The sequence below is a fragment of the Spea bombifrons genome, chromosome 11, assembly GCF_027358695.1.
Source record: "Spea bombifrons isolate aSpeBom1 chromosome 11, aSpeBom1.2.pri, whole genome shotgun sequence".
Lineage (NCBI taxonomy): Eukaryota > Metazoa > Chordata > Amphibia > Anura > Pelobatidae > Spea > Spea bombifrons.
The window spans coordinates 24,275,328-24,336,275 of NC_071097.1; the positions used below are offsets into that span (position 1 = coordinate 24,275,328).

The 60,948-nt window shown below is 38.9% G+C and overlaps 1 protein-coding gene across 2 annotated transcripts; it reads right to left on the reverse strand.

Moving 5' to 3' along the window:
• Positions 1-21,697: 21,697 nt before the first annotated feature.
• On the reverse strand, positions 21,698-60,113 carry RNLS (renalase, FAD dependent amine oxidase). Of its 2 annotated transcripts, none has more exons than XM_053451276.1 (7): positions 59,869-60,113; positions 57,868-57,973; positions 57,236-57,378; positions 56,270-56,428; positions 30,388-30,561; positions 25,974-26,149; positions 21,698-22,131 (listed from the first exon to the last, which is right to left on the reverse strand). In XM_053451276.1, the coding sequence occupies exons 1-7, from the start codon at positions 59,984-59,986 to the stop codon at positions 21,979-21,981; spliced, it is 1,029 nt and encodes a 342-aa protein (XP_053307251.1). In that variant the 5' UTR covers positions 59,987-60,113; the 3' UTR covers positions 21,698-21,978. The 2 variants fall into 2 exon arrangements, with proteins under 2 accessions (XP_053307251.1, XP_053307250.1); XM_053451275.1 differs by having other exon boundaries at positions 56,270-56,431.
• Positions 60,114-60,948: the final 835 nt, after the last annotated feature.

Below are 60,948 nucleotides of genomic sequence, written 5' to 3' on the forward strand. Positions count from 1 at the left end.
CGTCTCATACTATTAACCTGCACGGACTTCAATGTTCCTTGGTTGTCTGGTTATAGTGATACATTTTCAGCAAACGTAGGGTAGTTATGGTTATGCCAAAAAATGCTAAAAAATAAACCGTCCAAAATATTTCTGGAAAATATTCATGTGACTTACAGTTTTCTGTGCTCTCTGAATTATTCTAAATATTTTATAGGTCACTTTAAATAAACATATGAGGTGTACCCACTTCCAGATGGTTGACATTCATCAGCATTGGTTGAGGATGTTGAATCCCAAATGCAACAAAAATCACAATGGCTCTTTCAAGAGTTGAGTGCTTAATAGCTTCCACACCAGAAATCTAATAGTTTTCGACTGGTCGTTTGTGACCAAAGTCAGTATTTTGAATAGCATGGTGAGGATTCAGCATGTTCAAAAAATATGGCATACTTCCAAGTGTTGTAGCACACACCTCATCTAATCCGCGGGGCATTACTGTCCAGAAACCTTCATATCACCTCCAAAATGTGCAAAAAAAGCTTTATTTTTATTCAAGCATCAAATAGTAAAGAGTAAGACTCACAAATGCCTTGCACGTTTTGGACTGAGAGGAGCTTCATCATCAAAATAAATTACTTTTAAAATCAGTTTCTTTACAAAGATGTAGAAATCACAATTTGCCTTAAACTTGTCCTCTGATATACTTTTTAGCAATCACGAGTCTGCTTCCACCGTCAATAGAGTTTACAATGCCTAGCATGACTAGTGGCACTACAGATTATTACATTGTAACTAAAATATATACTACATTTTTTATTATTGTATTTAATATATTTAGGTGTCCTTTAAAATTAACATTAAATCCAAAGCTGGAGATCCAGAGGCTGCCATCACAAAAAAAAAGCTTTTTCTTGTCAGGTACCAGATGCCCGTTACCAGGCCCTATGAATAATACGAAAATTACACGTTACTCGTTTTCATGCCAGCCTGTTAGTTGCTGAATTGAAGCCCACATTCCCTCCACGTCCCGGCGTCACCAGATAATTTAGTTCTCAGTATAATATTAATGTAGTGACTGTCAGCGGTGCTTCAGTATATTCTATTGATAGCCATAAAAAGACTCTAAAAGGTACCCAAGGATACAATTGAAAATCTAACGTTCATCTTGGTGTCTCTGTCCTTGTAAAACACATTGTAGATAAATAAATGAAGCCTTTCAACGGGTCCATGGAGAAACATATTAGTCACCATTAGTCTTATATGTACTCCCTCTTCCATGGCATAGCTGCAATTTCCAAACATCTGTCTCATTCTTGCTATGATAGCATTAAAGCTGACACACACACACAGGCTTTTCTATGGAACTATTAATGCTGCTGCCGTTTTGGCAACTGTCGGGAACCTTTTGTCTAGTAGCAATTACTGCCCACACTTGCAGAGAGCCGTGCAATTATTCTGCAAATGTTTCAGGTGTAGAAGTGATGCGGATATAGCAACCCCAATATACCATGAGAGGAGAGAAAGCTTCTGCCCTACAATGTTTTATTTACCCCTGTAGCATCTGGAGGGTTAAAGAACAAGTAGACCTTGTTAGCGTGAGGACCTCTGTCACGCCAGGCAGAACGTGGATGGAACTTCCAGAGTCCATGTTTGTGCCAACATCACAGAAATCAGTCAAGTGTTTACACAGATGTTACCTTGTGAGCATGTAACATCTTGCAAACTTAGGAAATAGAAATCCATGGTCATTTGGGGATCACATGTGGATCACATTTGTCAGAGGTGTCTCTGCATAGCAGAAGGAAACACACTTTTGTTCTTGAAAGATGCAAGAGTTCTAGGCCTTACTCTGATTAACAGATAATTAGATCCTTAAGTGTCAGTTTAGAGAGAAACTTCTGTTCTTAATAACCTTGGAATATCTGAAGGGGTCGGTCAGTGGTCTCTGCTATAGCTAAACCCTGCAACTTTGGTAAATTAATATCAGTCATATATGATAACCAACCCTTGCTGGGCAGAGATTCATCAAGTTATTTTTCTGTAAACTTTAATAAAATGTAAATGCAAAAACAAAAAGTTCAGAAATATTAAATATACAATAAAATCCACGTCACTTGTCTAACACAGGGAAGCAATGATTTCATACCCCCAACATTTCAGGTGTCCAAACTGGGTCACTTCGTTGGGTTGTGTGGCCATAAACAGGGAGGGCCACGGCCACCAATGTCACCAAGAGCCACCTCCCAGCAGTCAGCTTTCGACACTGCCTGCCAGTATGTGATTGTAATGTATATATTTGGAAGACATACTATAACTGTGTAAAGTGAATTTGGTTTTGTTTAGTCTGTTGATGTGCATTGATTAAAATCAGTAGAAAGCATCACACTGAAGCATGTACTTTATTTATATGCATTCTATACTCTGTTGTCACATGTAGCACACAGCCAGTACTTGCCATAAATCCCTGCAGTTTCTTTAATGTTGCAGTAGGCCTCTTGTAAGCCTTGGCGGGTGAGCTTAATTATGCTTTGGCCAATTCATATAACCCAAACCTCTCATTTATATTATGTTTATATATTTGTTGCCAACTTTATTAGGGTAAGAAGCGCAGACAGTTTTTGTTTCTTGTATACATTGTACAGCCAATACACTGTTTCTTGCAGCATGCTCACACCTGTTTGGTAGGCCTCGTATTACACATTTGTATTATTTGAGCCTGAGACTAGCTTAGCGCACCGACACTTTTTTCTTTTCCCTGTTTGCACATATTTGAGGTTGTTGGCTCCTCATTAGTCTGGTTGCAGCTTGCTGTCCAGGGGTTAATAGGGAGGAGGTTTAATTGCACCTCCCCCAACACATTAATAAGGTTTTGGTAGCAGTATAAACTGCTTTGTGTGCCCACTATGTAGGAGGTGAGAGTAGGTTCTCACCCTATTGAGAGTGTGCCTTGATGTGGCGGGTGAGCTTAATTTTGCTTTGGCCAATTCATATAACCAAAACCTCCCATTTATATTATGTTTATATATTTGTTGCCAACTTTATTAGGGTAAGAAGCGCAGACAGTTTTTGTTTTTTTGTATACATTGTACAGCCAATACACTGTTTCTTGCAGCATGCTTACACCTGTTTGGTAGGCCTCGTATTACACATTTGTATTATTTGAGCCTGAGACTAGCTTAGCGCACCGACACTTTTTTCTTTTCCCTCTTGTAAGCCTCCCTGACCAGTTTTCTTCTCGTCTTTTCATCAATTTTGGAGGGACGTCCAGTTCTTGGTAATGTCTCTGTTGTGCCATATTGTCTCCACTTGATGATGACTGTCTTCACTGTGTTCCATGGTATATCTAATGCTTTGGAAATTCTTTTGTACCCTTCTCCTGACCGATAACAATGAGATCCCTCTGATGCTTTGGAAGTTCTCTGATGACCATGGCTTCTGCTCTGAGATGCAACTAAGCAAATGTCAGGTAAATCCTACGAGAACAGCTGAACTTTATTAGTAGTTTTGGACTACTTTACCACTGGACCATTCGATGACTTGCCTTCTGGGCTTTAGTTGAGACGGTGGATTTTATGGTGAACATTCCTGGATTCTCACTACTGGGATTGCAGAGAATCCACCCAGCCACACTGTGATCCCCAATGCCCACAGAAGCAGGCTAGTTATGCAGCTCAACAGGACAGTGGGGTTGTGTCTTAAAATCAGGACTGTCCACTAAAATAGGATGGTTGGGAGGTATGATCAAATGTCCTGCATTTTCTCTTTTATTAAAAGCAGGTGTTTGTATTTGAAGAGTGGAGAGCTCATGACCTGTGTGCCTGCATTTAATAAACAAGCAATATATAAAAATGATAATTATACTCTCACTAAGTGCCCTAAAATTGTGAAAAAGTGACTCCTATAATTGAGATTTCACTGTTTCTACCACTGGAAATCTGCAGTGTTCTTTGTACATTTCTTGTTTTATTTTACACACACACATATATATTGTTACACGTTGTTAATACCACATTGCCTTACATTCTTAGATGCAAGAGCATCTCAATGTGGTTGATAAGACGACCTTTCCAGATGTACCATGATCCATTCATGCCTGAGGGACAAAAACGTTAATTACTTTCTTTGTGTGGTGCTGTTGTAACATATGTCACTACACAATACACACACCTTGAAGCAAAACCATAAATTAAGTAGACATATCTCGTACAATTGTATTATTTATGTACACAGATGTTACATTATGTATAAATTGGGAGCATATAATGTATGGGTGATATGACAATAAATCATAGTATTATATTGTCGCTATAATTGCCATTGGGTTCAAGTGTTCCTGAAGGAGGGTCACCTACATCGTGTAGGATATATACATGGACACGGGGATGGTATGCTAAGGTCAGCAACTACTAAATGATGTAAGTGTGGCCAGTGGCACCTGAAGATATTGTAGATTGACAGATGGCCAGTTGAGGCCCGCATGGACAGGATGGCCCCTTATCACAGCCCGCAGGGGGGTTCTGCTAGAAATACGTTGCTCCACTAAAGGTAATCCTAACTTCTAAAGATCCTGTAGATCTCTAAACCCCAATTTCCCCCTGGGTTGGTGGCATATATTTCAAACAGATCTTTAAAAAATCTACATCTGCATACACACTTCTGAGGAAACCTCACCCTGTTTTACAAATATTTTAATAAGATTAAAATTTAATATTTTGTCTACAGAGCAGTCAAAGATGCCATTTTTAAACCAGCTCCATCTTTGTGATGATCCCGTCTGATGTAGGTCTAATAGTTATGTTTGTTTCCACAATACCTGCTATTTACCAGACATGGCTTCCTAAGGACATAGACAAACATTATAAATATCTTGGTGATTGAGACATCGTGGTTTTTTTTTAAAAGTTGTGTCAGCGAACTGCAATAACCTTCTACCTTAGAGGTTAAACCAATAGAGGTCTGCTGTAAATTACTTATATATCGAGCATATGGAAAGGAAAAAAGAGACGCTGTATTCTGGAGATAACAGAGCTGTGTGCTCAATACTGTCTGATTTACTGGTGTGTTACTTATTTTGCCTACAGGTTACTAATATTCCATTATTTACACATAACACCAAATCCTTCTGTTCCTCTCTCCTTCTTCTCTAGCAGCTCGGAATACATGGTGGCATTGGCGTAACTATAGGGGTCCCATGCGACCCCTTGTTCCTGTCTCCTGAGATAGAGTATGTGTTAATGAGTATAAGTAAGTGTGTGTCATTTGTATAAGTGCGTTTAGATTTGTTCTATTTTGGAAGGGGGCAAGGGGCAAAGAAGGCACAGACAGGTTGTTTGGGGGCAATGATGGCACAGACCAGCTGTTGTAGTTGGGGGGCCCCGGGGCAATCTTCGCACCAGGACCCTGTGGTTTCTAGTTACGACCTTGCATGGTGGTACGAATCTCTAACAGTGTTCTAAAGCCCTAGATCTCACGATATTATGTCTGCAACAGGACGTATGGTTTAAAATCCTAAAAACATATTATTTCTCTTATAAATGTCAGAATCACAATGGACTACTACTTATCTACTGGCTGGCATCACATTGAAAATACAGTGGTCCTTATATACAAAAAATGTTTGAGATTTACAGACCAAGGACAGACAGCCGCTTAATAACCTTAAACTTAGATCTCTTGTGCCATTACAAAGGAAAATCTCCATCGACATATCAGTTTGAGGCTATTAAACCAGCAAAGGGGTAATCAATATATAGCTTTCTTTATCTCAGCTATCTTGATGAACTATATACAACAGGAATGAAAATGACCCTAAACCAGTATCCTAAAAGAAAAGGGTCTGAGTATCATCAGAGGTGAAGTTTGAGATCAGATACATTTTATATGCACATGTCTGCTGTTTCTATACGCATTATGATGTTTTTTAGGATTGTAGATCCTAAAAATCATCATAATATCCCCGGGCTCTCAGAAAAGAGGGGCGTCAGAAGTCGGAGGAAGGACAGAGATTTGAGTCCCATAGAAGGAGCATCCCTCATACACAGGGGGAGTCGGAAGGAATGCTTAAAGGAAATGCGAAGGTTAATGGGATCTACTTCATCCATTATGCCAATAGCCCTCAAGCATATGCAGTTAAAAATGCATCAACACAATCCTTGGAAGCTGTAGTAGGCCGGGTGATTCCAGAATGAGTATTTATTTCACTGCAGCAGATGTGTGGACCAAAGTTCACTCCGAGTGCATCCACATTACAAGCACAGTGTGCTTTGTTCTGTCAAGATATAGAGATTGGGATAAGTAACTAAATTCAATATTAAATAGGGTGGGAGGAGGGGGGAGGGACTGAAGAATTAACCGTGGGTGTAATATGCCAAAGAATTTGAAGTTCAAGTCGCTTCTCTGGGAATCTTTTGTATATACGACCAATCTCTTCAGTGTTGGGCATTTGTGTGAAAAACAAAACTTTGTACACAAATGGCAATTTCTAAAATTGCTTCCTTTCCTGGACAATGCAATATTCTGAGTGAGCGATAAACGAGAAGATGCCACTCCGGATTCCCGTCTGTAAACAATTACGGCCAACGAGAGCCAAATCTCTTCAATATGCAGCATGGAAAAAATGGAATTACCCAAAGGCAGATTTCCCTGGCTCAATTCATATCGATTTACGTAGAAGTGCAGAAGCGAGGATAGACGTTTTGTTAAGACTCATGCAACTGTTGCATAAAATAGGATAAGTTAAAGTGGCAGCTAAAATAAACTGGACCATACCAACAGAGCAGATGGGCTGCTTATGGGTTTTTCTCCAAAATTTTAGTGTGCCAATGATAGTTATATCATATCCTCATGTGTATTGAGCAAATATCCATGTTCAGCAATTCTGGAGCAAATCATTAAAATTGCGACTGTTATCATGACAACAGAATAAATGCATTAAAACATTCGTTTGACTTGTACGATATCATAATTATATAATTCTGGACACCAGATGCCCCAACATTATTTGCCCCAAAATACTTTGCACTAACATTACCCTGTCTCGTGCCCACTGACCATACAGTGTCCCATGATGTACCTTGCCGAGCAAGTGTTTATTATTAAGTATTATATGAAATACTTGTAACTGGTGGGACAAAGAGGGGACAGGAGGGAGTAGAAGGGTCCTTTTTGTGTCATGCATCCTTAGTATGCCATATGGCCGCTCTTCATTAACTGGGTACCTCTTACTAAATTGAAAAAATATAAAATATGCATGTCCTTAAGACAAAACCTCTACTCTTTTTACCCAAAGAATGATTTAAATTAAAGATTTGAGGGCAAAGGTCAATCAGATCCACCAGACTTCCGGTTAATGGGAAATTCCCAAAAAACTTCGTCATATGAACGTTTACATGCTGTGAAGATCGTTCTGTTGAGATTCCTTTGGAATAACTAGTTGAGATCAGGATTTACCAAATAGCTGGATTGAGGAGTTTATCAAATTTGTGATCATTGTTAGGTGATAAATGAATGGATCAAATCAGAGAAGTCATTAATTCACTTTATGGGGGGAATAAAGTAACACAAAGAATCTGTCTGGTGTCGTCATAAACATGGTATCTGTGCACCTGGGCATATAGAAGACCTATAACTGACACATCTAAAATAATTGTTGGGGAGCAGGTAACGGGCTATAAACTATAATTGTCACCTATTTTGACCATTAACTCTAATATTCAATGTTGTTACTACTCTGTCATTAACTTGGACCATGACTTTTTTCACCAGTATTCATTCAGGTGAAATCAACCCAGATCCTCTTTTTCCAAGTAACAGTTTTGACCTATTCCAACCGCAGTGCACTGGTGAAGGTCAGATATATAAATTAGAAAACAACGGGGTTTATTCACAGTTGGCAGGAGAGTTATGTTTCAGCCCCAGTGAGCTTCTGCAGCAGGAAGAGCTGCAGCATCACCCATTAAATTATATGTAATAGATGGCCAGATGAACCATTCCTGCTGGAGAAACTTGCCAGTGTTCACCCTTCATGATAAAGCAAGAGGGTTAAAACCACAACTCTACTGCCACCTCTGTCTTTAGTGAATAAATCCCAGAGTTGGGCTGCAGCTTTCATCAGGATTTTAGTCCCTGGATCTTTCTTCTTTCTGTCTTACCACCTCTCAGTGGGGCAAATGCTGTACTGCATAACATAAATCAAAAATATGGTAATAAAAATATTTTAAAAACCCACATTCAGAGGTGAGCTGGTGAATCATTTTATCCCCTCTGATACCAAGTACATGGAAGGTTTGAAAAACCAAGTGGGAAGTTCTTTGGTAGCTAACCCCATGAGCCCATTTCCCAAGCTCCAGGCCTCCTAGATTACAAGGGGCAAAGAGGGTATTTCTACAACTACATGCCAATACATGATCAGATAATGAGACTGCATGCGTGTTACATGGTCACCTTTGGAATGTGTTAATTTCTCGTGTTAAGTATTTCTTTGTGATATTAAAATCAGGAGTAAATACTAAAGTCAGTATAATATGAGTCATGGCTTGGTATTTGCAGATATTTATTTTGTACACTGTGTCCTTGATGAATTTTCTGTGACCTCAAAATCCACTTTTAGACACAAAGAGGCATCTGTACAGACGTGCTTCTTTTTTTTGTGTCTTTCTGTCACTGATCTGCTATAAACACAGAGGCTTTAGGATTTTTTTAACCTCTGGTTTTCTGAATGTTTTTTGGCACTTTATTGATGGACCCTCCATGTTACCTTTGCAATCATATAATCAAATTACATTTTTAGAAGAGGATTAGTCTGTATTTATGACTGTTTTCAATGTTTATCTCATTGATGTCCTTCAATCACATAAGAAAGAATCATTAAAAATACCCCCTTTTCACTGTAGAAAGTGCCACCTTTTCCTTGGCATTCATGCGCTATAAAGTGCATGCATACACAAACGTTGGGGAGCACGGTTACTCACTATTACCGGTCCTAGTAGAAGAGACATGACTGCACCTTTAAGATTTGACACACAATTGTAGAGAGTTAACTGATGTTTCAATAAATTTTTTGTTACTTCCCTTAAAATAGGGAAGTAGATATATTTATATAATTTGGCATTAAATTATACTTTAATCTGCTGAGATTGCGTATTTCAGAACCCCTATTTAATTCAGTTTTATATGAGTGCTAGAGAAAGCTTTTCCAGGTGGCTCCTTCAAAAAGGCAAAGCGTGTCACATCGTGGCCATTTTGTGTTGGATCAATTGAGTCTAACGAGGAGTGTACTCATTAAACAACATTTACCCAACATGACAATTTACCAGCTTCATTGTGCACAGCAAAGGGCCAACCTTGTTGAGTTTCTAGTCTAGTTGTCCCTATATAATGTAAGTTAATGACATGCATGAAAACTAACGTAATCCATGATGCAGGAATTATACTGTACAGTGGCAGAGTCTTAAAGGAGTTGGCCCTTCATAATGCATTTTGTGGTCAGGGCGTTGAAATGTTCCTGCAAGCTCATGGTTTAGCCAATACTCGAGAGTTTGACAAGATGAAACAAAACATCATGTCATGTTTGGAGAGAACAAGCTGTGATAAAGTTCTAATCATCAAAGACTCCGCAGCAAACCAAATAATTCCAACGTATGCAGATAAAGCAAAGACACACACTAGACCTACACTGTCTGCCGATAAACTCGATTCTTTACAGCATCACGGATAATTAAGTCACTTATTAATCTTCATCATTTCTGCTTCTTCAAAGAAAACAAAAGATACTATAATGGGGTAAGTATGTAAATAGTATAGCATTTCTTTGAAGCTAACAGCTGCAAGTTTTTTTAAAAAAATGTCTCAAAAAACCCACACTTCAATATTAATTTCCAAGTTTAGAGTTAACCCTCTTTTATTTTATTGTCACAGCCCAGGTAATAGATCCAGTTATTCGTTAGGAAAGACAGGGTAGTGTCGAGATCAGAAACCTTCTCCAAATGTTTATTGTACATGGCTTCTCTAGCTCCTGAAAACTATTTTGCAATACATCTTAAGCTTCCATTCTGGCTCAGAAAATCCTGCAGCTTCTGCAAGTCCTTGATGGCATCTCACCACCAACTATAACATTTTGTCTAAATTAGACAATCTTACAGAAAAGCATAAATAACATTTCTTACAGAAACGTGACTTTTTTTGTTTTTGTGAATTAGCATACATGTGCCCACTGCATCATACAAACCCGTGACTAGCTCCCACAATCATTAAGCCATTAGAGATAGTCCCCAAAACCCTCCTGATTGCCGGCAGTGTGGCTCATGGGACCATTGAGGAGATCCTTTGATCCCAATCAGTCTGGCTATCAATTATGAGATTACTGGATAAAGTTTAAATTTAAGCACATTTTCAGTGAATTGTTCATGAATTGGAAACTACTTCAATCTACTCTACCATATTTCCAACATAACCCAGAACTTAGCTTTGTGCAGTGGGGTCTATCAGGTTTATCCACCAGCACATATATAAAACACTGTATTTTACCTATTTTCAGGTACACGGCCCGTTAGTTGGTGTCTGTAATATGGTGCCAAATTCAATTACCCATCCGAATGTTAAGCAATTAAACTGCAATTCACCTCCCATCATGTCTACGCTGAAGTCTGCACTGCGACCAGTAAATAGACTGCATACGGATCAATAAGAAAACAAGCTCATCTAATTGAGTCAGTAGTGTGTCCATGTCTTAACTTGATACAGTCGAATCATATTTTGTAGATGATAAAAAAAGAATGTATAGAAATTTGACCAATTTACATTAGATAAAATATCTCAGTATTGTTATCTCAGAAGTTTCTACTACAGGATATGGGCAGAACGTGAACTTCCTGTCATTTCTTGGTATATGTGAACAATCTGTAATCACCACAAAATTACCAAAATGCTATTAGTTTATAAAACATATAAGATTAAAGCAACATCAGCAATTCCTGTTGCTAGGGACTGCCAGCCTCACAAGCCGTAAAAATCGACAGAGCCTGCAAAGACCAATGACTTAAACCATGTTAAAATATGTTTATTAAACTGTAACTGCAAAGTTACCAGTACCAAAAGGCAGGATATGTATGTATATATTTTTACGCAGGGCAGGTGATGTAAGCGGTGCTATGCAACAGCAGGAACTGTGCTTAAAAAGATGATATCAACTTGAGCTGTGGTTGACCGCAATATTCTCGTGATCAGCTGAACGGTCAGATGTCATGGGTGACTGCAAACGAAGTTCATTTTCCCACAGCAGAGATTACAAAAAAGCCAATCTGCTGCATGCAGTATGTGACAGTTACTAAAGAAAAAGGAGATATTACGAAAGAAAAAAAATAGAAATTGGAAAAATATAATTAATGCAGTATCTTTTGTATGAGCATAATCTAGAAACACAATTTAGAAACACAAAATATTTCGGGGGTTTTTGGTGAGGGGTAAAAGGCTATGGCCAGGAAATGTAACTCATAACAAGGGGAGGGATGGCACCTTCTGGCCTGGGGCCGGTAAAGCCAAGTTACCCTCCCAACATAAGCACTGGCACACATATGTACACACACCTAAACACTCATGCTAACACACACTACCTCTCACACCACTTACGTATACAATTTCATGCTCACACATATACAATAATGCAAACACACATATACATTCATACTAACACACAAACACTTACACATACACATTCATACTAACACACAAACACTTACACATACACATCAATGCTAACACATAAATACACATCCATACTAACACAAATATTTACACATACACACATGTATATATATATATATATCCAGATCAATATCTGGAGGGACACCCTGTTCCAGTATACATAGATGGAGACATCTGTGGGGGACCTTCATGCAAAACAAATAAGTTACTCCCACATTGAGGCACAGAAGTTAAAAAAGCTAACTGAATATACAAATATATCCAAACATAACCCAGCAGACAAGACCGTACAAAACAATTTTGTATCCTTTTCCTTCTACATCTAGTGATATACCGGTACTTAGACACACATATGCATAATGTATATACATACATACACAAACATCTAGGGAGATATATGACCACTGGCACCACCACATGTATGTATACAGATGCCTCTACACATAAGTATATAGAAACATGATGCACACTGAAACCCATACACATACACTATATGACCAATATATGACCTGTTCTTGGGAACAGGAAAGGGTCTTCCCCAAACTGCTGCCACAAAGTTGGAAGAATACGATGATCTAAAATGTCATGATATGCTGCAGCTGGAACTAAAGGGCCCAAACCCTGAAAAACAGCCCCAGGCCATTATCCCTCCTCCACCAAGCTTTACAGTGCCTGGTATCAGACTTCTACATTGTGAAGCGTGATTCATCACTTCACAGAAACGGTGTGGCGGAGCGCTTTACATCACTCCAGTCGACCCTTACAATTGTTTATAGTGATCTCCGTCTTGTGTGCAGCCGCTCAGCCATGGAAACCCATATCATGAAGCTCCAGACCCACAGTGCTTGTGTGGAAGTTGCTTCTAGAGGTGAGTGAAGCTACAGGGGACAGGCAATTTCTAGTAAAGCACTCAGCAGCCCCGTGAGTGGTCTACAGCTTCTTGGCTGAGCTGTTGTTACTCCTAGATGCTTCCTTTTGACAATAATAGTGATTACAGTGATCGGGGCAGGTGCAGCTTGTGGCAAAGGTAGCATCGTATGACATTGACATGTTTAAAGTCACTGATCTCTTCAGTACGACCCATTCTACAGCCAGTGTTTGAATAAGGAGATGGCTGCCTATGTGATTGATTTTATAAACCTGTTAGCAATGGGTTTGGCAGAAACACCTAGATTAAATAATTAGGAACGGTGCCCACAGACGTTTGGTCTTATCGTGTAGTATAGATCGACATGACGGGAATTAAGAAGCTCCCTCTGTCATTACTGATCTTACACCATAATCGGAGTGTTTTGTGTCTCTGCAAATACCCCTAGCACAGGAGAAGGACCCTTTGCGCCAAATAGGCCCCTACACGACCCAGCACAATAAGTTGTTTTGGTTGATCAGTGCTGGCAGATCTCATAATGAGAAAGCAGAATATAAGCAGCAAGCAGGGGGCCTGAAGCAAATGCGCTTTTCACACCATTGTAATCAGTCCCTGGCCGGCACACATTTCTATAAAAGTGCACTCAATGAATGAATGGCTTCCAAACTGCTCTGAGTCTTTAGTAGGTAGGGGATCTTAGAATCATGGAGCACTTTATAATGCAATTTCATAACGTATTATGTTTGCAAAAATAATGCTTAATATGCATGGGCTTTTGCCGCTAACTTTTGTGCTTCAAACTGTTAATTATTGTTGTAAAAAGAAATGTGGCCGCAGAGGCAGCAACTGCTATATTCATGTAAGAAACAAGTAAAACTGGGGAAAAACACAGATCCTCACATCTTGTGGCCTCCAGCAAAGGGGTCAGGCAGCTGCTTCCCGGTTCTCTGTGTAGATCCTCATCTGCATAAATGAAAGGAGGTTTCCCTTGAGATTAAGGAAATGGAAAGTTCGCTTAGTTGTTCCTTTACCCTTTCACTGCTGACAGAGGCAACTCTAAGTCATTTTCTTCTTTCGCCCAACCTAGAAGATGGAATTGAGTGCAGCCGGTTTGTGAATAGCCACACTTCTTATTCTGTACATCCTTTGGCATTCATTTCATTTTACGATGCTGAACTGAATTACTTAGCCCTTGGGTCAATTTGGTTGCACAAAATGTTTTGTTTTTCTTTTTGCAGTCAAATACAAAGGTAACTTTGATGGCATTCTGGGATAGTAATATTTCATATGGCAAGCATATTCTTGATGTTCTAAGTAAGAAGAATGGGATTTCAAGAATGTGTTTTTTTTCAACAAAATGTTTTTTTACTGAATTTATTTGTACGTCAGGGATTATATTGATGATTTCCTGGTATTGTTTGATGAAGATTGCCGCCATGTTGGCTCATTAATACTAGCTACCAAACCTTCTATACCCAGTTTTAGTCCTTGGGCCAACTGGGTTTCAAATTGCTTGGTAAATATGTCTTTCGATATGGACCGCTTATCGCTAAATTAAATCTCCATACACACAATGGAGAAGCTTGTGTTATCTCAGTTGACTACAAGTTTCCTCAAATTTTTTAACTCAGGTCAGCATTTAACCCTCAGGGATCACATTGGAATGAGAAACTGGGTTGTTTCCATACATTGAAATTTCCCAGGGAAGAGTATTTGGAGCTCTCCTTTTTCTAGGGGAGTAGTTTTATGAAGGGATGGGGCCACATGCACATTGGGGTGGGGTTAGCCCCATAAAGCCTTTAGCGAATGAGAAGTGGGAGGGAAGTGGGCAGGGTGAAGGTGGGGCATGGGCATGGCCAAAAACCACTCCTCTTTCCAGAGAAAGAAGAATCTCTGGAAGCAATGCTTAACCTAGAGGGCTCATATGTACGTCTATATCCGAAATTCTGTTATATTGAGGTTAATTTGAGCCATGGTACAGAACTCACAGTCTTATATCCCAAGTATGTCTTAGTTGCCATATACGTGATTTTATACACTTTAAGGATAAGCTAACCCTGAGAGATCAGAAAATGCTAACCGTAGGACATTCCATCACAAAAGAATCCATGCTATCATTTGCCGTATATACTATTCTCACTGTTGTCAACCTTTCATCATTCACTTTGAGATTTCAGAATAAAGGCTGAGACTTGGGGGTATGGATGGAAAATCCTCATTGATGAATGCAGTAAGGATCTCACTTTTTCCTTTGTATCAGTTGCTATACCTTCCATATTATAGCTGAGTGAGCCAGTACTGGGTTGATTATGGCTCATGAAGATAAAAGGAATGTGAACCAGAGCCGCATCAGCTAAAACAACCACTGTCGTGATTTCAATCCTCACCAGGACCTGGTATGTGCCCAGCTCACTGAGCCGAGTCTTGGATTTGGTTTACTGGCTGGGCTGGCACACTCAACTCTACACTGCCGTGCAAGTCAGTTCATGCTGGAGCCCATTACTATACTGGAATAAAGAAACTTAAAGGGTAAGATGTGCTTTAACTTCAACACCTGGCAAGTAATTAAGCTGGGTTTTTCAGTCAATGCGACCCAGCTAAGACTTAGAAATGCTAACTGGTAGCTCTCTGGTGGATGTGGATATGCAACACGTAGGATGTCCAGCCAGCATCCTATAAAAAAAAATGACGTTACTTGCTAAGCATTGTGGGAATTGTAGTTTACAGCAAAGGTATAGTATCAGTTGGCTGAACCAGGTTATGCCTTCATACATACCTATATTGTCATCTGGATGAACACCATTAGTTGTTTCTAGATCCAGAATCTTTGTAAGGAATCCTTGCTTTCAAAATATAAATTTTGGGGGGATGATGTGGCAAAAAAGTAAAACGTTGATGGAAATTATCACTGTTCTTTTTTTCCCACCGCAATGTGTATCCGGTGCAAGTTTAAATCAAATATGCATGTGTGTATATTTGTAAAAGAAAAGTGATTGCGCATATTTATAGGTATAAACACCAGATTATAAACATCTTGAAGGGAAAATAACTTTGGTTGTGTATTCATGTGGCTTATCAGATTTGTTGAGGTCTACTAATGATCAGATTGCGGAGTCAGCGGAAGGTCAAAAGCCTCAAGCATTTCCTGTTTTATTTATCTTTTGGCTTGTGGTAATCATACCAGCGAACAACATATGCACCACAACGGAATATTTGTACAGTATACACATGCTGATGTCTATGGAAACCCCTATAGCTACTTTATGCTGGAAACCCCAATCTTCTTTACTAATATTTGGTATTTTATGGTTACCATTCTATTCTTTAAACACAGATTTAAACGAATCCCTCTTTCTGTCCAGGCCTCTTTATGTTCTATGTGTGTTTTTCTCTAAAGCACCATGTTAAGTTAATAATTCAATGATTCAAGAACAAACTACACAATAAAGTTGTTTACATACATAATACATCTTTTTCAAACAGCAGTCAAGAAAAGTGAGACAAAGATATTTGAGGCTCAAAGAATGAAGGCATGTAAATCCTACATATGATAAATTGCTTCTCTCCTCATCGGTGACGCTAGCCTCTGGGTCCACCAGGGGTTACACAAACAGCAGTGTCCTCCGTTAGGAAAGTTCAATATGAAATCAGGCATCCCCTACGTATACAACATATCTCTGTTCCACAAGAAAAACACTCAGGCTTTGCATGCCACAAGTTGTAATGCTGATCGCCCCCTTTGGCACTCAAGGAATGAAATAGTTCCACTTGGTCCACAATCTAGACAACAGAAATATATTTTAATTGTTTGAAGATGCTAAACTTGGAATGCTAGTAAAAAAAAGCCCTCTGGCTAACCAGCTCTATCCAAATGTGGTTGTCACATTGCTTTATCACATTAGTACTTGGTAACATTCTTGTAATATGAAGTGCCTTCAGTTTGGAGGACATCATCTAGCAATGTAGAAAATGACCTAATGTTCCTAATGGTAATACGATCAGATCAAAGAATGGAAAACAATAGGACTTTGGATGTTTAGTACTCTAATTATTTTCATTTGCACTCAAGGTCCCCAAATTAAAATAGGTCTTACTGTTTGTGACAGAGTTGACTTATCGCATTTCATATATCGAAAAAACTAGAGGATTATTCCAGCAAGGGATATTTAAATATTAACAAATAAAAAAGGTTTGCATGGTAGGACATGTCAATCAACAAGAAAATAATAGAATATAGTACAGTGCACATTTATTAGAGTTGTTATTTGACCAAACTATGCCGGCTTCAAATATATTAGTGCATATAGGAGTGCATGAGTCTTATTTTCATGTTAAATGCATGGAACTTAATGCATATTACTGGATGCAAATAGGTGCAGGTATTCTTACATTATTGGAGTTGGAAAATTATTCTCCTCCCCAGCTGCTTTTTCTGAAAGCAGGTAGCATACTTCAATATGCTTCCTGCACATGCTTAGTTGATCTCTCATTCTAGCTGAGCTCCTCTTCTAATCAATAGGAGTGGCAGCAGCTAATCCCACATGTGTTATGTGATCACTGTTGTCTTGCTACCATACTTGTGATTGACTGTTGCTTTAGTGACTTCAGTGGAAGTCCTACAGCATACCTCTTACCCCATACGGACAGTTCGACACACATACCCCACAGTGCAGGCACACCCTCTCCTTTATCTTCTTATTGCTTATTGGGTGCCCGTATGTAATATCACTTATTACACTACCATTGTTTGAGACAGAGAAATCTAAGGAGGTGAATCATGGAAGAAAATGCTCCAGTGCAAGATGAGATCCCCCAAAACTATACGGCCCCAGATAATTCAGGACAGCTGCAAGGTACGTTACTGAACATATGCTAGAGGTTTACATATTAATGTTTGTTGGTTTTAGTAAAGAAAGCCCTAGGAGGAGAAGAATGAGATGTACAATTCAATTGCAAAACAAACAATCCAGAATCTTTGAGGGGGAATTAGTTTTTTTAAAAAACCCTCTTTTTTCACTCCCATCACTCCTGTGTTCCAAAGGCACGTTGTGTTTGTTAATTCAAGTTTAAAGGGCTAATTGATCTCTAGAAACCCTTTTGTAATTATGTTACAGCTAGAAATGTCCTTGTTTTCCATGAAAACAGCCAAGTGACCCCAAACTTTTAAACAGTAGTATACATAAACACACAGTCACTCTCTCCTTCTCCCAGCTCTCTCCTTGCCAGCTCTCCCTCCCACCTTACCACACACAGAACCCGGTCTTCACTACAGCCCTATTGACCCAACTGTATGCCTCAGTTACTGAGCACCTCGGCTTTCCCCTTTAGTGCACCTGTTAGAGAAAGCTATATAAAACTGAGAATATATTTCCCCACCTCGATTAATGTGGTTTGTTCATTATATTTAGTAGTTTAGCTCCTGTCTGGAGTGTGAGTAAGGAGCGCTTAGTGTGAAAAGGTGTGTCAGTCCTACAGACACTAGAAAGATCTCATCTAGCCCAGAACAAAGTAAAATGTCTGCAATATATACTCATTTATATGCTTATCTACTTATAATCCTTACGTTAATTTTGGTCCTGTCTTCTGAAATGCTGATCAAAGAAATAAAACTGAATGCTCACCAAAACACCAAGGTAAAGTAAAGTGCTGAGAAAAGCCCAAAACCGCAATAAAAATAGAAACCGGATGTCCATGTGCAATGGAAAATGTTGACCTTTTAATCAAAACAGAATTAGCGCTAGTTTGCATAAAATTAGTCCAAGATGTAATTTGATAAATTTAGAAGGCGCTTTGTTTACATGTGTATTTATTGACATTGTGTTTTCTTAGTGATCAGTTTGTTACGTGTCAATTTGCAGCTAGACATACATGGGTTATTAAATTCACAAAAAATATAAAATATTTAATTTATTAAAACATAAAATATGTTTTTTTTGTTTTGGGAGGTAAATGTTCCATGTCAATTATGGCATGTACATTCAAGGGGACATGTACATTCAATCTGTATATTCTACATAGTCTTTCGAGAGTCCTCTACTCAACTATCCCGTTAATCAGTCTCCTTCTGCACATTAAAATGTAAATGCGTCTAGACGTTTACATGGTATACCATGATATATACATTACCCGGTCCTATATAAAACAGTCATTCCACTGATTCACATCCTCTTTTCACAACACTATCAAATCCTTTCACGCAACATTAGGGGAACATTAGTCTTCAAGAATTTCTTTTTTTATTGTAATATTTCACAAATTAGTAAATGGTTAGGTTTGGTTAGGAGTCAAGCTTTCCATTGTACTTCTGGACAAAATATGTTGAATGGGTTGTGTTGGGGATACGTAAAACCCTTTCGTAATCCATACATCTGTCTGGAGGCGTTAAATTACCTATAATCAGGGCAAAATGTCCTATAGACATATATCATAACCTTTAAACTCGTTTTCCATAAACAATGCTTTCCATGGAAATGTGGTGCCCATGGGTCATTGGAAAGGATGATTGATAAGGAACTACTCATCGAGACAGCAAAATTTGATTCTAAGAAATAATACCCTAGCTATAAAGATTTGGGATGGAAAACTGAAAACAATTCCACTTGTTAAATTATGTTATTATATTGATAAAAAAAACCTCTTTTACAATAATTATGACTGCGATGGAAGGCAACTAAAACATAAATGATTCACAGTTTTGTCCCTTTAAATAAGATTAAGCGATGGAATGCGCCTTTCAGAAATATTATTGTCATTAGCTACATTTTGTCTTATCGCGGTTTACTGCCCCCAAACAGGAAGTCATCCCTGGCATTTTAATCACTGCTTTCCAAACAGGAAGTACTTTATTGAAATTTAGATGAAACTTATTTCTTGAAATCTCAAGAGATCTTTTTTAAACAACCAGAAATGAGCAGCATTTATAACGCATGGAAACTAAATGTAAATAAAGAATATATATATTTGATTGGCATTTCAAAGCACAGTGCTAAACCTCTAGTACCACATTCTTATTCTTCTAATAAAATGCTTTTATAAATTAGAAGTAATCAGGATAGATTTTAAATTTTATTCCTTAAAAATGACTTAACTAATTAAAAGTTTCAAACTTTTGTTATAATCAAGTACGAGGCCCCCGATCAGCTCCACTGGGAGGTTGTTTAAGGGATTGTAAATGTTTCCAACCAAATTGTATTTATTACAATATACAGTATTTTCCCACGGCTTTCATCTGTCTCTAAACAAACAAATATTTTCACTCTTCATAACCCTGTCATATGTGTAAGTTTACTTAGCAGGGCTCTGTTCTCTACCAGTTCTCTAATGTCTATGGTTACATTTTTATATTTTTAATGCTTTTTTTGTTAATTTTCAGTGGCCCCTTTTATTGTAACAGTGCTACGGAATCTGCTGAAGCCCTATAAATAATTGTAATATAATGAAGGTTCAGGAGTCCAGCGGAACTTTAAAGTGGCCCGGTTACCACAAATAAACTTCACTGTGCACAAAATGACTTATTTGTTGTGTTAACATTTTTAATAGACTGATGGCAGTTTTATTTTTATTAACGTAGACTACAGAATATGATGGCACTTTGTAAGTCAGTAATAATATAGTGGCTACACCGAGAGGTATATTTACCTTAAACGCTGCTCTTGAAACGCTGATCAAAGGCAGCACTCCCAGCCCCCCCACTCCCGCTTTCCTCCCTGTTGGGTACAGGGATATGACTTAATTTCCTGCGATTAAGGGGACTTTGCTGGCCTAGCTGAGCCTCCATAGTGCAAATGGGCTGGTTGGGGAGATCTCCCTAGCAAGTGGTCCATTGAACAGCGACACATCGAGTGCCTGATCACCAAAGAGAGTGATCTGCCACCTGGTTTTGCAGCAAGTTGACCATCTACAACATACCTCCCAACAATTCCATTTTTTTGCGGGGGCATTCCTGATTTTTTGACACAGTCACTCTGTCCTTGGTAGATGCCCCATAGTCTTGCCTTTGTGGGCAGTGGGGATCATGGGCCTGTTGGGGAGATCTTCGAATCTCCCCTGACTAGAAGGGAAGCTGTAAATCTATGGAGGTCTGTGTTATTGCAGGACTCCACCGCAGCTCCCTCGTGGCCGCCGGATGACGCTACAGCTACTTGGTGGCTCGCCGGTAAGGCAGGTGGAATGGCCATGCCTCAAGCCCAGACTACCTTTTGCTACATCCTAAACTCAGACCAGATTTGGGGGGGGGAGAGGTCCGGGAAAATAAACACAAAGTCTCACTGCAGACGTTTTGTTCTTCAATCCCAAAACAGCACACAATCAAAAGCAGTATCGAGGCTCCAATGTGCAACTTTTAGAAAAATGATTTCTATTTTGTAACAACCTATTTTCAATTGTTTCCGTACACATTAAACGGAAACAAATCTAGCCATTGTTAAGACACAAGGCATGAGAAAATGTCTAGCAACTGATAAGATCTCTGGCAATACTGCATTTGCTTAACCAGTGTTAAACATTTACTATGGAATACAATACCACCTATTCTTAGCACATGGCCCAGGTGCATAGCGACTAAAGTACAGAACTTCAAGTGAAGTAATTAAGATATGGTCTGAAAGTTGTGGAGTTAAATGATTAAAACTGACTTCGAAATCATCATCAGAAAACTTTCAAAGTTCTTTTCTCACCCCAAACAACTAAATGGAAGCGCTTCAAGGGCAACTATATTTACACTCCAACGTATAATTGAACTCTGCATTTTTCAGAACCAACGCTACTTTTCTTTCAGAAACTTGCCATAGATGGCCATAGATGCCGAGTTAAGTTGGCGTTTCACCCCACCTTAAATTATATATAAATAAGCCAAAATAAGTTGAATCGTGGAATCTTACGCCTCTGGTGACAGTGTGGTAGTTTGGAAGCCTGGGGTATGTAGGTCACTGTAGTGTAATGTTATGTTTTTTATGGCCAACCATATAAAAAATGGACAATTGTTGTATTTTAAGCTGCATTTTTTATATCAGTGTATTTCCTGTGACATTTAAACAATCATGCTATGTGAGTTTGCACAGCCCATATTGTTAAAAGAACAGAGCTTCATATCCATACTCGTTAACCCACAAAACGACACATTTTCATAAAGTATAAAACACAGAGACGTTTGGAAATGCAATGGGTCTTCACTTTATATTTGATTACAGCGCCATAAAAAAACTTGATAAATCTGCTTCATGATTTCGCAATGAAGAACCAGCGACACCTCCTATAAAAGTTACAGTCGGTTCTATCAGAGTATTTTTTAGAACGCCTTTCAGTGAAAACGTGGCCAAGGGCAGGAAACAATAAATTGAATCAGCATATCCCCACAACTGCGTAATGTCCACTAGTAAAAAGTGATGTTATCACGTAACCACAGTGTACATAGATGTTCCGTGCCAATATTATAACCGAGATGCTAACATTTCCACAATACGCAAGGCTGACTCTGTGCACCCGTCAAAATTAGAATGAGTAAATCCGTCTCCTCCGCAGAGCAGCAGCGGCTCTGTGTGTAGCGGTATCTGGCCGGGGCAACCTGGAAACGCCTCAGTGACCTGCAATATAAATCCGTGATTAGTAAGGGGTGCCAGGAGCAATGGAAAATGGGGTTCACACATTGGAATAGCATTCTTATTGCATGAAGCAGTGGGGTTATGTATAAAGTACAACTGTGTAGCAGAGTGATAATAATGACGCAATCAGTAGATCTATCTCTTTACTAAGGCGACTGCACCATTTCACCTCTTTGCACGAGAATTACTCTTTACGTATAGACTCCAGTATGTATAGAATCTTAGAATCTTGTCAATGCTAAATCTTCAGAATAGGCAGGCGAGTATCAAGGTAACCGGAGAGTCCTGTAAAATCAGATTACTCACTGCTCTCCTTACATAGATAGATTTACCTGTTTATATATGTCAGCAGCCATTGATTATCTGATTATTGAACAGTCACCAAAAAGGATACAATGTCATTGGACAAAGAATGACTGCCTAAACATTAGTGTTTGAGTATATGTGTATTTTCATCCAACATCTAATACAGCATATTATGACTATTATTATTAACAAGCATAAAGACATGGTTGGATGAGTTTGGTGAGGAAGAACTTGACCGGCCGCACAGAGCCCTGACCTCAACCCCATCAAACACCTTTAGGATGAACTGGAACCGAGATTGCCTTTCAATACAGACACAGGAGAATCATAAGCACTTCACAATGAATGTTTAGTTCCATCTAATAATTATATTTCAATATATTACTAAATAAAAGGGAATTTAGTGGAGATATATTGGAATTGAAAAGACTAACAGGACATGCACAATTACTTTCAATCATTTTCAGGTTCCTTTTCTGTGCAAACTCTTTGATAATGTAAACTGCATGGAAAAACTGTCTCCTAAAAGATCCCAATTAGTGTACTTTGTGCTGGTTTTTTATAAAGACTAAGCAGAAAGATAAATGATTGGATCAGCCAGAGATATAAATGGCAAAGATTGTTTGTATGTTTGTAGAAACAGAACCTATCTTTACAAATAAAAGATGAAATTACAGATTTATATCAACAGTTGTAGAGAATGCTAATAGCCAAAGTCATAACACACTTCAGAGATACTCAAATCATCTCGATCCTCATGATGTCTCCTTTTCTTATATTGTGTATTAACCCAGTTGTCAGAATAATGATGTGTTGTACAAAGTTCCTTCAAGATTTATTATGGCGGGTGAAGAAATGATAAATAATTTCCATCAATTAATATCTATCAATTAAAATGTAACAACATAAACACACAATTTAAATAGCAGTAGAAGTGTCAGGCAGTCCAACAGAACATAAAATGCACTCTATCATATTACTGGTTTTATTATAATTTTTGGTTTTATATTTACACCTTTTAGGTCAGCTGTTTTTATCTTTGGTGTATGATAATATGTATCTTGGATCCCTTTAAAGAAAAGCAATAAAGCCTAGGGTGTTTTAACTTCTTTGAAAGACTGAGAGCCATGAAAAACACATTGGGTGTCACAAATAGTCCACATCTGAGTCTGCAGTTTTGAAGGTCAATGAGATATATGGCAAGCATGTGTTTGAGAGTGGGTGGTTGATATGGAAATGTCCAGAACCTACGGGTTCTATCTACACTTCTGGTTTGCAATGTTTTTATATTTTACAAAACAAACTGGTTCGCTTCAGTACCCGGACAGCCCTAGTACACTGGTGAGCAGATCATGTTCAATGTTGAAGACCGATGGCTCAAGAGAAAAAAGGCAAGATTCTACTGAATAAGTGATTTTAAGAGACTCTCCAGCCATCATGTACATTTATTGCATACGATAGCCCAGTGGTCCATCTAACAATACATACCCATATACATTTGCTGCTTTCCCTGACCTCAGAAGCTACTTGGCTTTCAGTAAATGTGTTCTTCTAAACACATCAAAAGAGACCCCCGTGCATACGTGCAGAAAGTGCTCCCATTGATTGCAGTGGACCACTTTCCTGACAGATTTGCAGCTGTAAGTGGGTATGAGACCACAGAGGGGGTCCAGGAGCAGCTCTGGAGGTTTTTGTGCAGGTTCAAGTATTTTAATATGTACGGTTTGTTGGGCAGGATGCCTGGGACACTGGATTTTGTCTCTGAATAAGAAAAGATGAAATTTAAAAAACTAACGATGGTTTCATCATGTAGCCCAGTGTCGTGGCATATGTACAATTATTACAGAACATTCTGATTACGGTTTTACCAACTTCAGGTCTCTGCATTTGTATGTTATTTATCTTTAATGAAAGTTTACAGGAAGTTTTGCTTAAATATAAGCAGTACTAATAAAACAAGTTGTCTGTAGTTTATCTTGAGATTACACTTTGGCTCAGTTTCATTCGGAAAACATGTATTCCAAGTTGCAGCTTGCACCACAAGTAAATAATAGCTGAAGAGTAGACTGGGGATTAGTAATTATGCCCACACTCAAAAATATCATTTTTATTGTTTTATATAGCGCCACCATAATCCATAGCGCTGTACAATAAGATAGTGATGTTTTCTAATCTCTGCATAATGAAACTTTGCTCTACATATCACTATGAAGCCGTTCAGGGAGTCATATGGAACGATGAAAACGGTAAACTTTTCTTGAATATGAACTTTCTATAGAATCGCATACTCATTTTCACCAATATATAATAAGTGTCTATATTTGTGGGACTTCAGCAACAAAAAAATGGACATTGCTTTCTGTTCCTTTGTAATATTCCTCATCTGTGGTCGTGTTCCAGCTTTGAAGGAGCATCTCATAAACACGGGTAGACAAAGTGTCTGTGACAAGGCTTGTGGTAGTCATTGCTGCTAATGAGGCATTTAGTCAAATATTCATCACAAAGAATGTTGCTATAGCCTGTGATTAAGTGTCTGTGGCTGTGAAACATGTAAGGTTTTTTTTTTCTTCTGTTTTTCCTCTTTTGTGATGTTTTGAGATTAAACAGTGCAAATTATTTACGACTGCAGCATCCATTTATTTCTACAGCCGGTGGGCTTTCCGGCTTGGGGCGAGAAGGCTCAGGTTTGTTCTCCTGATTCCTATTTTATTATTTACCTTTCCAATATACTCTTCATAAAGTTGAGTATTTAGCACAAGTTAATACATTTTACCGAGACAACATAGAAAGAAAAAAAACATAACGTCACATAATCTTTTGGGACCTTGGAGGTGTCTTCCTCAGACGAGACCTCTTGAGTTCCCAAAGGCTTATATGGATTTATATCTTTCAATGTAGACATTACTTTTAGATTATCGCTGATATAATCAGTAGACATCTTTCCTGTTTCTACAGTCTATGTGCTTGTTTCATCAAAAGCGAACGGCTTCACTGATGCCTGAGAAGAATAAAAGGATATTCATGGCTTTCCCTTGAAATGTTCCCCTCCACATCAGATATGCTAAGATAAAACCTCCACGCTTTATGAGGCTAAAGGCAGAGAAAACAAGCCAAGCAGAGCATGTCCGCATGTAATATAACAAGTATCATGTAATTTTATGGTTTGTGCCAGGGCAACAGTGTGTATCATTATGTGAGTTTTCAATAGAAGACCACCCACTAAATGTATGCTCAGCATCTCAAAGCTATGCTTAAAATATAGCAAAGTGTTGTTTAGAGGGATTTGGCCCAAAATTACTGCTTTTCTTAGTACAGGAAACATTGCTTGCTTCCGAGTCTCAGATTACCAACACTCGTACTCTGCTTTGGACCGTCCACTGACATCTTTGCTATCCATTGTTGGCTTGCTGAATTTTGAACCAAATGGGGACATATTAACATATTAATCATCTCAGGCAGACAGAAACAAAATCAAATGCTATACACATAACATGTCATATGTCAGATAAATGTATTACCTGCGAATATCTCCATTTTTGACACTTGATGTCAATGGGCTGGGGAAGATGAGACAAAATGGTGCTAAGCTCCTTTAAAATCAGTGGTTGTACAACTTCCTTTTCTTCCTCCAGATGTTTAATTCCGAAAGGTACACTGGTGTGGACAACAATTGATGGGCCAATTCCTGAAGATTCTGTATTGAATAAAAACATTTAATAAAGTCACCTTGGGAGCATAAAAGTGAGCTTTAGCCCCTACAAACGCTAACCTTTTGGCTGCAAGATAGTCCAGCTTTTCAAACAGTTCAACGATTATAAAAAGCACAAGTAGAAAAGGATACTTAGATCTGGACTGAAATGAGGCCTTAAAAAAATAAAATTTAGTGAATTAAAAGTGGGTAGGTGTTGTGCAATGCTAACACAGGCCGTTCCTCTATAAACTGCCATTCATAAACATATCCGGTAGAATGATGAGGAGTCGGGGTGTTTGGCGAGTAGATGGGGCTCAAATAACAGAGCGAGCACTCACACAAATGGCTAATATGAAGCTGTCTGAAGGTTATGTTTTTTAAACAGATTTTGAATCTAGTACTAGTAATAGAAAATAGTGGGAGTTTCCTTTTGATTATATTAATAGGGTTTATATCTGCAAATGCAAGAGACCGTAGTTCTTCATTTCATACATTGTATGTGCAGGTTCATCACATGTATAGAGCGTGTTAGCCCCTGTAACAGCCAAACGAATCACTTGCAAACCAGTGCAATAGAGCGATTATCAAACAAGCCCAGATACAGGAGCTTCCCCTGCAGGAGGGCTCAAGTGTGCCCTGCATAATGTATTGTAAACATGAAAGTTTATATGAAACTAATATACGCTCATTTATATGTACAGCATATGGATTTAAACAAAAAAAAATATAGAAATACAATTATTAAATTATCTCTGTACATATCTCATTACACCATTTAGAGTTAATAAAATAATAAAGGAGCTAAGCTATTGACTTTGAGTATAAAATACACATTTAATATAAAGTCTTCTGAGGTCACCTTTGGTTCATTTAGAATGCTCTCCAAAGTGAAATTCAAACTCCACAATTTATTAGCCTTGTGTAACAAATCTATGAGCCTCGTGCACAATACGAGGCCAAATACGCTGCTTCAACATGCTCTCTCATGTCGGACACTTTTCTGGCGCTGGTTCATCGCTGCCCAACCCAATGCAGTGAATTTGGTTCACAGAATGCTAACAGCCCATTTGACAATTGTTAGGAAACACAACGCGTATAATATGGCTTTTAATGCGAAAAGAAAAGGACACGACAGGTAACGTGTTAGTGAATACCATAGTGTGCATTTATTCGTGATCATGCATTGTAGGGGGCTGTCAGAGCGTCACTGGAGCTGAAGAGTGACAGATTTGTTACTTGGGCTCTAACCGAGGCATTGATTTGTAATAGATTTGGAGCACAAGCCCAGGGCAAACTCCTATTCAGGTGCAGAAATATACATGTACACACCTTTTCCCTATCTATGACTTTTCTTGTGCCCTTGACCTGTTTCCAGTCTTTTTTTTTCTTTTCTCCCATGATCTCTCTTACTCCAGTTCCCTACCCTCTTCTCTCTCTCTCTAGTAGAAGTCTAATGCCCCTTTCCCCAACCATGGTCTTCCTTCTTCCACAGTCGCCTAAGCAAAAACACAGAAGCATTTTATTTCCTCACACCAAATTTTCTCGGCCAAGTGTCATTATTATTATTTATTGTTTTATATAGCGCCTTCAAATTCCATAGCGCTGTACAGGTGAGGAGGGCCATGCTCAAATGAGCTACCAAAATAGACTCATCCATTAGTCTCCAGCCGCAGATGACCCAGTTGCACTATGGACCACTTTGTCTATCCGGCACAGCTTACAGAGCATGCAGTTCCCACATGCCGGATTCCCTTAAAGGACAGAGAGCCGGCACATGGCGTCATGTCCTGGGTGGCAGTTGGGGTGATGGAGGCTTGAGGAGCTGCCCTGAGTCAACGTTCTTTTAGCCAATGCAATCTGTTGGCGCACATCTTACACATTAAAAAACAAGCAAGCAAGCAAGCAAGCAAACAGGGCTCACAAAATATAACATCTAACATTCTGATGGAAAGCACATATATTCTTCACCTCCAAAATCCATTGCTAAGACTTAAAAATAATAATAACTTGGATACGGCTTGCTAAAAGTACCACACAGTTTATATTACAAACCAGAGAAGAGCAATAAAGATTTGTATTTGTGTTGGGACTTGAATACAGATGTACGTTGCAGCTTTGGCTAAAACTGCTGGATGAAAAACAGCTTTAGGTTAAAGATTATTCCTGGAAGATGTGTAGATGAAAAAGATCAGAGTAAAGAATGTTAAAAAAAAATAGATCACTGAAGCATACAAAAGATTTGAAAAATAATATAATGTAATGCTGTAATTTTAGATTTTTAATGTCTGAGACTTACGCTTTTAATGTTTGCCCATTAATTAAATGTGTAGAGTTACATGGCTTCCTCGAATATTAGATTACATTGCAAACTAACTTGAGACCACACTGTGAGTTGGAGCCAAGATATACACAAATCTCAGTGTTGTGATATGTTTCCTTGAGATTTATTTATGAAGTCCTTAGCATGCTGTGCTTGATTTTACTTTATTAAAAATGTGTAAGACCTCACAACGAAGCTGTCCAAGAATACCAACGTTCAAAAAGGCTAATTAAGGGGCCAAATGCTGGTGGGGAAATGATTCAACTTTTCTTTCAGTTGCAACTAGTTATAACAAATTCTCAATTTTACAGGAATTCAAGATGGCATTTATGCTTTTTTTTTTTGTAGCTGAGCTAAAAAAGAATACCACTGTTCAACCCGCCAGAATACCAAGGACTCCTTACAATTAAAGGGTCATCTTTGGCCTGGTTGTTAATGATAATCATGGTAGATGATGATCAGCATGGACAGGATTGGGGTTTCTACTTATGGATGTCATATGGAACATTGAACTCATTATGGAACATTGTACTCATGCTGGATAAAAAAAATATGAAGCTAGCGAGGTGTTCAATCGCTACATCTTCTAAATTGCTACAAGCCCATGACCTTCATACTTTTCCAGTATTCCAAAACTGACCCAGGACATCATCTTTTCAGTAGAGTGTGGTGGCACCTGGCAAGGCTTGTTTGCTTTACCCTATTGGTCTGTTGTTTGCAAAAATATGTTTTAATGCAGTAAAAAAAAAAAACTGTAGAAATTGAATGTTAGGAACTATATGGCAGTGTCACTGGAATAGACTAATTTGGAATAACAACAATATTTAACAAAATCCCTTTTTGAGTTGAAACAGTGATGTCAGTAGTATTCTGCAATTCAGTCATTTGGACCTTTGACACGCTGTTGGGCAATTAACCACTCTGGAACTTGTTACTGGATAATCCCATAAAAAATGAAATCTGAAGAGGAAATACAATAATTGTAGCCATAACTGCAAAAGGAAAACACAGCTGTGAAAAAAAGGGTTCTCCTTGACCAGCGTTCGAGTTTCCATTTAGTCTCAGGACTTGTTTTCATGGGAGACTTCATTAAAAAGTACTCAGAAAATCCATGACTGGGATATAAAAACTGCTTTAAGCAAAACATTATGTGGTTCTCAGGAGTTTGTTTTGGTCAGGACTATAGAAAGGAAAGTTACAGGTTTAAAAAAGTGATTTCTTTAAAGGCCGACATTTCACATTTCTTGGTTCTGGGTTATAAAGCTGTCTGTGCTCACCTGAAACCTCCAATTTATCATCCTGCGCTCCGTGGTGACTTCTTCAGTAACCCCTGAAGTGTGATGGCAATGTGCAAAGTAATGCAGCGCATAAACAGTTAATCCTCTTTAACTAAGTATATTTGAATCTGATCAGTTTTGAGATATTTTGATGAAACCTCTTTAAGGCCAGCTGCCGCTGAACGCACATTATACTTTTATACTTAAGTAGCATGTATACCGCCGGCCGTCCCATACCGCAGGACCCAATCATGCAAGAGGTGACATTGACAATGCAACGGTCCTTTAAAGTTCGCTTTAGTGTGCACTTCTTCAGTAGGGGTAGTTAAGTGAGACAGAACCTTATTTTCTATCTCTAATAATTAAGAAATCTGTGTGCCAATTAAAACGCATTAAAATGCATTGGAGTCCGTGCGACATGGACTCCCATATGTATTTAATGTGAAAATACAGCATTTAATCCCTTCTGAAGGAACCGTGGATTCCTTATTATCCTTGGCCTAGTGTGACTTTGTTTTATCCCATTTAGGCCTGAGGCTAAATACATGTTCTCTGCAGAGCTACAGCACTCAATTAAGCGGTATATCTCATGATCCCCACCCTCCGTTGTCCCCGTGTTTAAGGGAAATAATGGAATCACTGACCTACATTGCGCTTCTTATTATCAATGCAGATGAAGCGTATGCACGGATTATCGGTGATGTACTTTGCTGCCCAGGGGACATCAATCTGTGTGCCTGCTTCATAAAAGAGACCCAGGGCATAGCGAGACGAGTAGCTGACAGTTTCCAGTTGTTGCCTTTGGCTTTCCTTAATTACTGCAAAAAATGTAAGACAATTATTATTATCATTTTTAAATTCAGTCTGAACAAACGTCATACACATACAATTAAAAATGTAAAACATCAATACAGCATTTGTGTTAAAAATTTTTAAAAACCCATGTCACCTAAACAGTGCTAATGCATAATATGATCCCTATAAGAAGCAAAAATTGTGTACATATGTGTAATATGTGTAATATGTACACATATCGTCTTATGTTTTCATTAATCATAATTAGATGTCATAAAAGTTAATGACGGAGGTCCCCGTTTTATAATCTACTGGAATATCGCTGACTGATTAGAAAATACAGATGCATTTCTTTGTTTCTTACGAAAGTTTGTAAAAACATTGTTATAGGCCAAATGAAACCAAAGACTTCTTTGACATCTTCTAGAGGCAATCCAGTTGTAAATATGTGGACTTGATTTACTGTAACGAGGAGCCCAGCAGAGCTAAAACCAATATTTTCTAGCTGTGCCAGCTCCCCGGTCCCCGCGATAAAATGTTTTATATACACTAATAAAATGAAAATAACACGTTTAAGGTCTGACGGGTCAACAGATTCACTCCACAAAGCATAGGGCTGCCTTGCGTATTAAAAACAAATAAGTACAAGTATCTTGGGGGGGTTTTACCAAAAACAGTCGTAACCGCTCACTTATTTCTTTTTAAATGTTATTTCAGATCTTTGAAATATTAAAGGCTACACAAACGTGATATTGGAATAACAAAACGCGAGTTTTCTTTTTGGAAAATACTACTGTATATTAAATTCTAACCAAAGATGTTATTTTAAGTTTTTCTTTTTATTATTGTTGTTATTGTACAGCCTCGAAAATTCCGCTGTGATTTCCTTACATTTGACAAAGCTGTTAAATACTTTTAGAATTTCTTTTTCTTCTTCGTCTTGCTTTTCTGCAATTTGACCGAACAGTCAGTATTTCATGTTTCAAAATAACACTTCATTTACAGAAGTAGGTGTGGGGACCGCAGACTATTTTCAGAGGTTAAAAAGATATAAAAATAGTTACATGGTTTCATCTGGCCAAACCACCATATCAAATGCCAGATTGTAAGGGTAGGGATTATGTTCTTAGCAAAGTCTATATGTTGATAATAATTGACAAAATGTACACGTCTAGACGCTTGCCTTAAATTTACTTTAAGCAAACAAAAAAAAAAAACATAAAAATTGTGTTTCTCAGATGTTTCCATAATGGAAAATAGTATAAATTAGCTTTAGGGTTTAGTGGGGTTCAGGGCGACCTCGGGGGTCAAATAAACACAGTGGGCAGAAATCTCAACCAGGGTCTGTCCCCTTAAAACAGGCACATTTGGTAACCCTATTAGACAATCTGGAATAGAATCCAACGCCATGTGTGTTCAAGTAGTAGATTGAAAGAAGAAAAATCGAATTGACCTTTGTTAAAGATAGGGAAATGTTTCTACATCCGTTATTTCAGAACAAAGTGGCCAACATCTAATTTCAAAGAAGACGATAGGAAAGTATCACAAAGTTGCAAGGACCGTGTTCCAAAGAGAGCTAAAAAAGAATCGGAAAACAACTAACAGAGATGATGTCATTAGCAGAATGGAGCTAATACTAAGGAAAAAAAACCAACGCTTTCATGAACATATTTATTTATGCAAAGCTGATTTTTTTCACATGTTGTCAAGATAAAAGAAATATTGTTTTGCTGAGGACTGTGGATTTTTTCTGTCATTCCCTGTAAAAATAAACCACACTGGGAAATATTAAACTTGTGTTTGAGTCCCTTAAGACCCAGAGAAGTCTGGTTAGAACCATTTGGTGTCATCCATTCTTTTGTAGGGCAGATGGGGGTCAAAGGTTGTATATCCCTAGACTAAAAGCTTTATTTATTCTGTAATTTTCCCCAAAACAAAGCTGGCTGGTTGCCTGCGCTGAAGTTATTTCAGGCAGCAAAGCCGTTTGCATTTCCTCTGCTTGCGTAGGTTGTAGCAAAGGTTATGAGAAAGACTTTGGTAGCAACGCACACTCCATTCAATGTCTCCAATATGTGCTCTTGATCCGGTATTCAAAGCAATGTCTTTAGTCTTGTGGTTCTCTGCGTTACTATCGCCCCGCTTTAAAGCACGCTTACTCAGACTGCGAAGTGACAAGGGATCGCTTTGTGCCATTGGAAGCAACCTACTTATTACTATCTAGATATGTGTCATTAAGCACGATATCCTGAGCACCCTTAATTATGTGCTTTAATGTCTAAAATGCGCAGCTGCTTTGAACTGCTGTACCGTATGGAAGGTAAGATTATGATCAAAAGTATTTGCATTTCCTTTGTTGTTACATTGAGCCCACTGCTGTTATACTGCAGACCCAGGCAACAAACACGTTCAACATCACTTCATCCTCTTTAAACAGTTTGAAGGCACCGTCCCACCCAGGCTCGGACTGGCCATCTGGCCCAGCAGGCAAATACTGCCGGCCGACAGCCCTCCATACTCACCTGATCTACTGCCCTAGTGGCAGATCAGCTGCTGCGGTGCGTGCAGCAACCGCACTTACATCATTTGGCTGCCACTGGCCTTAAAGTGGTAGGACCGACTTAACAGACTCATTTCGGTCCTGGTACCACCTACTGCACAGCATTAAACACTAAAAATACAAAAAAGGAAGCATTTACCTAACATAAAAATACATATTCTGAGGTGCTGCCAAAAAAATACCACCAACTACATAATTTCTACTACCATTGAGTGCTCAGACCTTGTTACGCAACAGAAAACAATGCGCTAATAGGTTTTTGCCATAAAAACGGAAAAAGCTTCTAAAGAGTTTCTATTGGCCGATAATATCCCGTTGCCACATCAGCGCTTTTTGCCTTCTCCGAGCAGCTAGAAGGAACGGAAACTTTGGGGCTGTTGTGGTAGAAGGACATCCCAAAAACTTTGCATCTGGTTTCTTAAGAATACGGACAGAATAGCCATATTTTTGAGTTCCGTGACTATCAGAAATAAGAAATAAATCCATTCGAAAGTTTTAGTCACTGTAAAATAAGCATGAATCTAATTATCTGCAATAGCCCATTCCTTCCTCTTTTGTCCAGAATATATATTACTAAATAATAAACACAAACTATGTAGCTTTTGGCAGTGATGAGATTACCAAAGGCATCCCAGCCAGGGGTAGCCTATAAATTTTCTATCTAATTGAGCTTCCTTGAATCCTTGGGATATATATGACTCTGCTTTATTACTGTTATGAGAAAATATCCTTGGCTACGTTAGTTCGCGAGTATATTACATATCCCTTTGCTGTGTAGAGGAAAAGGACAGGATGGTATTGTTTAGGATAATTACTTCGAGTTTTACAACCCATGCTTCAAGACAAAAAACCTATCAGCCGTTTTATTAGTCTGGACTGTGTTTAGACATTTAATATACCCCAAGTAGTGTCCGTGGTGGGTAGGCACCTTTATTTTCCTTAAGCCAGCAATACCCAGCTTAATTTTTAGATAATTTTATATAATAAACATTTTGCTTCTCTAAAATCCTCACCAGGTATAAATGATAATATTAATAACCCATATGATTGTCAGACAGTTTATCAGAGCACCACAAAATAAATGAATGCAGGCTCTTATCATTATACCATTTCCAATGTTATCCTGCAAGGTTTTAGTTTCTCCAAGGTTCTGTAAGTCCAATTTTGTCCAATGTTGCTGCTTTATAAATAAATTGCTAATATTAGAACCATAGTATCTGTACCCAAATTCAGAGCTGCCCAGCTAAATGGAGATTTACTAATACAAGTGGCCTAATAACTACACGGCTGCAGCTGTAGTAGGTCCCAAGTCGCAGAGGAAAATGCCACCCACCACTTTCTGTAAGTCCTGTTCCAGATGGTCTGTTGGGGTATTGGGAAGCAGAGGGATATGTGCCTCCTCGTGGGCAGATCTCTCTTCTCCTGTTCCCCACACGTTCTGCATGTGCTAGATGTATGGTGGCTTCTGATGATATTACATGAGTTTCTAGCACGTTTTAAGCAGTATTAGTGTGATCTGTACTGGGGTATCACTAACCAGGGCCGGCCCGACAATGGAGCCGAGTGAGGCAACCGCTCCAGGCGGCACTTTTGAAGGGGCGGCACTTTGCCGCCCAAGCCTTTTTTTTTTTTTTTTTTTTTTTAAAGCTGAGAAGAGAGAGAAAGGGGCGCCGAGTGGTTTTCGCTTACCAAGTTGTCAGTACCCGCTCGGAGCCCCTTTCTCTCTCCTCTGCGAGCCCTCTAGCTCGGTCTCGGTGCCGGCACCGAGACCGAGCAGGGAGACTCACTGCAGGACTGCTGAAAGGTAAGTATGGGGGTGGGGGGGAGATGAAGGGTAGATAATAGGGGGGACGGCAGGGAGAGGAAGGGTAGATAATGGGGGGGGCGGCATTTTGTCTTGGGCCGGCCCTGTCACTAACCACAAGATGAGTGATCTGTACTGGGGTATCACTAACCACAAGATGAGTGATCTGTACTGGGGTATCACTAACCACTACATGAGTGATCTGTACTGGGGTATCGCTAACCACTACATGAGCGATCTGTACTGGGGTATCGCTAACCACTACATGAGTGATCTGTACTGGGGTATCACTAACCACTACATGAGTGATCTGTACTGGGGTATCGCTAACCATTAGATGGTCAATATGGTCAATAGACAAACTCTGGACCCCCCCCCGCCTTTAGTTCTGACGGTACATTTTAAGGGGACCCACCCTGGTATTAGTTCTGGTTATAATAGTCGTGCAGCTGTACGCAGTGATTATTGCCAGCTGCACTAAAACAATAAACTAAATTAACGTTAAGCAAAAAATGCTCGAAAACCTAAACCGGGTCAGGCTGCATCCAATGATCTGCATAGGTTAACATTGGGATTTTGCGGCTACATTACATTAACCAGTGGGTCATATTTATAAAGCACGGTTGTAGGCTTATGTTGCCGTCATTATGGAAAAATGAGTACTGATTGCTTCACACTTAGCACTCCACAACTGCTAGCGACAATAAAAGCCAGCAGGGAAGCAGTCCCTACATAGTTCATAGTCTGCATACGAAAGGCATCTATCATGGTAGGCAACAATGAGAAGCCGAGCCAGCAGAACAATATTGTGCATACATTTAGGCATAATACAGTTAACTGACATGGGACGCACGTGATCTGGAGCAGCAGGGAACAAAGATCTGCATATATTCGTGGCGACTGGAAAGCAGTTAACAAAGAGAAGCAATTATCAACTGTACCTTCCAGGCATTTTTCTTATGGATTTTCAATAATATATCAGAATATTGCAAAGCTCACACCAAAAGACGCTATACATTATTTTTTTGCATGTTTTTTTTTTTTTTTTGTGTAAACTGAGACCTAAGACATTTATTCAGTTTTAACCCTACAGTGTCTTGATCTATACATTGCAGATTCTATACACAATTCTAAGTAATGTAACCATGAACCCATCCATAGCACTCTTTTTGTAAAATACATTGAATCGTTTGGATTTCAGTTATTTTTATGCCAATGACCAAGCCTTGCAATAGAATTGTGAAAATAAAATAAAAAAAAAACAAAACAATTACACAGTCCTATTTTTACTATAATGTAAATTAAAATACCTCCTTTTGATTTTGCGACATGTCAAACAGTTAAATATCTTAGTTATGGTTACGCTTGCTATTAATGTATTCATTGTATGGTCTCATCATCCTTTGAAGTTGAGTGTTACCCTTTAGGTGCTGATGGGAGACGAGGAGACATAAAAGACCTCCCACTCATAAGCTTCAAACAGACAAGCGTATGACTGCTAAACAAAATGGAATATTTGCTTTCAACTAATTGTACGCACTTTGTTCTTATCTTAGAAAGCCAGCCTTTGACTGCTTGGATTTTTTTTTGTGACAGACTGTTACAAAGTCAGTTTCCCACTTATCAGATTAATGTCTGATAAACCCGTCTACTCCATGCTTCATGATATGTACAGTACCCATCTCACACATGGTATGACGCTGTACAGATTTCTACGCTGGAAATATTGCTTCTCAAAGATAACGATATGTGGCTTGATTGAAGATGTCCAGAATTCCAATGACTGATCTCCCCAAGGCCAATGTATGCATCAGACATGCCATCCCGGTCACTGTCTGCATGACTCCCTGCGGCGTATCTCCAGAATTTCTCCCGTGATCCACCTTTCTATAGAGTTACCCAATCCTCTCAGACTCTCTTTAACTTTCTCTAGCTATAAACACAACGGAAATCTTTACCTAAATACAAGCTGTATTGTTAGAAGACAACAACCAGCTCCAATATCTCAAGGAAACGGTGTTGACTACTAAACTGATCAAGGAGACACCATAAGTTTAATGGAGGGCTGTAAGAGAGGAAAAGGGAGACATGGGACAATTGCCCTGCTTTGAATGACATATTTCAGGGTTTTTTTTTGTTTTTTTAGATCATATAAAATGGTACATGGTACACAAGATAAAAGTTTTAAGGGAACACCAAACAATCTTAGCATTTCAAAAAAGTATAACTGATGGGGCAAGATGCCATAATATAAAACTAGGGAGTCAAAGGCTTAAGTATGACGCAAGAGAGTATTTCTTCACGGATATGGTGGTGGATACGTGTTACACCCATCCAGCAAAGTAGAAGTTTAATACCTAAGCAGACAAAAAGGCTTTATTTATATAGAAGACAAATTAGGTTCAGTAGATGAGCCGAATGGAATTGGCAACTTGAGTATCAAGAAGTTGGGAATCATTTATAGCATGACAGGTTTGTTTTGGCCTATACTTAACCTTTTGTCTTCCCTGTAATCTGCTTGCCCTCCCCCGAGTGTATATGTGCGCATGTATATTTCTCTCGTTCCCTCTCTCCATATATATAACATTTTGAAGCATTTCCAGGAAAAGTAATAAGTAAACACTTTGTTTTATTAAACAGCCGTGAGGCGTTTAGAGCCCTGAATGGATTTATTGTAATTTCTTGGCGCGATAAAGTCAATGCTTGTCTCATTTTACTTGACTGTGGGGCAAATTTTCATCCACCCCACTGTGCACTTTAATTTACCAGCTATAAATACACAGTAATGGCATCATAATTTGCTGATAGTAGAAATGTTTTGAAGGGTGCATAAACAAATCACATAATCCAAATTCAATACCAGCACATGAGCCTTTCTTCTTACTAGTGACAGAAAGTATACTTTAAACATTAAAAAAAAATGACTTTTTAATTATCAGTAATAAGTAATGTCTTAAATAACAACAGGTACAAAATAACATTGACAATTAGCAATTAAATTGCATTGTACTGTGTGTCTATTAGTGTGGTCAGTTTGTTACCCAATGCAACACTTTTGAGCTTAGCTTGGCTCTATTCCATATGAACCGTCCTTCAATATATGAATCCGTAGGGGCTGTTGTCCAACAATATAGAAAACTAGAAGACGCACTTTAAAAGGGCAATATGATCCTTATTGTTTCATCATTCAATTGCTACATTGTTGTTCTGTAAGAAATCCTGATTGAATTAGGCTCCTGGTGTTGGCACCAAAGCATGTTACAGGGGTCCTGGGCCATGTAGTTTTGAAGTGTTGGTCAATCGTTGGTTTAGCGATATAACACGTATGTCATAAGCATTGCTTACATTATTATTTAATTTAACATGGTTGACTTGTGCTTTAAGGAGGCAAGAGAAAGGAGTATTACACATACTTGTTGATCATAGTCCTTTAATATTATTATTATTATCTTTTATTTATATAGCAATCATACCATTTTTCAAGAAACCATTCTTGGACCCTACAAAATAAAATACCTGCAGAGGAGGGCTGGCACCTTCTGGGGATGGAAAGAGTGGCCCCCATGGTCCCTTAAACCCTCTCCTGGTAACATATGTAGCATACATACACTAGCACACACACCCACGCTTACACACACAGCACACATACATACAAAAGTTAGTCCTGTATGCGCTTGAAGAAGTCTGCATCTATGGTGGGACTGTAACTCCATTACGCTTATGCAGTAGGTTTGGCTGCCCTTTATTTACAAGCACAAAGGCCTTCTTTTCACAATAGTTTATGTTTAAATAAAGCATTGCATTCAAATGATGTGATGCCAATTCCAGAAGATAATTTCAAGTGTGACCAGTACTTTAGTGTGACAGTATTGGACTTTCAGGTCTCATGGATGCTGCGGAATTCTAATAAATGCTGATAAATCATGACATTAAGTCAAAGAGCTGCCAAATCCTGTGCCAAAGGCTACACAACATAGAGATAATTATATGTATGAACCAACAGTCAGCTATAGAAGTTACTGCACACAAAAAAAATAGAAACAGAATAGAAATAAATTGCTTTTTATATCTGTCCTACAGTATAGGAGCTTAAGGCTTCATTTCCCAGTTAAAATAGGGAATACGATTTTGTTTATTAAAAAAAACTTCAACTGAAGAGCGTCAATGGAGATAACAGATTTATAACTGCTCCACATTCATGAATATTTATTTGTTGCAACTATGATCTATAATTCAATTAAAACTGTGCGCAGGGCTAATGTTACATAACCACATTTTCAGCTCAAAGGATTGTTAATATTATCATTTTTATTTCTAATGCACCAACATAATCTAAAGTACAAGAATAGGAAAGTGTTGTAGTGAATGGGCTAGAACGGTTTGTGTTTCTGTTTTTCCTAAATACCTGCTCGTACATTAAGATATTGGACTGACTGAATAATGACATCATAGCATACACCTATATAACTTTTGGTCCAAAAGGAGATAGAGACTTTAGTTGAACGTGATTTCTTGTATTGGGCCAACATAGACATTCTTCAGATTAAAATAAAGAGATCACTTGAATGCCATTGAGTGATATGTTTCTGCAGCACATAGAGCCTATATGACGAGTTAGCAAATTGTTGTTTCAATTTTGATGTGCCTGCAATGAAACCAGTGCCACATTTTCAATCCAAATTCTCCTGCCTGGCGAAATTGACTCAGAGACCCAGGGAAGCATGGCTTTATCCAGAGACTCACAGTTAAACCCAGAGTTCCCAGGTATGCTGATATAATACATCCTTTTATTTAATATCCCTTTTACATCTACACTCCAAATTCTATAGCCTTAAACCTCAACAGGGCTTCTTTTTGCCTAGTGATCTGAAGGAAGCTGAAGGAAGAACAAACACTAACACTTGCTAACCATGATAAAAGTAAAGGTAAATAAAAACAAATCAAGTAAAGACAGGAAAAAAAACAGTAATAATATTCATTTTCTTGCAAAGATAATTACAATCTAAAAATGTCAGAATTCTGCAATGTCAGGTGTTTCTCCCAGGTCACAAAATACCCTGTGCAGGCTGGACAAGGACTTACCAGCACCATCCTGAATTATAGTGTTTTAGGATCAGGGTGATATCAGTATGTGATTATTTAACCTTCGTAATACTGGAGTGCAACAATGTGTGTTCAGGTGTGTAATTATTTAATTTGGAGCGCACAACTTCCATTAACTATAAATTACACATTGGCAATATCTATGGAACCTTTCCAACAGAGAGCAAGGGTAAAGAGGCCTTAAAATGCTGGAGCTGGTGTTTTTCCAGGGCCTGTCCTGTCCAGATATAGATCCACATGTATTATCTAGCCTTAGTGGACCCACTGTGCTCAGTGTTTGTAAAGCAGGACTGGGAAGTCTGCATCAAGCTTATTGGGACCTTTACATGGCCAGCATAATAGGGCTTGTATCTATGAAAATATCAGGACTTTGTAAGAAATACGAGCATACGTTGGTCTAGAGGCCTCTGTTGCGCTCAAAGCAATCTAGCAGTGCAAACTTGCATGCGTCCAATATTTGCACAACACAGTTCAGGATATTGGCATTTCATAAATAAAATAATAATTTGGCACGCGTCTCAAAGTTAATTCCTTAAGGACATTACTCATTATATAAAGGTTAGGTTAGCACGAGTTACTAGGTATTACAATGCTGTCTGGTTTTTGTATTAACTTGTGCAAATAAAGTATAGATGATGTCGGAGCGACAGCTAATCCAAAGATTAAAAAGTGATCCAACGTAACTATCCTATTTTAAACTGATACACTATAGAAAAGAGCATTTTTCAAATGGGGTTCTAGACTCTACCGGATGGGGGGGCTTCTCAGAAAACATGACTGCTTGGAAAGTAATATTAATGAAATTAATTTGTTATAAGATGGTAACACGATCTATAAAATAAGTATTTGATATATTAAAACTAAAGTGAACAAAAGTTACCATGCAGTCCTAAACAGCACTAAAACTCATACAGCTCTCCCTTCACCAAAAACATGCCCGTCCATTAGGTACATCCACATACTCAATACCAAATGATTAGAATTTAAAGCCTATTTAACTGGAAAGTTCAATAAATCACACACAATAAAAGTCCATCTATTAACATGGTTCCCTTTAACTTCTTAAATGTTACTCTCTGAGGGATTCAATCTCTGAAAGCTTCAACTCACAGCTAATCGTTCAAATGGCCTTCAACTGGCCAAGAGGACATCTGGAATGACACAATAACGCAAAAAGTAGACATAAACCGTGCAGTTGGAAAGCTTTTTATTTCCCCAGAGCTGACACCGGCCTAGCCTGAAAAGTGATGTCTGGTAGAAGTATTGCAGGTTCGGCTGTAATCGTTCATTTGTTTGGCATGGTTTAGTCTTTGGCTCAGAGAGACACATTTACCATTAACCTTCAGGTGGAGATAGCAAACAGATTCCCATCTGCTGAAAGCACCAGGTCGCCTTTTTATAGCAAGATAAATTCTTATCTGCTTCGAGACACAGATATCGATCCTTAGACAGAGGAAAATGAAAGCCTCGGTTTATCAGCAGAAAGGGGAAATATTAATCATTTCTATGAATTTGTGTGGAACACTAGATAGATTGTATGAAGAACTGGGGGGGGGGATCTCACACCATCAGAAGTAGATAAAGAGGTTACAAACTTCAATGAGGAACAAAATGTTTTTGCTTCTCCTTTGCAGGTACTGGAAATCCTTGTACATTATATTATAGTACACAATAAATTAATATTTTTTGTTCATAACGGGGCAAGTGCATGGCACATTCCTTAAGTGGGAGCATTTTGACCAAAAAAGAAATATATATATATATAAGTCTGACAATTTAGATGTAGAATTGCGCTGGCAGAAGTCACAATTAATTACCAAGACCATGCATTACTTTGAAGTGAGGCCAGTGTTTTTTATGCCCCGAACAATTGAAATATTTTACACTAGTTTTATATAAATAGGAGTAATAATCCTAATAATCCCTCTTGTGTTAACAGAGAGAAGTGGATCAAACAGAAAATTCTCAAGCGAAAGCACAAGGAATGGAATTAATACGATTTAATAATGTCGCCTTAATAATTTAGGCAAAACATATTCTCTTTCATCGTATTGTTCACTTAACACAATGTTAGGTCCTAAAAATATACTCAAAATTTCTTATGGTTTAATGCCAAGGTACTTATTATTTGTTTGTTATAGTTCTAATTTCGGATTTGTAGAATGTTCATTAACTCTTTGGATACAATTCCGATTGCAGCACAGACTCCAATGATACAAGTGAAAATAGCTTGTGTTTTGCCTCTTGGGGGATGAAGATCCTTTGAAGTTTGAGTTGGGAAGAAAAAGCAGACATGTCGCAAGATTTATGAATATACAAAAATGCAGCTACGGGGGAGGGTGCAGAAAACAAAATCACTAATAGCACAAAGTCTTATTTTACTCCAGATTTGCAAGAATAAACGGCATCTTATAAAGAATGCTTGTTTCTGAATCCGGCTACCAGGAGAAACAACACAATACAATATACGTTTTAGTACACAGAATAGGTTTTTTGGTATTTTTTCCCACACAGGAACAGGACTGCAAAAAAAAAACCACCCATAGTTATATTTGGCCAGCAGCCCACCAGCTGGCTGCCAGCAGAATTTGACATATTTTCTACTAACAAATGAAATAACGTCCCTGATTTTCCAACAGGCTTATCCAGTTGACCACTTGGGGAAATAAAAGGTTTCAAATCCAACGCTAATCTTCCATAGTAAAGATGTTAATAACACACTAGGTTTTAGATTGCTCGTTAATGTGGTTCCGAAATTATAAACTGATTAATTCTTTGAGTGCTGTGGGGTCGGGATACATTATATGTAAGAGGGGACCTTACAAGCAGCCTAAACACAAGTTAAGCTATTCTTCATGTAAGGCAAACAAAATGTTTTGCCATTATTTGCACTTATATGCCAAGCAAAATATTTCCCTGAAAAATCTGGACCCTCTTTAGTATTTTATATTGTATGTATGTATATATCTAAAACACAACAATTCAAGAGATCAACGCACACCCAGTAAATACTATTTTTTAATACTATTATGAGGAATAAATATTCCAGATTCCGTCACACTATATGGCTGTATATCGCTTACCAATGGGACTGCTTTGCATTTTAAGCCAAACCATTTAATGAGGCACCTATGTGATATGTGGGGTGCTTAACCCTATGGTTTGGTAAAAACCTTTAAATAAATAAATAAATAATATATATATATATATATATATATATATATATATATATATATATATATATATATATATATGCAACAATATTAGGGAGTGTACTTCTCATTTTTTTTTTTAATGTTTGAAAAGTTGGTTATTGGCCTCTGGCCAGTCTGCTACATTCTTTTCTCTGTAGAGGAAGCTTTTTGCATTTAATGTAAATACAAGGCTTTCCTCTATAATGGAAGTCTGTACAGTTAAACACACAAGACTTCCACTGTTTTGGGACATAGCTGCCAACCAGCTCAGAAATCAGTTTGCAGTCCCGTCCTGATGGTGAGTCCACGGGTAGAGAGAAGAGAGTGCAGCCATCTATGTATCCATAAGTGGTTGCCACTAAAAGAGTTTAACACATAGTTTACACATCTATGCTGTATTACAATGACAGAAATGGGCAATTGTACATTGAGTTTAGTTATATGGTCAAAATGTAAGCACTGCATGTTTTATTAATCTTACAGATTATGTGCCAAAGCGACCAAAATCAAACCTCCAAATGGAGATTTCCCTCACTAGCCCAGGGCTTCACCCATTAGCAGAAATAAACATTAACATTATACTTTACATTTGTCCTTTCCTTTTCACCGCTTCAATCTATCACAAACATCTCTGCCAGACTAATTTTATTTCGTCAGCGGCTGCTCCTCTGCGTCAGTCTTTCTACTGGTTCCCCATACATCCTAGAATAACATTTGAACTCCTTACTTCTATAGCTCTGAACAGCTCTGCACTCATATATATCTCTGCTCTTATCTCCAAATACTCTACTGACCACCATGGAGTCCATTACCTTGTTTGTCATTCCCTTCTCCCTTGGATCAGTATGTCTTATGTGTGTTCATGTTATTGTTAATATGTATACTGGTTATTTTTATGTTTTTATTTTGTATTCTCCTATGGAATCTGCTGACACACTATGAAAAATGAAATAATAATAATCATAATAGTAGTGCTGAAATGTAACTTGTTTGCAACATCGCTACTCAAAGCACCCAGGTGAGAATGTCATGTTCTCAACTAGTATTAGAGCTGCTTTAACGATTCAAGAAAATAACAAATATGATTCAGTATTTGATTCTGAAGGAAATAAAATTACTAGGCAGACCCCAATTCTGCCCTACGTCCCACAAGCTTAGTACCCAAGCCTGTTTTATTATGGCATGTAAAGTGTCAACCGGGTTTAATTTGTAGACCCAACTACCAGGGGAATGAGCGCTGGGGATCACTGTGATCAGCGACGCTTGTAAAGGCACTAAATTCCCTCGATGACCCATGGGTATAAATCCCAGCATTTTTCATGTAGAATATGAAAGCAACTTTGAAGTATCAGAAAGTAAAGCGAATCATAAATATTTTGGGTACATTCTGAACTTATGAATATGTTTATATTAACCGTAATTTCTTTTTTTTTTACAGCACCAGAAATAAGAACTTTTATCTGAGTAATGAAAATAAAGTTAGTTTTCTCATGCCAACATACTTCCTCCTGGGATTAACAATCTATCTTGTGCATAAAGCGAGTGAGTGTATTTTTAGTACAATCTGCTAACATTAATATTTATTTAAACCTTATTTTTTAATCAGATCCTGTAAATGTACCAGCGTTTAAATGTTCATTTTCCGACATATTAAAATGTAATGTCCACATGGAAATATTTTCACTTGAATTATGACTAAAGTATCATTTCTTGAGTAGGTTATTAATCAAATGACAGTCAATGAAGCAAATCATCTATAACCCTCTAGGGATTACTTAAATAAAGGAAACATTCTCATGCAAGTTACGTCAGCAAGCGGCAGTCTTTCCAACAAGATTCCTTTTCACTTGGAGAAATGAGTAAAATAATATCTTAAAAGGAAGTCGTTTCAAAGACCTTCTAATATAGTAAAGACCAGTTTTGGGTGATCTTCAAACGTCTACCTTCTCGTTATGTCTTTTATTTCAATCACCTTCCACCAAGCAGATGTTGTATTCCTGTGCTTGCAAACTTGTACATGGACAAGTAACAGAAAGAAGCCAGGTTCTTAACTTTAGGCCATGGAGCTTTAGTAAATGTGACAAAGCACTATGATTCTTATATGTGTAAATGTATATGGGGTTCTTACCCAAGCATTATTAAATAATAAGATTTAAGATACCTAATTGTATCCTATCAATAAGCCTTTTCATCATAAAACTTTACCAACAAAGACTTTCCTTTTTTGAAACAAACGGAAATGTAAACCACCTATTGTGGCCACATTGTCCAGAAGCCAGAACTCTACACCAGCAGGTGGATCAGCACCTTCACATTTCTTGGGACCAGGCCTGTAGGAAATTAAATCTTCACCATTAATAACTCCCACAGGGTTTTGCCATACCTCCAATGACCAATCCCATAGCGTAGTTTTATTTAACTTGAGAACCCTGCCATCAAAAGCTTAACTTCTCCAGAAAAGTTCATCTGAAGAGAGCTGGTGGGCAGGAAAGTACTTTCTGCTCCAGGGAACAGAAGGACTGTTTCGCCCCTTCCAGGGATAACTTCTCCCACAGATTGGCACCACCAAATACCCCCTTGCTGTCTTTCCAGTGAGGCCTGGCCACTACAAGGTTCCAAGGATAATGTTAAAAAAAGCTGTTACATCTGTAAATATTAAATATATCACTATACATTGTTCATAATGTAGAGATGAAGATTCATCATCATCATTCCAAGGGACTTAATGCCAAACTACTGGTTCACACATTGGACAGAGATCATCAAGGTGGTGGAAGGAAGGAAGCTTCTATAAAACTGCACATACTAGATGCTTTAAAAAATCCCACTACACAGAGATATTTAATGTCTATGTAAATCAATCAATAAAAAGGAATGATTCAGGCAACACTGCAATTATTTGCAAGCCATGCCATTTGAGGTGAATTCTATACACGGCTACTTTACAGATTGCGTGCAAAGTAATCTGCCCCAAAAATGTCTTCTCAGCAGATATGTCCAAAGTTGTATCAAAGCAAAAAGCATTCTATTACATTATTTTGTCTGGTCACAGAAATATGTACCAACAAAGCTAAATTTAACGCATACCAAAATGCCCACAAATGCATGTAAATGCACATTAAGGAAACATGTAAAATAACAAAACCCAGTGAGTCTAAATATACACAATAACACTTTGTGTGTTCCCTACATTGTGATCAGAGCACAGCTTTTTATTAGAGAAAGAGAAGTTGATTTAGACCGCAGCCTGAGTCAAGTCATGAACAGTGAGAGAAAAGAATTAAGAACTTTTGGCAGACAGAATGATGAATTCAGTGAGTTTCTAACCTCCTACACAGAAGCTTTGATGTTAATGTCTTGCTGAAAAGGATTTAGCTATTCTGAGCTGCTTGTAGCAATGGTAAGTATTCATAGTCTTGATTCTCGTTGGCCCCAGAGGTTGAGCACCTGGTTACTCTGTGTTAGGTTTAAATATACTGTACATGAGCAGGATGTGCCTTTACAGCAAAGGAGAGAAAAACACTCATCTGCCGGTCAAACTTTGGATCTTGGTTAGTTAGGGTGTGACACCTGTCCCTCGAAACTACATGATCCATTAGACGAAACCTGCAGAAACAAAGGGTTAACCAGGAACTACACGGGTATCCAAGCTGAAACTTACATGGGGCAAGGGATGCAGCTGTTGGCTCCCCCCCTGTTCCAGCCAACCATGGCACCTGCCTGAATTCCCTGGGTCTAAGTCTGGCCCTGGTACAAAATGTGATGATGCTATATAAGTCAATAAACATTACCGTGATAAGTTGAACATCAATCAGATACATTTATAAAATGGTGTAAACAATGTATGAAGTAACATATTTTGTTACCAGCAGATGGTTTGCAACAAATTTGTGAGAAGCTCTGATTGCTTATATAAATGTATGGGGAGCAGGGGCGTACCTGGAGTATTTGGCACCTGGGGCGGATTCCGTATGTGGCACCCCCACCCCCACACAACACACTTAAAAACAGCATAACTACTATCATTATATACTGAGGCAGACATCACAGTGGAACAGCATAACTACTATTACTATACACTGAGCAAGACATTGACAGTGGTACAGCATAACTGCTATCATTATATACTGAGAGTAGGGTGACCATATCAGCCATGTTTTCCAGGACACATATAATTTTTACATATTGCTGACCAGACCAAAGTGCTGCCCAGCAGTATGGATAATGTTTAACCGACTAATTGGTTCCCTTCCATGAGTCTATACATCCCACATACTGCAGGGCAGCTTTTTTCTGGGCTGGTCATCAATATGAAAGAATATGAAGAACACAGGAGATGATATGGCCAGGTAGTAGAATTAAAGGGAAATGGAATAATGGTTCTGAAGCAGAGTCTCTTTAAATCTGGAATCAACCTTTGCAATAAATGATGAGCATAATCAAAATATCCTGTAGCTCCTCGTCTGCTGGAGGCTGAGCAAACACAGATACAATCTAGGGAAATATTAGCAACCACAAGACTTCTCATAAAACTGCTAAAGCCTAATCTAATAAAATAGACTGAAATATGATGAGCCAGGATGGAATGTTGCCTATTTAAAATATAAAAATCATTTCAAGAACACTTATTAATAATACACAAGAGAAATAGGACAGTTATGGTTGTTAAATATATGGAATTTGTTCATCAAAACGGCAAGCTATATGAATGTTAAAGATTCATAAAATACAAGAGGAAGAAAAAAAGTTATTTCCAACTACAACATTAAGCTTCTTAAGTCAGCTCCAGGAACCCAACTCTGCTCTGTAAAACCCTGCTGACTTCCAATAGTGCCAGGTTGACTTTAGGGACAGGTGTGCAGGAGAAACAGATGAAGGGCATCACCATAAGACACACCTTAGCATGCTTGGACTCCAGTGCCAATTAGTGACTGCTATTAAGGGCAAGTCCCAAGCAGCGAGGGTCATTTTCTACTAAATATATCCCTAGGCTTTTTTTAACATCTCATCCTATCCCATATGCATAGGATTTAACTTTGAAGGTATTCTAATTAAAATAGTTTACTCTGCCATTTTAAGTTTTGGTTGGATATCAGTATTCGTTGGATAACCATTACATGTAAGGGGAGAAGCAGCCCCGCAAGACATCATCCAGAATGTAATTCAACATGTTGACATTAGAGCCAAAGACACTTCTGCCACTAATAGTTATATCACTGAATAAACTGCAGATTATCTGAGCTCATACAAAACAATGGCAAAATAATATTTGGGTTAAAAAGAAAAAAAATAAAAAAAAAATCTGACAACATGATATGCTTTACAATGTACATTAAATAGACAGACACTTTACTAGGTACACTTTGCTAGTACCGGGTTGGACCCCCTTTTGCCTTCAGAACTGCCTTTATACTTTGTGGCATACTTTCTACTTCAATTGGTACTAAGGGGCCCAAAGTGTGCCAAGAAAATGTCCCCAGACCATTACACCACTACCACCACCACCACCACGAACCGTTGATACAAGGCAGGATGGATCCATGCTTTCATGTTATTTACGCCAAAGTCTGACCCTGCCATCTGAATGTCGCAGCTGAAATCGAGCCTCATCAGACCAGGCAACGTTCTTCCAGTCTTCCATTGTCCAATTTTGGTGAGCCTGTGTGAATTGTAGCCTCAGTTTCCTGTTCTTAGCTGACAGGAGGGGCACCCGGTGAGGTCTTCTGCTGCTGTAGCCCATCTGCTTCAAGGTTTGACGTGTTGTGCGTTCAGAGATGATATTCTGCATACCTTGGTTGTAATGAGTGGTTATTTGGTTCGAGATGACAGAAAGGCAACAGTAACTCAGTCTGCCCATTCTCCTCTGACCTCTGATATCAACAAGGCATTTTTGTCCACACAACTGCCGCTCACTGGATATTTTCTCTTTTTCGGACCATTCTCTATAAACCCTAGAGATGGTTGTGCGTGAAATACTCAGACCAGCCCGTCTGACACCAACAACCATTCAGTTCAAAGTCACTTAAATACCCTTTCTTCCCCATTCTGATGGTCGGTTTGAACTTCAACAAGTTGCCTTGACCACGTCTACATGCCTAAATGCCTTGGGGTGCTGCCACGTGATTAGCTGATTAGCTATTTGTGTTAACAATCAACTGAGCAGGTGTACTTAATAAAGTGGCCGGTGAGTGTATATATTCATAGATGTTTTTCTTGACGTATCATTTAGTATAGACCTTGTCCTGGTAACTGATAAAAGCTTAGGGGACTCAACAAAGCAAGGAATTAGAACAATTCATAGACTACATTTGTAAAACCCAACCAGACCAACACCACCTAGCCATATGACTACACAAATAAACTCATTACCCTAAAGGGCATCTTCTAAACCTTTGATCTTCCACAAAAACTCAAGTTAATTCCAGACATCAGACCTATACTTCCCACTTCCACCATAATTTAAGAAACGTGTTTCAGACAGATAAGACAGACCTTAGAGTAAGTATGGCTGATCTAGATTTTAGTCTGACACTATCTTCGCAAAATGCATTAGCAAACTACGGTGTCTGGGTTTTAAATTTATTGACGGGCTAAGGTGACAGCTTACTGACAGATTACAACGGGTTGTCGCTATTGGGGGTAGTCAAAGTAAGATTAAGTTCTATACTGGCATTCCTTCTCTTCAACAATTCATTAGCATAAGTATAAGGAAATCTTTGGAAGATAAGGTCATCAGCTCCTACACAGGCTGCCTCTTTCAATTAACTGATCAAGTTTATAATACGTGACATATTTTTCAATAAACGGACTATGAATGTTAGTCTTCCCCTAACAAAGCTGTGGTCCATGATGTAATAGATGTTGATTTTACTTTAATTTACACAGACACCTTTTTAGTGAGAGGGTCTGTGTTGGCATGAAATGGGAAGATAGCGTTAGAGACAATTAGCCCTAACTCCCTCTTCCACCAAGAACAGGTACCTATCACCACATACTAAAATAGCCCTGACAGATTCAGAGATATTTTTTTAAAATTTTAATATTGAGCTCAAAAATCCTTATAGTTACACGGCAACACTATAGTTGCCTTTTGTTGGTTCACTGCTAGGAATCGTTCATACCGATACACATATTTGGCTGTAAGCCTAGTTTTAGTTCCGTTGCTACTGTATCTGTATGTCCTTTTAACCCCTTAAGGACAATGGGCGGTCGCTAAACCCATTGAAAACAATGCATTTTGAGCCCTTTCATGTACGGGCTTTGTCATTAAGGGGTTAAATGTGTCGATAACAGTTAAGTGTCATCATTTTTAGAATATCTACCTACTTACTGATGTATAGCAAAACTGGCAAAATTATTCTTAGCATAATGGAGGCACTTAGTTTGAGTTTTGGTAAAATGATCAGTAATTCAACATTTGGTTCCATTACTAGTGTTTTGAGGGAGCTGAAGACAAAGTATTTCATGGGTTATATCGGTGTCTCCCAACCCAGTCCTCAAGGCAGAGCAACAGTCTATGTTTTTTAATCTCCTAATTGAAACAGAATGTGGTAATTACTAAATCCTGTCTTGTTTGTGTGCCTTGAGGACAGGGTAGAACTGTAAAACTTTACAAGTTCTGGCTTCTAAGAACAGAAAAAAAACCTAAACATCATGCACTGAAGAGGAAAAGAGATCTGACCGGTGAACCTCATCCACTATATTTAGAAAAAAATAAAATGTATATTCCAGCATTAATATTTCTGGCAAAAGGTCTTATGTAATAATTACTCCTGCCTAAATATTTACCATGTCAACAAGAATGTTGGTTGTATAAATCCATCCATGTACGCCAATCTCACGTCAAATTAGAAGCATTAAATTAAGGTTTCAATAATGGTGCTTTAAAAAAGCTTGGTCTATGTCAGCACACGCACGCAAATGAGTAAAAAGAAAATGATCCACAAAAAATAGCAACAGTGAAAAGGAACAGCATGTCTTAGCCATTTTGTTGGTTTTCCCTTTTGCCTTCTGTTGACTTTGGCTGTTTCTGGCCTTTCTCAATGAAAACAGACACTTGGCTTTATGTGCTGCATTAAAATTTTGAGCATGATGGAAAACATCCTGACATATTCATGAACGGCTTTCTTTTAATCAGATGTCATGCAAATGTTCTGGGAGGCACGCATGTGCACTCAGGGGTCTGTCGCTGCCAGCACATGTGTAAATCTACTTTAAGATACCACCGTGAAATTATTTAACTCTACACGCATCAAAGGGAAGAAGTATTTTTACTATTTTACAAGATGTTATGTGTCTCTCTGAGCGTTCTCAAAGGTTTGCTTTTTGTTGTCTTAAAGGAACAGAGTTTTTGTCACTGATTGCTGAAAAAACGTAGCATAATTTCTTCTTCAAGACACAACAATCCACTTGTGTCTCTATTTCTCGCATTAGAGATTGCCAGGAAGTATCACTTTGGAGAGATATAATGTACAACTCCTGAAACCGCATTAAAGAGGAACATCTAACATTTTTAGATAATTACATATTACCAAGATTCTTCCTGTTGGTCACGTGAGATCACCAGTCCATCGAAAGAATAACTGTCCCTCCTACCATTCCATCTTAATGGTTAGCAAGGTAAGAAACAGTAATGGGAAAAAGCCTCCTCAGATAACATTACTTAAGTCACATGACGTTGATGCTGCCATTGTTACATATAGAGTTTAAGTCTTTAGTTCTGCCATCTGTTAACATCTCAATAAATACTGGAACTTAGAATTGTGTGACAAATAAAAGCCATCCCTGTCTCCTCCAGGCTTTCCGTTTCATTAACTGGTGAAAAACAGCCTTGTTTGATCCTTGGTGTGATGTTCAAGATGGCCTTATGCTCGCCATCCTGGTTAAAGTGTTGTAATAAACCATTAAATATGTAAGTAACGCCTGCTTAAGTCTTCAGATCTTTCATTGTATTTCCCTGGATGGTTTAACATGAATACTAATGATCCTCTGGTACTCTTCTGTGTCTTCCCCTGTCACTTGGGAGCTGCCTTGACAGCATATGCAATATCATTATTTAAGTATTGAAGGGTGCTTACTGCCAAAAAAGCAAATTGTGGAGGTATTTTTAATATGGGGCTTTACGCAAGGGGTGTCTGAATTAATTGGAGGAGGTCGCCACCACGTTTGGTCGAAGGTCCACCTAGGAGAGGTGACAATGGAGCGCTGTGAACAAACTTGGCATCCTGCACATGGCGGAAACCAGTAACCAAGAATATCCAAGGAGAACTTCAGGCAAGTTTTCAAACACGCTGCTATACCTAAGGCTAGCTGGCGGAGCATGCAACCTACCCAATACCCCACTGACTGCACAACTAAACTATCACCAAATCTGCCGGCTGCCATCTTCAATAATAGATTTGTAATAATGGGCCTCATTAAAAGTTATACTAGATACCACCAGGTAATGTATTGAGGGGTGGCAGGCTGGGGAGATAAGAACAACAAACACAGAAACATATAGAATGCCTACATTAAAGCTATAATAACCATAAAATTGTATTAAATTCAGCACTACAAATATTATATAACAGAAAATATGTTTCTGAATTGTGTATAAATGTTTACACATAAAATACAAGGAATGGATTTTCCTTAAACAATTAGTTTTTTTTAAGGCACGCTGTTGCTTTTAACTGTGCAAATTATTCCTTAAAATGACATAGTGACTTTAATCTTCCAGAATCCCGATTACTCATACATACCGCAGTTATACTTTTATAAGTTGTTTTGTGGAGTAACATGATCTTTCTAAAAAGGTCAAATATTAAGTTTTCCAATTAACAGCTGCAGTGCAATACTGTCATATAAAAAAAAAAAAAAGAAGTCAAGCCCAAAAAATATGCATTGCTACTCAGTTAGTGGAGAACACCCATTAGTAAAAGAAAATACCTATTTGCAGAACTAGAGGCAGCCATTGTAGTCAATTATTTGACATTTTGGATGACTTCAAAAATACATATTTTTATCCTAAAGCTAGTAAAAGAAAAATGGTAGAAATTTGCCTTCAAGTACATTAATAGTGTTCTTACCTTTAAACACAAGAAATTGTCCAAAAAACATAATTGTTTTAGAACAGAAAACACCACAATATTTTAGAAAACTGATTCCAGCAAGATCAGTAGGCGGTAGCTCCCCTTTATGGTTTAATAGTATAAAAACAACACAAAAACTTTTAGTGAGTCTTTTTTTTCCCTTTGGTGTCACACGACAAAGGAGATGCAATTTTTCATAATTATTTCTGGGAAGGGTTTTCTCATTCGATAGTAGTAGGAATGTTGTTTACTCATACTTTAGAATGGGGGGGCGCACTTATCTGAGCTAGAAGCTGCAGCTTTGCAGCTGCAGCTACCACCCCCTTCTGTTTACCACTTAAAATATCGGGGGGTATATGGGCAAATTCTACACAATGCCTCATTAAGGGATAATGCAGCCATTTTATACATATGATGGCTGGATGTCCTTTTAAATACCTCACTGGCCTGTTGCACCACAATATTCTATAGTTTAGCTTTAAATCAATTCAACTTTCTACCCTCAAAAGGATTCACTTTATTTTAAGAGAAAAATTGGATTTAACCAGTGCCTGACTGTTCTAAAATAAGTCTTTAAATCTGGCGATTTGCTGCATGAAACTGTAAGGTCAATGTTTGGAATTGAACGCACGCTGAATTGGGAAGTATAAGTATACCGCCACCACCTGGGCACATCGGGAGTGCGCAGTACCTTCAGTTCCTTCACCAGACTTTTATATCCTGCCGTTATACTCCAATGCTTGTAAGGAATACATATATGCAATATTTGTTTCAAAGACTTGCATTAATAGTAACTATTATTTATTTCTATATTTTTCATACGAGTATTCATCTACTCAAGGTACTCCTTTCCTGCAGCTCTGCTTCTTCTCTTGCCTCTTCCGTCTTCTTTCGCACCTTGGAGGATGCGCTCCTTGAGGCCTGGTCAGCGAAGCTGATACCAGAGAGAAGCGGCTGTAGAAAGTAGGAGAAACAAGAGAAGAAGCGGAGCTGCAGGAAAAGAGACAGGGATATGGAAGGGAGACATTGACAGAGAGAGTGTGAGTGAGAGCGTGGCTGTTTTTACATTTTAAAGTGGGGGGTCAAATAAGATTCGTCCCAGGTGCCAAATACTCTAGGTACGCCCCCGCAACATAAATATTGATGCTGCAAATGGTGTCAAACGAAACTACATAAACCACATACACTTCTGTTTCTACGACTTGACGCAGCTCAGGTTAATACGGCCCCCGTAAACCTACAGCTGTATAACTAGTCCTAAAAGGCAGCATTACAAGATGTGCTAATCATGTGGATGCACAGGTGTACACGACGTACAGGTGCAGGGGGTGCGCATGCGTCTTCTCCCAGTGACCCGCCTATGCCAATGTCACCAACGAGGAGGAAAGGAGAAGAGCGGTGCTTCTGCACAAAGAAACACAATGTAGGGTATGCAGAGGCTTGGGGCTCCAATATTTAGTCACCACAAATAATATAACAAACAATATAAATATAACAAACAAATAATCCTAACACGTTAGCCCTGTATAACATGTTTACAGCCAGGTCCTAAACACAGCTTAGTGCAAAGATAACGATGGCCTACGTACACAATTCTTTAATTCATATTTGAATCTGCTGCTCCATAAAACAGTATGAAGAGAGGGAATACGCAGTATTTCAACTGGTGTGAAAGCGGCAGAATTTCTGTGAGCAGCTCAATAAGAGTGATGTTTTATTTATTTATTTTTTTACCGAATTCTCTATAAAAGTAGTGCTTGACCACTGGTGCTTTCGTAGTTACATATCCTGTCTCAGTATATGCCCTGAATGCAGCCCGAACACTCACACTTTTTTTTTTTTTTTTTTTTCTTTCTTTCAAAGGTCTCGCTGCCAACTCATTCAGAAAGCTCCCTCAGGGATTAGTCCTGTTAATGGGAGCCTGAATTAGGAAGGTCATTGATTATTCACATAGCTGTTTTGTAAAGTGAGGCAGTAACACTGTATTTAGACATGAGATCATTGATGCGATCAGACCTATATCACATGCACATTTGCAGCACTACCATCTGCCCATTTCTCCCCAATCAATAAATACTTGCTGCTTTCTCAGCAATATCTCATACTCTATTCCTATTTTGCTCTCGAGGTTGAAACAAGCATTTTATTTACCTGTTACTGGGATACTGTTACTGGAATTTATAATGAAGTCTCCTTCAGCATTGAGGCAATTGTAATATGAACGCTAATGCACATCCCATCCATCTTCATATTCCGTGCATTACTGTCACACCCCGATGAAATCCAAACCGTAGATACCTCCTTTAGCAATAATGGATTGAGAATTGGACAATCCCTCCAAGCCCCTTGAGATGTAAGCCTGATCAAGCTTCCGTTTTATTTAGATCCAGAGTGAGCGGGATTGTCCTGAGTTGGAAGGTCAACAAGGCATTCCCTATACTTTATACCGGCGAGTAATGAAATACGTGAAATATGATGTCATCTTGCTACACTCACCACTAACTGTGTCCATTCTGATAATACTTCTCCCGACTTAGCACTGGCCCAGAATGCACCTGTTGTTAGAGGCTATTTCAGGATACATTTCAAAATGTACGTGTCCCCTGTTTTGTTTCAGACATTAAATTACATTTGATAAGAAACATTTTCTGCTGGGATTTCCAGTTGGGAAAACATTTTGTTGGGGGTACTAGACGACATTTTTTCATAATTTCACTTAATTAGAATACGTGTTGATGGGAGGAGGTTGAGAATCCTTGAAATGCAGGGGATAATGTGCGGGAATGCCACCAGTAACACCAAACATATCCTTAATCATGATACATAATGTTACCAGGCACCTAGGTTTGCCTATTCACGTATGCAGGTGTATTAAGTTACGATGAGCATGTTCTGGAACACAAGCTAGATGTATATTTTTTTCTAACACAAGACATTTTAAGGATTATTTTATTCTATAGGATGATGATTTGAGTTTGGGAAAAAAGTGTGAAGACTTACATTTTGCAATGTCACCCTGAAGCTGTAAAATCTGGGGGACGGGCATAGTGAGGACCACTGCATCAAAGTTTTCAGGAGATCCAGATCTTCTGCACACCTGCCATTTGCCACCTTGAAGGTTTATCTGTGTTACATGGTGTTCATAGAAGACGTCAGCACCTGCTTGGAATGGCAGACAGTTAACATTTACTCATCCCATTCTCAGACCAAGGCGTCAGAAAAATAAAGCTATCTACCGGATAAACGTTTTTTGTTTATATTAATAGCATCTTGTCACAGGTTCACCAAATCAAGGTTTTATTTCCAAGCGATCACTCTGCCATGCATATGTAAACATCTATGCCATATGTCTGGATGCATCTATTGATTCCACTAAGTATGGTTTACTAGAGTAGAATTTTGAACCCTGTATTACATGAACCCCCTTGGGGCACTTCTGATCAATCCTGGGTCTACTTTGGTATAAACCGAGAAGCTTAGTAAATAGTTCATTTGGGTTCTTGGTTGTGAAAATTAGGCACATGGTTGGAAAAAACATCACGTAATACTGCATTTTAAAAATCGGTACAATTAGTATATTACTATGTCGCTGTCTTGACTCTTGACGTATGTACGTTTTTAAGAATGTATTATTTAGGACAGATCTATTGAATTGAAGGTTTCTGACAAAGCATCTTGCCACTTACTTAAATGTTATATTATTGCATAAATCGTATGTGTATAAAACTGAATGCCCTGCATGAGGTGGATCAATCGTGATGAGGTGGATCAATCCTACATCAATGATATGGAACGCTGCAGATACAAAGCTTCCATAACACAAAGGTCCTATACATGGACACATTTGACTGTGCCGGTGGTGATCAGCTGATTGCCAGTCACAACTGCAACGGGGGTGACTGCGACAAGATATATGAAAACTGAACTGTACTAAAAGTAAATATTATAGGTTATAATGGGTGCCACCTGACTGTTTGAGGTAATGCTTGACGATGGAAGAGATTCCTTGAGGTGTAACCAAATTACGAGACCCATCTTTCATCACCATACCCTCCACCACGGCACTTAGGGGTTTACAAATGCCATGAGCCAACAGGTCATCGTGAAATCTGAAAGAGACAAAGCAAGACTTTGGCTATGGACTCTCTCACAAACCAGTCGTATTTTTTCTCATTCAATTTTCATGTCATTTCTTTAGACTCACATTTTAACAGTATATCTTTTTCAAAACCTTTCCTTTAAAAAAAAAAAAATCTCTGAGTTCTCATTTAGAACAGTAACCTTTATTTATAACTAAATAAATCTGTGTCTAGGAAAAAATAAAGTATATGTTTGTGAACCTCGCTAATAAAAACACCACATGCCATCAGCCATGTTCCTTTAAAATTGATTCAATTTAAAATCTAATACTTGTATATTTTGTTATGATTACAGAATCTGTGCGAATATCTCTTACAAATATGGATTTTTTAACCCCATTCTGCAAAAAAAAAAATCATTGAGGTACTGGAGATTTGAGACTTGAAGCTATCAAACCACAAGCAACATTTGGCAATACAATTTACAAAAGTAATTTTCGGAACGATGTCACCACTCACGTTTTGTGCTTCCGTGCGTAATCTGGAGTTACGGTGATATACTGGGCTCCCAAGTCAACTGTACAGTTTGGATCAGATGGACAGCGGCTTGTGGACATTCTGCCTCCTACAAAAAAAAGTAATTGACCCGTGAATTTATATGTAAGGAGGATATTAATAATGACGGCTCAAAATATATAATTTAAGATGGTTAAGTTAAAAAAAAAACTGTAAGAAGTGAACAGCCTGTCCCAGCTTCTCACTAGGAATTATCCCAGTCTGTCTCTTGGCCAGACCCCCTATCAAAATGGATACATGGCTGTCCCCCTAAGAGATCAGCATTGTCCAGATGGGTACCACCAGTGTCTGTTGTTGGATTGGCTCCATTATCCAAGGAAAGTAAAGGCTGGGGCTTCCATAATATTTTTGTGTGATTTTTGGAGTGATTTTGGATTTGTACTGCGACACAGCACGGGGCACAGATAATGGAACAGACTAACGGTTCTAGGCTTTTCTGGTGAGGAGGGGATTAGCTATCTCTTCTTAGCACCCCTCTAAACGTGATTTCAATGGCCCTAAACCCTTGCGTGAAATGGCCAAGAAGATCCGACCCTCCTGCAGTCCTTTTTGCTGGAGAGGAAAGGAAGGGGCCACACAGTGCAACCCCATAAGCAACAAAAAAGGGCACCTAGGGTCCACCGGGGCCTTCTGGCACTGTTTTACGTTTTAGTTTTTTCACAGCGGACCTCACTGATGTGATTACTGTCGCTTCTCTGTATATCTGTCCTCTCTGGAAGCCTCTGCTGCTGCCCTTACTTCCTCAGGGGGCTTCTATGACGGAGCGCCAGCATCACATGACCTTCCACCATGGACACCCAGCGGAGGTGCCGACAGCAGCGGAGGTTGTCTGTGTGCATCCCGTAGCCGGTGAACATTTGCGAGACGCGCACAGACAACCTCCGCTGCTGCCGGCACCTCCGCCAGACTTCTATGGTGAAGCACCGGAAGGTCATGTGATGCCGGCGCTCCGTCATAGAAGCCCCGGCTGAAGTACTGGCCACCAGCAGCGGAGGTCTGCATCGCACAGACCTCCACCGGCTGCCCCACTAGACACCAGGGAGTCTGAAGACGGGTTACAAGTAAAGGGATGCACTGGTAAGTCAGGGGAGTTAAGAGTGGCATGGGGGGGTTAAGAGCGGCAGAGAGGGGGTTAAGAGCGGCAAGGGGGGCAGGGTTCAATGGTTTTCTGGAGGCAGAGTGGCATTTAGGGGGTATAAGGCATATCTGGGAGGCAGAGTGGCAAATAGGGGATTAAAGGGCATATCTGGGGCAGAGTGGCTCATTAGGGGGCAGAGTGGCTCATTAGGGGGGCATAGTGGCATATAGGGGGTATAAGGCATATCTGGAGGGGCAGATTGGCATATAAGGCATATCTGGGGACAGATGTGCATAACTAGGGCAGAGTGGCAAATAAAAGGAAATAAAATGAAAAAAGTTTTTTTCAATCGTAGTTTTTATTAAAATAGTTTACATGTGAATTAACATTTACTAGTAAAACTCCCCCCCCCCTATAGGGTAGTCTTATATTCAGGCTCCCCCCCCAAATTGATATTCACATTTTGGGGGGTCGTCTTATAATTGAGCAAATACGGTAATAAGTAGTATATAACTATTTGGCTTACAGAAACAACAGGCGAGGAGGGTTCTGCTCAATCATGTACATCTTAAGCTTACATTTTCTACTGAAATCAATCCATAGGGTAACCCTAACTTAAGGTAAAGCATAAAAGCAAATGTTCCGGCATGTTTACTGAGAAGGGCAAGAAATGTCATTCCCAAGATCACTGCTGACAAATGTGACCTGCTTGTTCCAGGAAAGTTGGGATTTGGAACCTTATTTGAAATGTAAATCTCTGGACATTATGGCTGCAGCACGGACAGATCACGTGTGTATATAGGAGCCCATCACAGAGGGACTGTATGTTATCTATATGTTATAAAACACATATACAGATTTATTACCTGCACCCTTGGCTTTGTCCCATATGACAAGCTGCAGTTTGCCAGGCAGTTCCTTTCTTAAGAGATAAGCACACAGGCTGCCCGTGAGCCCGGCGCCCACGATTAGTATCCGGGACATGGCTGTGTGCAGCCGGCGAGTACAACGATCAGCCTGCGGACAGCCGCTTACAGCAGCCGGACAAACGTAACTTTCCCCGGGTTACAGTCTGGGAAAAAGCTCAGGCCTGCGGCGAACGCTACTGCAATTCCAGCGCTGGCAGATAGATGGCGCTGCACACATTACCCGCTCTCACTCAATGTGCTTAAAGGGATAGTCACAGCAAAATAAACTGATTGAAGTGTGAAGCTGCATTGTACACAATACACCGCTGTATGTTTTGGGTAATAAAGGACAAATAGTTATAAAACTAGGCGTCCATTAATTGCAGCCACTTCATGGACTTCTTCCTATGATGTTTCAGTGGGCAGAAGTTAAATAGTGAGAATATAATGTCCTGCAGTCATAGCGGCAACATATGGCTCTGTCTTTGCTGGTGTTCTGTTGCCTCCTGCTCAGAAATAGGCAGCTAAATAGAACTTACCTTTCACCTTAAATCAAACACCAATCTACCGTCATTGTGCTACAGTCCCGATGTGGTTTAATTTGTAAAACCCGAGGTATCTGCATTTCCCTCATCAAGTCAAGAAATGGTGACTGTGCTCCATACAGAGCCACAGAGAACACCAGGCCCCTGACCCTTCTCTTCTGGGGTAACATTACACCAAGGGAGGGCCAGATCTTCTTGGTCCCACTCCGCAAGGAAAAGGCTTCAAGGGGTTGCGGGAGCCAAAAGGTCAGCACACGTACCCCACATTTCCAATGAGTGCGATCAAATGGTGTGATTACCAACCCAGCGGCAGTGCACAAAGGGTGTAACCCGCACCCATATCATCACCCACGGCAAGTGCCCGGGTGGACCTAATCTAGGGGCTTCATTCATGTACCCCGGACTTCCATTAGGAGCAGAGGACCAAGCTTTCACACCCCCATAGGTACTCATTTCATCTTAGCCAAAAGGCCAATCGAAACACAGTAGCGCA

Excerpts from the sequence above, each read along its gene's own strand:
- RNLS (XM_053451275.1), bottom strand. The coding sequence starts at position 59,986 with ATGTCCCGGATACTAATCGTGGGCGCCGGGCTCACGGGCAGCCTGTGT. Across the intron at positions 57,379-57,867 it reads TACGCACGGAAGCACAAAAC|ATTTCACGATGACCTGTTGG; the intron begins GTGAGTGGTGAC and ends TGTCTCTTTCAG. Across the intron at positions 56,432-57,235 it reads GCATTACCTCAAACAGTCAG|CAGGTGCTGACGTCTTCTAT; the intron begins GTGGCACCCATT and ends TGCCATTCCAAG.